Source organism: Daphnia pulex, chromosome 2, assembly GCF_021134715.1.
Source record: "Daphnia pulex isolate KAP4 chromosome 2, ASM2113471v1".
Classification (NCBI taxonomy): domain Eukaryota; kingdom Metazoa; phylum Arthropoda; class Branchiopoda; order Diplostraca; family Daphniidae; genus Daphnia; species Daphnia pulex.
In genome coordinates, this window is record NC_060018.1 from 5,822,978 (window position 1) to 5,889,321 (window position 66,344).

At 42.1% G+C, this 66,344-nt stretch overlaps 1 protein-coding gene and 5 long non-coding RNA genes across 11 annotated transcripts; 3 read left to right on the forward strand and 3 right to left on the reverse strand.

Moving 5' to 3' along the window:
* Positions 1 to 19,093: 19,093 nt before the first annotated feature.
* On the forward strand, positions 19,094 to 23,744 carry LOC124205534. The gene is made up of 9 exons (XR_006879369.1): positions 19,094 to 20,615; positions 20,681 to 21,767; positions 21,848 to 21,911; positions 22,222 to 22,488; positions 22,589 to 22,885; positions 22,982 to 23,072; positions 23,135 to 23,259; positions 23,337 to 23,505; positions 23,584 to 23,744. It is a non-coding gene; the product is annotated as an uncharacterized LOC124205534 (long non-coding RNA).
* Positions 23,745 to 24,296: 552 nt separating this feature from the next.
* LOC124205539 (cohesin subunit SA-2-like) lies at positions 24,297 to 27,040 on the forward strand. Its single transcript, XM_046602987.1, has 8 exons — positions 24,297 to 24,436; positions 24,526 to 24,708; positions 24,774 to 24,986; positions 25,053 to 25,210; positions 25,269 to 25,454; positions 25,516 to 25,986; positions 26,079 to 26,443; positions 26,815 to 27,040. The coding sequence occupies exons 4-7, from the start codon at positions 25,157 to 25,159 to the stop codon at positions 26,196 to 26,198; spliced, it is 831 nt and encodes a 276-aa protein (XP_046458943.1). The 5' UTR covers positions 24,297 to 24,436; positions 24,526 to 24,708; positions 24,774 to 24,986; positions 25,053 to 25,156; the 3' UTR covers positions 26,199 to 26,443; positions 26,815 to 27,040.
* A 141-nt stretch (positions 27,041 to 27,181) lies between these two features.
* LOC124205546 lies at positions 27,182 to 27,667 on the reverse strand. Of its 2 annotated transcripts, XR_006879377.1 has the most exons (3): positions 27,533 to 27,667; positions 27,448 to 27,474; positions 27,182 to 27,227 (listed from the first exon to the last, which is right to left on the reverse strand). It is a non-coding gene; the product is annotated as an uncharacterized LOC124205546 (long non-coding RNA). The 2 variants fall into 2 exon arrangements; XR_006879376.1 differs by having other exon boundaries at positions 27,182 to 27,474.
* A 1,517-nt stretch (positions 27,668 to 29,184) lies between these two features.
* Positions 29,185 to 29,738, forward strand: LOC124209315. The gene is made up of 3 exons (XR_006880869.1): positions 29,185 to 29,244; positions 29,456 to 29,617; positions 29,690 to 29,738. It is a non-coding gene; the product is annotated as an uncharacterized LOC124209315 (long non-coding RNA).
* Positions 29,739 to 30,540: 802 nt separating this feature from the next.
* On the reverse strand, positions 30,541 to 32,719 carry LOC124200759. Of its 5 annotated transcripts, none has more exons than XR_006877372.1 (5): positions 32,507 to 32,719; positions 32,307 to 32,437; positions 32,099 to 32,240; positions 31,513 to 31,765; positions 30,541 to 31,120 (listed from the first exon to the last, which is right to left on the reverse strand). It is a non-coding gene; the product is annotated as an uncharacterized LOC124200759 (long non-coding RNA). The 5 variants fall into 5 exon arrangements; XR_006877370.1 differs by having other exon boundaries at positions 32,500 to 32,718; XR_006877388.1 differs by having other exon boundaries at positions 31,060 to 31,120; positions 32,312 to 32,437; positions 32,500 to 32,718.
* A 412-nt stretch (positions 32,720 to 33,131) lies between these two features.
* LOC124189029 lies at positions 33,132 to 44,542 on the reverse strand. Its single transcript, XR_006872579.1, has 4 exons — positions 44,311 to 44,542; positions 44,046 to 44,140; positions 43,628 to 43,848; positions 33,132 to 34,679 (listed from the first exon to the last, which is right to left on the reverse strand). It is a non-coding gene; the product is annotated as an uncharacterized LOC124189029 (long non-coding RNA).
* Between the last annotated feature and the right edge of the window lie 21,802 nt (positions 44,543 to 66,344).

The window sequence follows — 66,344 nt, forward strand, 5'->3', positions numbered from 1 at the left end:
CGCACACGTCAAATGACGAATCGGCTCCGCGGATGGCTGGATGGCTTGCATGTGTCTGCGTCGTAGACATTCGGCCGAGCCATATCGCCCGCCGATCTATCGATTCTTTTATACAACGTTACATTATAAGAGCAGCAGCAGCACACGAGACGGAAATAGAGAGTGTTAAAATTTCCAAAGGCTGAACGAAGTTTCTTCTTTCAATTATGTTGTGACAATCTATCGATTATTTCCACCACCGCAATATAGCCTAACGGTACACATATATAAAACACCTGATTCAATACGGTTTGCGTCATCAGAATGTTGACACGAACGCATCCGTCCAAACGCCCACTCTCTCTAGCTCTTGCTCCCCGCTTCCCATATAAATATAACGACAGCACGCAAACAAGAATTACATAGACTCCGACCAATCCACATGCAAACAAGGCCCCAGCCGCATGGAAGCGAGGGCGAGGAATGCAGCGCAGCAGCACAGCACGCCAAACGCGCTAATACTATGTACATGCACATTGCACATTGCACACACACACACACACGAGTCGATCTGCTGCTGATGATCGTCTGTTATTCCGCGCCAAGCTTCCTGCTCCTGTTTGAACATCATCTTCTGGTTTTCCCTCTTCTTTTTTCTTGGTTCTTCTTCATCAAGCGCGGCCGCCGCACCGACCGACTCCCGGGGGGAGATATCCCAGCGTATCCTAGCAACTTGACGTGATGCTGGGCGGTGCAAGTCAAAAGAAAGGGGAAATAGAACCTATTATACGTACGTAACTAACCAATATGAAAATTGGTACGGTAGTCAAAGCCGTCGTCAACTGCGGGGGCATCAGGATCAATATAAGATGCAGCCCCCCCTGCTGACCGGAAATGAAATTTCCACGGCGAGCCCAATCTAATAGCACCTGATGCTCAATCCACGTGTTCTTCCGGCCTGACCTATCTATAGCTAATTCGAGTCGCTGCTGGGATACTTGCTGTTTATATTTACGTGCCTGTCTTCTTTGTGTAGCCATCAGCATTTGAAACAAACAAGAAATTTCCATTAGGCAGCGCGCCGCAACATGCGGGAGAGCGCGGGATGCATAAATGAGAGGGGTAGGAACTTGCGGATGTGAAGAAGAAAACAGTCAATCATTTAAGTTTGGATCTCTTTAATCATCCAACGGATAAGAGCATCAGCAGCAGCAGCAGCGAGTACTAGCATATACGAGTATATAATGCTGAGATTCTATAAACTTTGTTTAGATTCCCTGCTCGTTTTCCCCGCTATATATTTATACACTCGACTGTTTTATTGGCTAATAGAATATTCCATGCCGTTGATCAGCAGCGAGATGCCTTCAGGTGTAATAGAATTGATGAAATAGCCTATACACCACGCCGATGTGTATGTTGTATGGGATCATTGGCATATATAATAATGGGTTTAAGCTCTCCTTTTAAGTTAATGGCGGGTTTTCTAGAAAGTCGAACTTTGAAGAGCTTTGGCTTTGATCCGGGTTTTTTGTTTTGTTTTTCGTTTTCACTTAAACCTCGGGAAATGCATCATTAATTTTAATTGGGTCTCGTCCGACTCGACAATCCGACGAATTAACTAAACTGCTGCACGACTTATTATCGATTTGCTGGCGGATTTCATAACATTGAATTGACTGTTTGGCGCTCGTGTATTCCTCCAATCTTGAAACAGTTTTCGGAATACGAAATTAAATTCCGAAGAATCCCTTGCGCCAACCAAAAAAAAAAATCACAGAAATCCCACGCAGTGGCTTTTCTACTGCTGACATATAGTAGACTGTAACCGAGTTTACGACCGAGCAAAAATCAAACGGCAAAATATAAGACGCGTGCAATTAGTGGCTTATTGGAAGTCGTTATCCGGTGCACCCGGCAACGGACTTCCTATGGAGGTTGTAACCGGTCATCGCCATCATCATCTCAAACATGTTGAAATCTTGAATGGCATCATGAAATGACAAGTTCATAGGAGGAGGAGCTTCTATAGAGTCGAACGAATTTGACATGGAATGAATAATGTCGAAAGACATGCTTCTATACTCAGCACAAAGCGACCTCGTCTGGAGATTGCCTTGATATTCAGTTTTATTATTAACGTTTTTTAAACGTGAAAAAGTGACATGAAAGGAAATCTTTTTTTTTTCGGATTTATTCATGTTCGTTCTATATTACAGGCATGGAAACAGCAAAACAACAAGGCCGATATCTGACACTCTAAATATTTTAAACGTTTGATGCCCGGAGTAATAAGATCGATATCAGCATAAGCATATAGTTTTTTGCCATCATTTGAAATGCGTTTGCTAATAGATTATATATAGTCTACTATCCAGGTTGAGCTGTGAAACGCTTAACTATAATATAATTAATATAAGATACACATTATTAGACTATATATACTTCTTGTGGATGGCATCCCAATTAATGACGACCAACTTGTATTAGATGGTGACTACTATTATATACACTGCCGAACCGCAAATGGCACGTGAAGATCGTTATATATGGGACCGTATAGACTATGAATCAGACTTATCAACATCCCCTATATGTCCCTATTTCGGACATGATGCCCGGCGATCGATAATAATCTCTCCCCGTCTTTTTCTTGTATATCCCGCTATAGCTTTGTTTTTGTGCTGTCTATATACCTTCGTCTCACTTTGACCTATAATATAATATACACAGCAGCCGCTTTGTGGTTTAGTGATGTCATTCTCTACATCTTTACTTGCTGCACTCCCCCCCTCTCTTTTCTCATCTATAAAAGATACTTCCTAATTAGCTGCTGTTAATTTTAGATGCAAAGACTCCAGCAGGTTTCTCAACAGCCACCATGACCACGCACAGGCATACAGACGGTCCAACATACTCTCTTTCGGATCTCAACAAATAATAACTCGCAAAGTCTCGAACGATGTGGAGAGAGAAGAAATGCCGCAACTTTGGGTGGACGAGCGCAACAGAGAACAACGACTCTTTCTAGTTTAATCAAGACTTTGATGATAAACGACAATATATATACCCCGTCATTGTGAAAGCCTCTCATATCTATAACAAACGAATTTACACCGCGAGCCCTAACGCTAGATTAATAATCCCTCGCTGCAGTTTAATGATGGCGTCGATTGCTTTACCCAAAAGTTTGTTGGTGCTGCAGTTACGGATATATGCTGGCCCCGCCGCAGTGATGCAGTTCGCCCTTATTTATACGTACGAAGAAGAGATCGGGAGCCCATCATCAGAGCTGCTGCTGCTGCTACCGCTGCTATATGGCTGCGGTTAGATTATGTGATGTGTGTATATATACCGCGGAGACAAGTGTGTCTATACCAGGCAGAGAGCTGAGAAGCGGCAGCGTTTATCAGCCTGGTGGATGGTCCGTTCAACCGCAAGAGCTTTGAGTGGTCTCTTGACGCGCTTTGTGTATATATATAGACCAATAACGAGGATATAGGAGAGAAAAGAAAAGTAATAGCAGCACAGGCAGCATAATACATGTCATTATTTCTCAGTCGAAAAAAAAAGGGAAAACGTACTATAGCTACTACTATATCGCTAGATGATGAAGTCCTTGTATATATTCCGCAATGAAATATGGCGGCCCGACGACACATTGAAGAAAGAAGAGACACACATATCTGAATATAGTATAGAAGAAGTATGGCTTTGAATAATAGGATCTAAACCTATATAAAGGAGAAGGCGGTTATTTGATTGCTAGGCAGAAAATATACATGTCGCCTTAATTCAGAGCATTGGCAGCGATGTGATAAAACACGATCCACCTACGGTGTATAGGAATAGGACACCCGAATTTTTGCTTGGCCTACAAGACTTTTCTTTTTTCCTCATCCGCCATTTCTATGTTTTTTGACAATTCAACGACTCCAGCATTGCTGGAATGTAAGCCTGAAGACGTCTGCAGATTATCCGGGCGAGATAAGGCGTCACCAAAAAATGTCGACAAATAATGACGGAAAACCATACACACGTATATATATGAATAGACGCTATACACAGTAATACTCGTCCTCGCGAAAGAAACGTGACGAATCGCTGGGGGAAAAAAAAAAAGAAATAAAAAGAGGAGTCCCGCACGATTCTTTTTTTTTGGAGTTGCGTCTGCAATCTTCCAGCAGCACGACGACGACGAAGACGTTGAAATCAAGATTATTCGACATATTCTCTCTTCTCTAGATTTATTAATGCAATCGGCGGCCGCGGTCTTCTCCATATTTTTTTATCCTTATACTATAGGTTCGTCGAGGAGTTGGCTGACTGGCACATCACAACTCGATTGATGTCTGATGCTCCTCCTTGTTCATCATTTTCCCGTCTTCTATTTGACGCCGGTGTCGCGGTCTCCTCCACTCGTCTCCAGCCGACCGCTGCTACCGCGATACGAGAAAAGCTTAGCCGCCGCCGCCGCCGTTATCTCCCCGCGACCGCATTGAGAGACGGAGAAGCTGACACAAGAGCGCATTGGATGGCTGCTGTGAGAAAGAAGCGAAGGCTTCAAAAGAAAAATGTATCCACACACAGCAGCAGCACAGCCAAGAGCCAGGCCAAAATAAAAAGAGAATGAATCTAAGCTCATCTGTTGAGAGAGCCAAAGGAGCTGAGAGATAGATATAGGCGACACGTATTATTTGTATTATGTGATGTGTCGAGCGTGTGAGTGAGAACAAAAAGCCAAAAGGCAGCACTGAATGCTATGCTGGGCCGACAAACAACAACAAGAGCACGCGGATGACGAGAAGGATGGAATAAGAAAGGCAAATCTAAAGAAATGGGGATTTTGCTTTTTCAGCCATTTTCTTTATTTTCTTTTGATTCGCCCCCACTCCATCTTTATACTTGGCTTGCCGGGACTGAATTACAGCTTGATGCGCCCGTTCTCCATAGAGAGACAATCTCTTCGGCCCCGTATCGTGGCTCGTGCTGTCTTGTCAGTTTCTGTGCGGCCGTCGCTGAGACTATGGCGAGTTTGCGTCGGCGACGTCGCGGGCGCGTGTTAAACGACCGTCCGCTTCGTCGTTTGCGCGTGCAGCCAGAAAAGAATCAAGTCCAGTATATCTAACTGTATATACCAGATAAAAAACAAAACAAAAAAAGACAAAAGAGAAAGAGCGGCAGCAGCAACCAAAAAAATATGGGACAGGCAAGCGAAAACAATGGGAGAGACGAAAATCAGAAGCGAGAGCTGTGCGTTTGCTCGCTTCTTCTGGCTGTCTCATCACCATCAATCACGCGACTTGTGCTCTCCGGCGTATATATATTTACAACAGGCAATACATGTATAGACTATTACACGCGCGGAGCTCGCTTCTTTTCTGATTTGATTCTCTTTTTTGAGAGCTATTACATACAGCCGAAAATCTCTTCTTCTCTTATTTATAAACTGGTCATTTATTGAGTCTATCCTGTTTCTCTCTCTTCTTTTCCCTGCCGCGTTCGGGGAAATGATGAATCATTTGCATGAATTGGCAGCAACAGCAGAGGCAATCATGTAAATTGTAAATTGCTGTTAGTCTTATTAGCAGTACATGCACCAGCAGCGTTGTCATGAGTACTATACGAGACGATAATTCCGCTGCGTGACTACCCGCGTTACAATCGGCGCTCGTAAAACAATTTCGACTCAGCTGTATCCAAAAAAAGAAAAAGCAGTGCGTGTATATGTGCGTGGTCGTGAATCAAGGACGATATATAAATAGGAGGCAGAGAGAGATGAATAATGAGTTGCTTGAACGACAGCACAACCGCACGTGTATCAACTTTTCGGTGAACTCTACAGACAGCGCCGAAATCTGTTATATAACCCTTGCAACTTATGTTTTCCCAGCCAAAGTGTCTATGCTGTAGGATAAGGATGGCGGCGGGTTTTTCGCACTGAAACAGCCCTATACAGCGATATTCCAGAAACTGCTGATGGCTGCTGACGAACTTTGACGAAACGCGCTGCACTCCGCCGTCTTGGGTCGTCGTCTTCATTGTCGTTCACTTCGATTACCGACGGATTTCCACATGACGCAGGATCAACTGCGCGGAGCTGCGAAAAAGGAAAGGGAAAAAATATACTGTATAGAGAAGCGGGTCGATATTTTTCTTATTATTCTTCAGATTTTGAACTGGGAAGACTAGAATGTGGAAATAAATATGTCTACCGAGACAGACGCAGCTGAAAGGTAGACACACGGGCAACGCATCACAGCCATTTCTTGGAAGAAAAAATAAAAATTCGATAGCCAAAATCCATGGAACAGTTGAACAGCGCGCTTGCTGGTATAGACTAAGTTGAGACAACGATACTCGTGAATTTTTGGCAAAGTTATCGGATTTGATGCTGTGATCTTCAAAGCTGTGGAATTTCTTTCCATGCCAATATTCAGCATGGCTATCATGCTGCTTGTTCTTTGTGCTGCCGTGAGTGCAGCAGTACGACGGTGAGCTAATGCAGAGTACATGCGCCTAACATCGTCGAATATGTAATACAGTGTGCCATTGCGGGGAAATAGGCGCGTGCTGTTTTCTCTTTGCCTTTTAGTTCAACGGGAGAAATCACTTTTTCCTTGTAATTCAAGAGAGCTGCATGGAGCTTTTTATCTTTTTTTTTCTTTTTTTAAGAAAATAAATTTTTTAACAGTTGCAGTTCGTGTAATTTATTGACGCACACACTGGCAAAGGGAGGATAACGAGAAATGCAAAAAGGCGGGTATAGCGGTGGCGGTGTACACGACGCGGAATATTCACAAGTTCTGCATCAAGAAACAGTTTGAATTTTTTTGAGGCAAGTGCTGCGCCCGTCTTTCTTATTCCCAACCGAAAATGAAGGAATAGCTCAACTTATCGACCGGTCCATATATAGAGAAGTCTGCTCAAAAGTGTCCATCACCTAGTCCTACTTTATGGCGGCTGCTGAACAACATATCCTGACGAGCTATTTCTATTTTTTTTTTAAGGGCTATATATGGTGCAGACGGGAAATGTGTTGCTCACCGTTCGTGCAAATGTCAGTTTGAATATACGATGCCGGACCAGTCGAAGCAGCAGGCAGACCGGCCCGGGGTTCTCTTTTTTATTCTCTCCCATCTCTCCAAACATTGATCAACGTCCCTGGAGTTGGCCCAACAGTCTCTCGCGTGTATACGTGCGCACTCGGCAAACATTTGAAATATGAAAACAAGTTACCATCGAAGAAGCTCGAGTGCCATCAACAGATCTAGAATTCTAGATTGATTTGTCGCTTGCTTTGACCTTCGATATGTGCCACGTAAATACAGTTATGTAGTACCTCGTCGTACTATATTTTATAGTGGCGTGTGCTGTACAGAAGTTGAGATGAAACGCCAAGCTATTGGGTCATGGGTAACCATAATACACACAACTGATCCAATGGTCTTGTCTGGATTGGATGTAAAGCGCAGACTGCTGGACTGTCTATGTAATACAGCAACAGTTCTCGTCTGATTTTTGGTGTCCTCGCGTATACATGTACTAGGTACCTGATCATTCCGGTAGTAAAGCTCATGATGTAATATCGATCGCTCAAAAGATAACCCAACCTATATCAGGTGATCAGGGTTTCCTCTTACAAGAGAGAGAGAGAGAGACGGAACTCTGGGTGCCATGGTACATAATAATCATCTTCACGCGGATGACCGTCTACCTGGCACTAATGAAGGGGAAGCCAACCGGGCGACGATGATGACCGATCCACGTGTATATAAGGGAGGAAATGAGATATACTATACCTATGCATATATATGACTAAGAGCCAAATTGATGGAGATCTAATGCCTTATATACTGCCGAACGGTGTGTGTGTATAGCGCGTGAATCGCAAGCTTCCGTGTAAGTTGGCGAAATGATATACGAAAATAAATGTCGATATAGCCTATATATATATTACACGCCGTCCATGCATATACATCGTCAAGTGCACCAAACAGAAAGTGTTGTATGCTAATGGAGACTGCCGATCATTATGTATACAGGCCTAGAGCGTCGTCATTCCCATGAGAAACTGGCCGGCTGGCAGCAGGGTCAGGATCACTGTTTCCCATGAATACGTAATATCACGCGTTCTGCTGCTCTGGCTCTCTCTCTCCGGAGAGTATACAGAATCGCATTTGCAGAAACCCTGATGCCCTGATGTAGTTGTAGTGTATGTATATACAGTATACTATAGGCGCTGTACAACTTCTCTAGTCCGTTTCCAATCTCTCCTCCAGACGCGTGTTTCTATTATGTGCATGTATATACCTAACGTATAGTAGTCGGCATGTATACATGTAATACCGACTGGTTTTCCGACGAAACTTATTAGTATTATTTTTTTTTTGAAAAACAAAATTTGTGTTTTTAATAACTCGGCGTCGTCGTAGGAACTTGCGGATCGAGAATCAAAAAGCTATCACGGATAGAATGAGGACTAATTCAAATGCGCAAGAGTTGCCTTTTGCTTTTACAACAGGATTGCCCTTTCGGCTGAGACTTTGTTCCTTTTATTATACGCGACCATGTCCTCCTCCTCCTACACGCCGACTGTATATTAAAGAGTTCTGGCAACCAGCAGCAGCTCCGCGATCTTTGGCTGACGTGAAGATCAGGAGCTCGAGCTCCCACCCAAAAAACACAACATTCATAATTAACATTAGCGATGATGTTGCTGTGTGATGGTATGTATAATAACTCAGAAGATCTCGAAAGCGATTGTATTATTTTTTCAAATGTGATCTTGATCATTATTGATTCGAGAAAATTGTACGCGCATTACGGATTAGACTACGGGATTAGAGACTACCTCGGGGACCATTTGGAGCTTCCCACACATTTGCTCATTCGCATATATACAGGTGGGGGGAAGGGGGGACGAGAGATAATATGCGCAACACTATATCACATCTTGTGTCGCCTCTTACTTGTTGTTACATTCGAGGCTGGTGTCGAAGTTGTTGCTCCAATGTATAATAAGCCTAATAAGCTACCTCCCTTAATTACTTTAGCAACTGTCAACTGAAGAAGTTGGCGGCTCCATTGTCCATCCCCCCTGGTGTAGTACTATCATGTAGCCTAGCGACACGGGCGTCAAGTCGATAGTACAACACCCGTGTCATTATTTGTTCAGCACGCAAATCATCGGCTGCCCAAATATAGCTCTGCCGCCCGTCCGTCCTTGTGTAGCTCTCTGACGTCAATGGCGATATGTAATGCAATCTCCCATTTGCCGCACTTTGTCCGTCTATACTCTATAGGGGAATCGTCAGGTCCGCTCTCTCTCTCTGCATTTGAATTCCGCGCCAATTTCAAATTAACATTGCAGATTCGAATCAAGATTGCTGGATAGAATTCGCGAGAAAACTGAATCAAACCTAAAATAGTGTTACAACTCGGCCACCTAGCAGGCCAGCGGCTGTCGACTCGATTACCTAACTAAATAATAAAAAAAAAATCTAAAAAGAAAAGGGAGTGCCGGCTATTAATAATGAAAACATAACAGACTGCGCTAAATATAGTCGCCAGGATGCAATATGGGTTTCCTATTTGACGCAAGCTGGACTGCTGTTAAAATTTAACTCCGCTACATAACCTTGCTTTTCTAGGTATTACATGAATGAGTGGGCTTGTGTGTGTGCCGGCAAGGGTGTGGCGCGCGCGGGAGTGGGTGGAGTGATTGCGTCAAGATCGCGAGGCGAGATCAAGTTCACCTTACGGCACAGCAGAGACAAAACAGGAAAACACGTTCTGGCGTCAAGTGTGTGTCTGTGTGTATACATGCGAGAATAGAACATCTCTCCATCCTCTCTGCTGTTTATCTCTCCTATGGGAGGAGGAATAAACAGTTGGTGCTGGTGTTACTCATATCTTTCGCCCTCCCGCACCGTTCACAGCATCCCACGCAAATCTTACCTACGGCCAATAAAAAAATGAGCGAATGTTTTCATTACAAGAACATTGGGATCGATTGATAATGATGCGCAAATCATATCGACTCGACTCCTCGCTGTCCCGACCCACTCAATAAAATAAAAGACGAGAGTCTGATTTTGACTTCTAGGTTTTTTTTTTTTGCATTGAAGATGTAGATAGTCCAGTTCTTTCGAATCCTTGGAGGAAAAAAATTATTTCCAGCCTTTTTCAATATGTAACAATATCACGCGCTCGAGAGTTATATATCTAGCTTGTCAGCTGCACTAGTATTAGCCGTATAATCGAACTATGTATGATCTTCTATTTGCTGATCTTCTTCTGAATTTGAGCCGATTGGATTCACAGCAGAAAAAATATATTCCGATCCTTTTGTACTGAGTTACATTTAAAGACATGTGCAGGACGATGAGACGTCATCGTCGTTCTTATGTAAGAATTATTCCAAGAGGGTCCTGGAAAATCATATTGGCGCTCTAAAAGATATTATCTGCGGGTTTCGCGCAAATTTTTACTTTGATGAGTTTGATCTTGTCTTTTGTAAGGGGGCTCAAATATGTAACTTGACGAGACGAACTGTTGGATACTCAAATCATCCCGATCCGTCCAGCGCATGTCGAGCGCCGATGAGAAACCGCTTTTAATCGTTTTCAAGCGGTTTGGATTTGGCGGGGTCGATTTTTAATTTTTTCTATCGATATCTTAAAAAATGATTAATTAGAAGATTAGTGTCGTCTGCTTTGAGTGCTTTCGTTTTTCGTTTTGCTTACAAGTTTAGAAATACTAAATAAAGACGAAATTTAAGATTATAGAGAAAACTGAACTGAACGATCACTTTTTGGAAACGAACCCGACTGCACGAAAAAATATCACAACAAATTACGAAAATGTGGTCATCATGTCAATTGTGATGTCGCGCCTCTCCGTGCTGCTCTCCACTTCATGCTCTCCACTCCATGCTGTTTGGCAGGTAATAAATAAAATTAAGATTGCAAATGCAATGATTCTGGGAGCTTAAACAGAATAAGAAGTGAATAGAGTGAAATGTTAGTTCCTGAGAAGCATTTGTCATGTAAGCCCCCTGTCGATGCATGGCAGTTTGTTTACACTGGAACTTTGTCCTTTGTGCAGATTTGGGGCCTGAGCCAGCCATCATAACAACACGATATGCAAGTTTTGCTTGTGCTGTTCATCAGCAACAATTTCACTGTCATCGCTAGGATAATGACGTACAGTGTTGCTTTCATTCCTGCGACCTGCTAGATATTTTAATAGTGCATGACTTGCACAAATGCAGCGTGTTTTACATGGAAATCTTAAATTCTCCTGTTTATTAACAATTAGGGCTTAGTCTCATTTTCAACTTTTCCCTTACTTGTTGTTTCTGTAAATATTTTTGTTATAACCCATTTTTTATTTTTTATTTAGATAAACAGCATTCTGTTAAATTGGAGAACCTACCGATGTCGATCGAGTTCCGAATTTACTTCCCCTTTCTTGAAATGTCCTCGTGTACATCCATGTGAGTGTGGGTGTATTCACGAGGACCCCCTCTTTCCTATCCCGCCTGCTGGTGTAACATTCAACTCTTCTGCGGATGCAGCACTTATGGATGGATGCCTGGCCGAATTTCCCAGGCTTAAAGGTAGGACAAATGCATTTTGATTCTTCCTTTTTTACTATTTGGTGGCTTTGATCTGCTAGTTATTTCTGAGAGCCTAGGCGGTTGACTCGAACTATTTTCACTTGCCGTTTTTGTTTCTCAGTTAGGGATCATTAAATAACTCATTGGTAGTAGAACGACTGCAGATCAGGCCCGTTTTTTTTACCTCACAACTTTATCTGTGCGTACAGTATAAACAATCGAATTCAAATAATATTTCAACTTTTAACACAACACAAAAACTTTTAACAAGCACTTAAAGCAAGCTTTAAGTATGAGTGTATGACCACACCGGCACCTCCTCGTTCCCCTGCCTGTTTATTATTGCGACAGGAAGAAAATAACAAAATCAAAAAGTTGACACACATGTGATGGTAACGGATAAAAGGCGAAAGAGTTGAAGTGGCTTTTACCAACGCACGTTCACGCCCGGACTTGTGTGTGATGTGCGCTGTAGGCTACATTATATTCAAATTTTCAATGGCGTTCACTCTATCAAATCGGATTCTTCTTGGGGCCTTTGTAATAAAAATTCAGGCCTTTTTTTTTCCTTTCTTCCCAACTTTTTTTTCTAGAGGGTCGATGCATTGAGAGCCAATGATTGTATCGCAGTGTGTATTGTGTCACGTAGTACCCCCAACACTTTCCGGTTGTATGAATGTAATGCGGGTAATAAGGCCCATATACTTTCACAACTGCTACAGAATCACATCTTTAAAACAAATGTGTACAACTGTAATGCTATAGTGCATACACAACAACAGCCAACGTGTTGTCTGCTCATCTCACTATAGTTGTCACAATTCGTCGTTAAACAGTAACTCTGTATTCAAACAAAAACACCGCCCAAAGTAAAAAATAAAAAAAAACGGGTATTATTGATTTGTTTGTTGCATTCAGGCTTCCGTCAGCTGGATATATATTGGAGCTCCCGTGTATAGTGAGCGTATAGGGTGTTTCGTTTTACCGGATACCAGAGGAAAACAAAACAAAAAAACAACGGAAGGAGCACACCTCCATCTACTATATAGCTGCCGCGTGTTTATATCGGGACTTGACGCCTACCTTTAATAGGGCGACTATTGCTGTGCACCGTTTTATTTATGTGGGTTCTCACATGACTGTCATTGTCGTTCAATTACAGGATGTTGAATAACGAGGCGGATCATTCGTCATATAACGACGGTTGTGCCGACGTGTGTTTGACGATGGATGCGCTCGCCACCTGATCCACTTGGCTATCGATCCAACAAATGGGTCGGTGCCAGCGCCGCTTTCTAATGACGCATGAAGCAATCCCTTATAGTCTCCCGTAGTTTTCGGGAACCACACCTCACCTCCCTTCCGCTCCTTTCCCTTCAGCCGTGTGTGTCGCCGTCAAAAGTGCTGTGAGACTCGCAAACCATCCCAAGCCGGAACAATAATACAACAAAAGACAAATGTTTGAGTTATATTATTGTTTTGTTTTTTTCGCGTATAGCCCACTATATACAACACCGCCACTATCTGTTAGGTTTGTTATTATTGCGTGGGTAATAAATATCCTTTTCGTTCCGGAGACAAAAAACAATATCAACTGACATGCGCAGAAATAGCAAAAGTCTCTTTTTTTTTTAAAAAAAAAAGCGTCTCTTTTCCACTTTTTTTTTCTCGACAGTTCACAAACAAGGCTCTGTGTTTTATTTGCTGACCTCACACAATGCAATACGTGACGTCAAGTCTCCCGTGTAAGTGGAGATAGGCGTCCTATATTCGATTTCTTCGTTTCCCATTTCGGAAAAAAAGGAGCGAGGTGGGGTCGGTATTAACTTTCCCTATATGCAGAATTGCATTCGCCCCCAACTTTTGGCTGCGCCCAATATTCTTATTAAAGCTTAGTATTCCACTGGGCATTGACGGAAGAGAAAAAATAAAAAAAAGTGATTGTGTTTTGTATCTAAGGAATATTGACTCTCGTATTTTCTGTCCCGGGCTTTTTGTTTACACCTTTCTGATCACGCAGCAATCGAAGCGCGTGCACCTCAATAGGTAGGTCGTCCTGTTTTACATGGAGACAGTTCCTGTAGCGACTGTGGCGTACCTTTCGCTTGTCGATTCCTTTTGAATCTCAAGAGACCGAAACATTTAAAGTGTCCTAAATGCAGCGAACATGACGAAATTTTTTTTTTTGCCTTCTAATATAATCATGTTTTTTTCTTTTCTCCATTCGTACCGAATAACCCTACCGTCCATTATGTCTTGCTTGTGATGTTGTTGGCATTCTGTTCAGGACAAGCGCCATATACTATACAATATAGACGATGCTCTCAGGAAAACAAATCGAATGACCGTTGGAATGGACCTGACTGAATGGCGGAGTTCATTGCGTACGTCATAGCGTCCATGAGAACTATATTATTAATCTTATACGGAAGGGACGGGTCGATCTCTACAATATAAGATTGCCAATCTAACTCTCAAGTCTGAAGCATTTCAATCAAGTGGGCAGAAAGTTGGAACATCGTATAGTTTGCCGTCCAGATTGTTGTGAACGGGACGAAGCAATTGCGGGAGAGATCGGGCCATTTGTGTAGTTGGTTATGGACTCGCGGCTACCGTCGTGGAAGCGACTGCTGTCGCATTCCAGACAATTCCAGTGAGGTCAATCGATGATGGCGCAAGGCACGCGGCGGATGGCCATCGCATCAGCAATAATCGACGTTGGACATCACATAACTAATAATGGGGGGACTTGGGAAACTGCGATATTGGAAGGCAGCAGCATATTCGGTATATAGACTGTGCCACGAAAAGTCTTGGGTGGAGTACGAGGAGTAACTAGGAAGGGAAAAGAATAAGAAGAGCTTCGTTGTGTTACAATTCTTGACGGCCCTTAGCGCCGCAGTAAAAAAAAATATATAAAAGAAAGAGTGTGCACCGTATGTACCGCAGCACTGGTTCTCTAACCTTAAAAAAAAAGGACTAGAAGAAATAGAAGAGGAAGAAAAGAATAGGAAATAGCAAGGAAAAGGAAAGGGCATCGAACGACCTAATTGCAACCCGCATGTGGATCAAATGAGCTATCATTATGGCTCTCACGTTTCTCTCCAAGTATTACGCTCGCTGCCTTCCTCATTCTCTTTGTTATTTGATTCTTGTTATTTGATGTTCTTGCTCTCATAAAGTTTACAATAGGAAGGAGAAAGAGAATATAAAACGAGAAATAAGGAACGTAGACGAAGTGAAACGCCAGTCGAGAGAGTGCCTTTACATCAGTTGTTGAATAACTCAAGATATCGACAAAATGAACAAAAGGGCCTCTCTCCACACCCATCCAGCAGTGGGTCAGCTGAGTTAGAGTTCCTTCGAGCAAAGGCGATGGATGAATCCTCAAGAATCACTATTAGTCATCGCTGAGATGGACATGGCAAGTATACCGAAATGATGAACGCTAACTCGTCTTGTATATACGCCAGTCGGGAATGGGTGCGGAGCCTTGCCGATGGCTTATACGCTTTGATTGTCGTTGGACGCTGCTCGTTATTTACTTATGGAATAGAGAGAGAGAGAGAGAGACTTGAAACCGCTAGAAATTTCATTGTTCGTCCACCCCAACCCGTCCATCCACTCCCCCGTTTCCGGCTTTGTTACGTGAATGAGATGAATTAAAGCCATTGCTGCTGATTCGTGCCGTCCTTTTGTGTCGGTGGTCCAAGGTGGCGCATTTGCCGTGGATACGCGGAATTAAAAAGACCCTGTTGCCAGAATGCCAAAGTAGCGAAAGCATCATTGGTGTAATTCTCCGTCGTTCTCCGTCAACAGACGCCGGGCGACAAGTGGAAATTAAAAAAAAAAAAATAACGGGTCCCTCGTTCGTACTCAAAGTCGGAAGGTACGAACACGACCGCACAGCAGCAACACAACACTTGTGATGGCAGTTGCATCATCAAGTGCGAATTCGACGAACTCCTTGCCGTCTTTTCTTGTTGGCACAAGGTTCGCGAGCTCTTGGGACTTGTCCGCATCGCATCCCACTCGTTGGCCGCCATCCGCGGGACCATGCAGAAGAGATAGAAGCGAATCGGTTATTATAGTCGATTGAACTTTGAAAGTTTTTGTATTGAACAGCGGTTTTATTTGGGATGTAGCATATGTCGGAATCTTTTCAGACTACTGGAGAAAATTCGATAACCGAATCGAATAATGGTCTGGGCGTTTTGGTTTTGGCATTCCACATATCGAATAATACGTTTGCCCCCCATCGATAATCACAAATCAATTTGTTTGTTATTTTTCCTGGAAAATTGCGCAGCCGAGAAAGCTTATATATCCTTAGAGGTACATCATCAAACAACATATCGGCCGGACGGAAACTAATAAAGGTCTCTATAATAATAGGCCTGATGCTTTGTTATTTGCTGTTGCCATCCGGGGCAGTCACGGAGAGGTAGAGAGCATCACGATCGATGCCAAAAGTTGGGTAATCAGCAATTCCATTGTATAACGGCGGGGTTGAAGAAGGTTTCGCAGAAAAACGTTTGACGTTAGTTCCTTTTCTTCTCGTTTCGCGTTTGTTTCATCAAATGTACTAACTCAAACAAGAGGAAAGAAAAAAGAAGGGAGAAAAAATTTGTCGGCTAGTATTGATGTTACACTTATCACACTCACTCGACCTGTCAAGTTTTTGTCCTTGAGATCACCCCGGCCATCACGTAGACAGTGTACAGCGTTTCCTTGTTCGTTCGCCGTTATACACAGCCAGGTCTGTATATACTATGGGGCTTGATTACGACAAGTCTCTCCGCCATCGTGGGTATAGGTATACACGGAATCAAATGCTTTGGCGGAATATTGCGCTATCCAGCACCCGGATCATTGGCGCTAGTCGTGGATGACTTTTTTCGGCACCCAGAGAAGTCTGCGCAAGTGTTCTGGGTATAAAAAAGCGACGGCAGAGACGAGAGAGAGAGAGAGAAGTCTGAGCCAGATGCATTCTATCGATTGATCCAATTGCAACGTTTTCTGCCTTCTCTAGTAAAATTGAGGCTCATAGCTGCGAACGCGGGCAGATTGAACGCGTTCTTCATTTCCTTTTCAATATTGTGTCGTCCCATGTGGCTATATAGATGGGCCTCCGCGCCGTGAGCCTATATGGCGAGAGGGAAACACATAATTGAATAAAGGCGGAATGTTACTTGCTCGCGCATTCCTTTTTTGCTCTGTCCCAATCTCGACAAGCGAATAGAGACATGGGGAATGATTTTAATGGATAATTGGATGGGTTGTTGTGCCTTTGCCTTGGCCAGATACGTAAAAAGGGTTTTTTTTTTTTCACAGCTATTTTTTTCCCTGCGTCCCATTCCGTTATTAAATAGTTCTTTAATGAGACTCTACGGCAATGTGTTAATGAATCCCCCCCTCCCCCAGCTAAGTCTCTATAGACGAAACAAATAAAATCTACGATTCACTTTTCCCTAAGCCCCTAGCGCCTTCCATCGCCAGAGAGTTCCAGGAACGTGAAAGATCCTCTTCCTATATATTTTCCTCAATCTTTAAGAGGAATTGTATACTACGCACTAGTAGTACGGACTTCTCTGCGACTAACCTACTGTGTTACAGCTTCGCGCGTATAGTGCAGCGCTGTGTACAGTAAAAACGAGTACAGCAACCGTTGCCGGCTTGTCGCTGTGCATCACCGCGCCCAATAGAACCGTGAAAAAGATCACCGTTCATAGTCAAAAGGTCCAGAAGAGATTTGAACTGGGGATTACCGCGTGTATATTTAGACCTGTCCTTTTTCCAAAGGTTTTAACCAGGGGATAGCAGAATAAACGAATAATAGAAAAATCGAGAGGGGCTCAATATAGCTATACCAATTTCATCTTTTCGATCTTCTTGCTACAGTTATAATATCAACTCAGAAAGCGAAGCAATAGGAAAAACATCGAAGAATGACTTTTGCAACTCACCGGCAGCTATATTATATTTTTAAAAAACCTCTATGGAAAAAAAATAAATCTTAAAATAACATTGTCCCTTAGAATTCAAATAATCGAAAAATGGAGAGACACATTTTCGAGCTGCATGGGATGAAGTCGTTGGTAAAATGAGAGTGCTCCTGCGTTTGATTTCACATTTGTACGCTGCCTTCGAGGCTATAATAACTAGCAGCCATTCTTGTTGAGCAGCTGATGATGGCTTATTATTAACTGTATGTTTTCTTATTATACAAAATGGACCATTTTCATATTTAGACTATATACATCACTATACTACAAATACAACTAATAATAACAAGGCTCTTAAATAGGGAATCGTTGAGCCCCCCGTATGTTTCCATCTGTTCTTCCTCCCTTTACACACGCTCGAGTTTTAGTCCATATAGGAACGTTTTGAAAACTTTTCAAGTGGATCGAGAGTCGAACAACTTCAATACAAACTAGTTAGGCTTGGCCGAGCTCTGTAGTTTTCTAACCAACTTTTAAGTTCGTTTTTTTTTCCCTCCCCTCTCCTCTTTCGGCGACCTTGCAAGCGTATGTGTTCAGGCTATTCCTAATTAGGGTATACAACGGTATACAGCTGTGAGAGTGCACACGCGCTAGAAAAATTTAATTCTACAAAAAGCCTGACGCGGAGTAATAATTTATAACTTTGTAACAACAGAAGAATTAAAGGACAACCTGGAAAGAAAACTCGTATAGTGCTTAGTGCCACCAAATTTATCATGTGCCGTTAAATTGGTCAGACACAACAATTCCGAAATGTCACAACCAACACCAGCAAAGTTTGTGACGCGCACGCGCAAGTCCGAGTACCGTCTATCTACTTTAAGTTTTCTTTTGTATGCAAATATACAAAAGAGGAAGAAAAGCCAAATTTAAGAATATAGACACTTATATGGAAAGGAGATCCGGCTGACCTCTAGTCTTCACTTTGCCGATTATGCTGATCAGGGGTGGAATAATCAATCTTGGGTATAGAACACGCCGACTCCTCCTAGACCATTATTTCCGAGATTATTTTGTCGGCGATATAGTATAATAGCTCAGTAGCGGGCTCTTATTTCCTTTTCGTGTTGCTGGGGCTAAAAGGTTTTCATGCACATTGAAATCGAAATTGTTACGGATCCGAATTCTTTATCGCCTTGCCGAATGCGGGATTATTTATCGATGAATTGAGAGACAGCTGTATCGACCCAATTACGTAAAAAGCTTTTGTTTAAGAAATAGATCAGAGCATTCAGAGCTGTATAGCACTAACAGCAGCCGTACACAATCTTAAGAAATGTAGCATTCAATAACACTCTTCCGGGAAAAAAGATATACTATGAATTAAATCGTTTCTTCAACTTTTTTTTCCTCTAGAAACTTTTTGCGTTTTCTCTTTGAATAAATTGTACAGCAAGAAAATGAACCTTGCATAACTTGATATGAATATAAGAGGCTTGTTTACGCATCGTTAATTTTATTTTCGAATTCGAAATTACAGTTTGAGCAATGTTGAATAGAGTGAATCTCTTTTGATCGAAAAATTTATCTGAAATAAATATACTTGGATAGTTTGAAATGATCAACTGAGTTCCCGAGAAATTTTACGAGAAAGCTCCTTGACAGAAATGGCCATTAATGATTTAATGAATGCGTTAAAATCTGAGAGACATAGTAGACTGCATATAGTATGGGCACGTCTAAGTAATATGACAGATTTCGACGGTCGCCTGTCGTATTCGAACTCTGAAATCCACGGCATGTCCAGCAGCACATTATTCGCGTCCCTCAACGTCTATAGTCACGACGAGTCCAGCACTACTCCACTCGGCCTGTCTGTTATCTGCGGTATAACCGCTGAGCTAATAAAATGTCGAGGACCTCGGCGAAAGTCACGACCCGCCGTGGTCCACACTAATGTTGCAACGGCAGACTTTGACTGACGGCATACTTGACTCATGCTTCCTGTCAAGACCCAGAGTGTTGGGGAACACACATCTTATAAGACGTCAATGAGTTTAGCACCCTTAAAAAAGCTTTTGGACGTCATCAGGCAACTGATTGTCTTTACTGACAAGACGTTCAACCGTTTTCTTAGAGGTCGTTCGGTCTCCGCCAGCAGGCGCTTAAAGGTCCCGATGAGCGTGTATAACCAAACACCGAAGCTTCGAATATGAGTAGCCAAATCAATATATTTCGCGAAAAAATCCGCATATATGCTGTCATAGCGCATTGCACCCAGCAGTGCTGCTGTGCGTGGGCCCTTGACACGTGTGAAAATGTCAAAGATATTGATTCAATTATCCGTTTCATGGTCGTGTTTGCGAGCCATAATCACTGAAGGCATTCCCTCGAAATGAATCCGGAGGCAAAGAAAACACGATAGAAAATGAATGTAATACTCGCTGTGAATTCAAGATTGTGCTGCGGGATTGTTTCTACTCGGAGCTACATAGCTATAGCTGGAAGCTGCTTGGCCCGTTTGGTAAAACCCACCACACACACACACTTGGCTGTATGATAAAAACATCAGGTTAACGAACCGTAAATCAAAACAAGGTCTTAAAAGAACAAGTCTATATAGTCGACTTCTTTTGCGGCGGAAAATGTTGCACTTAAAAGTCGGAGGGCGCTACTCGGTCTTCGGCGGGTTCGTGGTCTGGTGCTGGTGAGGCTGTCGCGCGGGGCCAGCGCCGTGCCGACTTAAATCCCAAGGCAACTTGGTGAAACGCTATATAGTATGAATCGATTATGAAAAAGGCACCGCTGCATAGCCGTCATCAATCTAGGGTGTCCGTGTTTCTGATGTTTTGCTCGTTTTTTCTTCTTCTTCTTCTTTTTCTTTACTGATTTACGTCGACAGGGGATCGAGGTCGTATAAATAATCGCCGACAGTATAACAACGCGACGTGAAAAGCGGCGCGTCTCCATCGATTACTACCGAATTGTTTGAGGGGCACCAGGACGACGATGTTGATTCACGCGATGCAATGAAGGGCTGGGAGAGACTCTATACATGTCATCGGGAAGTAATGAAAAATATTTTTTATTTTTTTATTTTCTAAAAATATTATTTGGTGCTTTTTTTTATCAGGAAAGAGATTAGAATCAAATGAAAAACAAGCCGCGATTCGAGTAGATGTCGTGTAATTATAAACGAGGCAATGAATAGGAACTTAAACAAAAAATGATAAGTGCTGCACAATGTAACAGTATACGACTCTTCGTCACAGCACTTGGAATTGAGGTGCTCCTGACAATCTTAAGACGACTCTCGTGATTTTGCGTAATTTGAAGATTTGATGAAAAATTTTGTATATGACCGTAATGAACCAAGTAGCTTTATTAGTGGGATTTCCTTTTTCTTAACAAGCGGGTGCCATCTTTAGAATTCTCCAGAGAGATGGGACAACTCAGCAGAAACGAATAAGGTTCACAGAGTCCAAGAGCATATAGCCATATAGCATAGCTGAATTCGTTCCAAAACGAATTATCTTGTCTGATTCCCTTTAGTTTTGATTCGCCCAATTTACTTTGGAAAATGAATACCGACCATCGCCGCTCGCTTTCATTCTCACTCCATTCACCGCTTTGCTGCAGAGGCGACATGCGAGCGCGTAATTAAGCCTCACACAGAAAAATAGCTTTTGATATCGTCCTAGGCAGCAGCAGCTAGGCTCCTATGTATGTTGGGTTTCCAGGTTTCCCAGCTCACGCTAGTTCCCTTTCGTATTAATTGAAAAAAATAAATTCAGAACTGCGCATTCTTTGACCTTGGCGACGTTAAGAGACGGTCGTGAACAGCCCTGTAGGAGGATATATATACAGCAGAGTGCAACTTCAAGTATAGAAGGACACGACTGGCAACCAGCAACTGTGCCCTGCTGCACCTCGTATGAATATAAGAATGCAGTGCTGAACAATAACTTTCGCCGTCCCTTTTCAATTCAACGCTACCATTCAGAACTATATTAGTCACAAACCTGCGTGAGTATTTCTATTGTCGAGAGGTCGAGGAACGGAGGCGCTTTCAAAACATGTCAACGGAACGATGGTCGTACGAACTTGGAAAAAGTATTAAAAAAGAATCAAATGAATCGTGGAAGGAAAGAACTGGAAAAATTCATTACAATTCAGGGCGTCCTTGACTGTACTATTCTAAAAAGAAAGAAAAGAGATTTGTAAGTATTCTCTTTCTTCTACGAGTGTTACTTGCAACGTTATGTTTGACATTATTGAAACTAATGAAAAACTGGTATAGGACTTGCATAGAGGACCTGAAAAGAAAACCCGTCAACATCAGCACCCCAATCAGATGTGATCAAGTAAGAGAGAATAATTAGTCTCAGTCGATGAAATTCCTATCCTACTATAGGAAGAATTCCAAAATTTGTAAAAATTTTGGAAAATTTGTTACTAGACCTACAATTAAGCTACTGACGGAATATCTACAGTCCCACGCCCCTTATTTCCTATTTCCAAGATAAATTTAATCATTTTTTGGCTTTTTTTAGCCCATGAATTATTTGTTTATTTTTGCCAATATAGAAGCCCACATTTTGCTTATAAAGTATGGACGCTACAAATAGTAGTTACTGCTGCTAATTCCCCGATTTCTGCCTTTTTTCTATGAAGGATTCAAGAAATCACCGAATTATTGAGTCTTCGTTGCTGAGGGAGATGATACCTTTTTCAAGTAACTTCTGATTGCAGAAATGGAATTTTACGAAGCTGGAACAAGTGAACAGATTCTAAGATTCTAAGCGATTTTATGAATTGACAAACTGAATTCTGGGAATCGTTAACTATGAACTGGAACTCTAGGACATGCATAATCGCAGCTATAATATATATCACCCAGCGTCTCTGTACTTCGCTACTCCTCCGCATCAGTATCCCCAGGTAAGAACTTTGAAAGCTCCGATGATGAAAGCATCAAGATAGTTTTATGTAATTAATTCGTAATAAATTATACTTGTGACTTATTCTTTCCTTTGGCAAGCTTTTAGTGCAATATAAGCAACACCTCGTCAATCTTCAACAACTATGGCACGCCGAAAGAGTCACAAACAAAATGTTTAAATAAAAAAAAAAAAGTTTCGCCACAACGCTACCTAGCGGTCAAATATAGAACTGCATGCAATATTCCCTTTTCTTGCCCCAAAACGCGAAATTTTCTTCGCTTAGTCGCTTATTCGTCAGAACGTGAGAATTTGTAACACACGTAATTTATCATTTCATCTGATGAGTCAACAATCAACGTTAAGTTAGCTTCGAAAATTTTACCAATGATTCATAGGTAAACTCGAGTGATTTCGTCTGTAATAACTTGTCGGTGATGTGTTCTATTCCGTGTATATGTTGGATAACCTTAATGTTTTTCATCAACTCACAGTCAGAGTAAACGTGAAAGTCGTGCAACCTACCGTCAACTATTTTGTTCCAACTCATTGTATTCTACTGAATGTGTCATCAAAATGATACAGGTAAAAACCAACACTTAGCTTCATTTCATGCTAAAACATATATTCTTCTCATGTTTTATTAGGATTAATCTTAATTATCGGCTGTTTCTATTGAACTTGCTAGATCACCGACCCCAGCATGGAACATCTTATCGAGAATCTCACTCCATCTTATAGAGAATCTTGAATAACTGATTTGTGGTTTCATGTGTGTAAAAGTTCACTTGTCATGTGACTGAACTTTATTAATTGCAGTCTAATATAAAATTTTTGTTTTATTCACAGGTTTCTAAATTTGCATGACTGACTATATGAAAACACAGTTATGTCCAAGAAAAGGACTTACAGTCAACAAGATTTCTTGTTTGCTAACCCGTTGGCTGCTACCCATGAATCTTCCTATTTTTCAACAACAAAAAAAGAGGTTAAATATTGTGATCATGCTATCATCATTGTAAGTTGTGTTTACATTGAATTTAGAGAAGTTGTCATACTAATAGCAATTTTAACGATTGTTTGGTTTCTTATTTAGATGTTGCCTATAAGACCAAATGTGGGGCATATGGTTATCCCTCCAAAATAAGGCAATGACCACACGTTCAACGCGGATCATCGCTTTGTCATCGAACTTGACTCATTCCATCTTCTGGATTGCTTAGGAAAGCTGATTGGTGTTATTCTGTGTAACTTCATTGTCATGTCACTGAATTTAAATTTTGTTTACATTTTGTTTAGCTTGATTTAGCCATTTAGGTAATGACCGAGAAGATGCGGCCTACATGAACATCATTTAGGCGACCAGCATCATTCGACTACCCAACCGGCTTCTACTACCCTGCTCTCAACACAGCACGGAGTTTTACTCTTAGATTTTTGGCTGTTCGCGATGTGTGATGGCGTTTCCTTGGACGAGATGATGATTTTGGCGAGAAAAATATTGCGTGAGTATATACTTAAAACTGTTTAATTATTCTTTTACTTCTTTTTTAAATGTTTTTTTTTTCACTTAAAACGAGGAACCTGAAGGTTCCTAAATTTGCATGACAGACTTTATGAAAAGTAATGTTCTTTCAAGAAAGTCAACAAGGTCCCTTTTTGCTAACCCAATGGCTGCTACCCTTGAATCTCCCTATTTAGCTCCTTACACAGTCCCTCTTGATTTGAGGTATTGCTTTTTGTCGCTACAATCTTCTTTGAATATTATTGTCATCCAAATAAATGTTCATTCTGCTTACAGGGTAATCCTTCGCTACTGATCATGGAACTCCATTGGTGAAACTGAAAACCGACGAGAGAATGCTGTAATCCAAGACTGATAAATTGTGTGCTGATTTAAACAAGTTGCGACTGGAGAACCACCTGCAGGTCGAGGGTCTATGAGAAAGGTAACCGATTAATTATTTTTAATGTGCATATCATGTAAACATACAACATGTAGTAGTGGAGATTTTCATATGAATTATTATTATTACAGATTCCTACCGTCAAAGAAACCAAACAAACCCAAGGTCGCCGTGTACGACTTACTGAACATTTCATACCAACTCTTCCTCTGTTACTCGGGAAATATATGACTGATCCCGAACAAGTTGCAAACCTCTTGTCAATCCCTCAATACCTTAATATGGAAATCTATACTACCTCACGTCAAGAGAAGGTGAGTTCGTTTGATTTATGATATTGTTTTCAAAAGGCTGAGATACTTAACTTCTCAAATTTCAGAGTCTAGATTCGTTATTGCGCTTGATCCAGAATATAGTGGAAAGGCACACCACAACAGAAGTGTTGGAAGGCTGCGCTCAAGCGCTGGAATATCTTTGTAATGAAGATTACGCCATATCTTCTCGATGTGATTTAACAAGGAACACTTTAATTGATCGTATCGTTAAGAAATGCGAACAAGATTATGAAAATTATGTAACACTGATGGCTGGCGTAAGAATTTATTTAGTTTGCAATTTTTTTTCCTCGTGTTATATACTTATTCATGTGTTTTTATAGGACGACGAGCCCAACAAGGATTCGGTGTTTACGCTGGTATTGGGTTTGAAAAAAAATTGCCTTATTCTCGTCACATCACAATCTTGGGACATGGAATTTGTGGGATGTTTAACGGAATTCAAGAAACTTTAAACCTAAATCGGTCAATGCCACTTGAAGTATCTAGTGATTTTCTTGTTTTTATTTCCGCAAAATATTATGCAGTTATTTTTTTAGGCTATAAAATATTGCATTTCTGCTTGCCATTCTGCTGTTTTATGGGAGCTTCTGCAATTCAAAAACTGTTCTGGACAAGGAACGTCTGCCGCTCAACAACAGAAACAATTAAGAGATCATTTGGACGCGTACATGTCTTTGATGACTGAGCTTATCACTTCGAACGTTGCTGATTTTAGAGAAGAGGTTGGTATTGTTAGTGAAAAATTCTTGTCATTCCACGCGTATTTATAATTTTGTTTTTTAGGCATACGTGTCTGTAGGGGATTTGCTTATATGTTTTAGCAAGCGACTAAAAGACAATCCTCAGTTAAAACCGCTTGTTTACGAGCCTGATCGTGACCTACAACAAATTCTGGAAAACTTCATTCAGACTTATGTATTTGTTGAAGAAGAAGAAGATGTAGACGAGGAAGGCGACGAACATAAAAAAATTGAAAAATTGCACAATCGCCGGAACTATTTATCGGTTTTCTGCAAACTCGTGCCTTGCAACGTCTTGCCTGTAAAAGCTGCGGCAGGTGTTATTAGACACTATGTCAAGTATTACGATGATTACGGTGACATCATTAAGACATTATTGGGAACAATTCGAAACATCAACAAAATTACCAGTGCTAAAACTATGGTTCTTAGTCTCTCATTGCTGTTTCACGATCTAACAAGGGATGGTGGAAGTCGTATTGATCGGCAGTCAGAAGAATTTCTTAGTGTCAAGGTATGAAACAAATTTAAACCTTACTGACAGCATTACTTTTCACGCAAATATTTATAATGAAATAATAATAATTGTAATAAATTTGTCCGTAGGAATTGGCCAAAGAATTGGCCATGTCATTTGGACTCGATACGGTGAAAAATCGCGAAGCTATCACCGCCATTCATAGAGACGGAATTATTTTTGCCAAATCCACTCGAGAATCCAAATAATCAAATTGGCCCTCTTCCTAATTTAGCGTTTCTTGAAATTTGTGGCGAGTTTTCAAACAAACTGTTAAAACAAGACAAAAAGGAGGTTTTACAGTTTTTGGACCGAATGCTGATCATGGGTAGGCTTTCACCTCGTCGAGAATGGGAACCTATCTTGTTCTACCGGAATTCCTTGGTTCATGGCGAAACTGATCCACCTCCGCATTCTGTCAGGAGCGCTAACAGACGACGTCGTCGCGATACAGGTATTTTATGGAATTTCTTAGAAGCTTTCTCTTGTGCATAATTTCCAATTAACCTTCGTTCTATCATGTACCATTTTCAGTTTGTATTTTCTAAATTGTCGATAGAGTTGGCGTAATTACTTACGTTGTCGTCATATTCTTTGTTCTTTTGTTCCGTTCCTAAGGTTCATTACCTTAATGTTAATGTGGGACACATTTTTTTTCACTTAATTGCCATCCTTATAAATCCTACAACAGAACATAGTTTTTGGAATATAGCGGGAATTCAGGGTCAAATATGATGAATATTTTCATAGTTGACCGTTGTGTCTCATCTGTTCGTGGTGACCGCATGTAATTGATTTACTGACGAGATTTCAATTTGTTCGCAGGTGGAGACGACGGTGAAATCGCTGATAACGATGATGGATCAGATCACGAATTTGCCGAGGGTGGGTAATGTTACCCGGTTTGACTTCAGCATTTGAGTCTTGTGAATGAATGAAGTGAATTCGTAGTAACATAACATGTACGTGTAAAAGTTTCATTTCATTTTTTGATAAATTTCCAGTGTTAACGCATCTTATCTGCGATGATTCTAGGAAATGTTAGTTTTTATTAACGTTTGGTGAGGTGCTTTGTTTATTTATCCTTTTGGCTACTGAACTGCGACATGTAAATTTCCATTTTAACAATGGATCCTGCTGTTAGATTACGTACGATCGCACTTGTAGGATTCTCTAGGAAAAATAAACACAGTTGACAGTTGTGACGGTTGTGAATTGATTGCTGTCTCGTTTGTCTGCTAAATTAAAAAACAAACAAAATGTGTTCATTCAAAAAGAAAGATTTATCACGGGTTAGGTAAAGTGCAGAATGACAGGAATAAAGCTAAAAGGGTGATACAGGTGATTATTAAAACAATCAGATGCCCAGTCCCTATTGTGTGAGGATCACATGAGCCTGGAACATGCTGTTGTTGTGAGACAGGGTAGTGTTTCACCATCCGTTGTGCTTGATCTTACATTTGCTGTTGCCTTGTAGTATGTAACCTAGTAGAATGCCACAGAGAAGAGAAACACATTCTGAATAACGGCAGGTTTACCCTACCAACTAGGTGTTTATCCTTTCAGCAATCCACTGTCCCAAGCACTGTTGCCTAGGTGCTGAAACGTCGGGATCACTTGCAGACAAGGTGTACCTGAACGGATAACGGATATCACCGCCTTGAGTGCCTTTTCCTCAGTGTAGAAGTTGAACTGGCGTCTATTATCACCTTGAGGATTTCGTCTGTTGTGATGTGTCATGCTGCGTGGTGGCTTTTTGGTGAAATTTGACAGGGTGAATATTACGTGAGTATGAAAATTATTTGTTACCTTTGTTTGTTAGTTCTTTCAATTTAGTGTCTGAGCTAGAGCGGACATTGTTTTCATGTTACTTTTTTTAAACGTTTCTTCTTTCTGACGTTAGACGGCATGGTCTTTGATAATTTTTTACCTGTCAGAATCTTACTTTGCACCTATCTGAAGAAATTTCTCGCTACTACTACAAAGAACTTTTTTGTGATAACTGTCAGTTTCTATTTCAGGAACAAAGCTCACTTGTTAGATTTCTAATAATATGTATTTTTTTTTCTACTTCCGGTTTTCTCATTTTAGTCAGTAGTTCAGTAAATATTCATTCGACGCACAAAATAACCACATATTCGTGATCCTCGTCAAATTTGTGGTAAAGTTCATGTTTTGTTTTGTACGTTTTCGTACTTCCGGTTTTGAGAATTTTCCTGAACTATACAGTCATGCCTGAAAGTTTCTTGAACAGGCAAATGGCTCTCTATGTTTTCAGTTTAATTTGACGGAAGGGATACTACGGTGCCTACCGTACCCCCGATATTTTACGCCCTTTTCTCTTTTTCTTTATATTCTTCTCTTCCTTTACCTACGAAAGAAAAAGAGAAAAAGGCGCAAAATACTGGGGGTACGGTAGGCACCGTAGTATCCCTTCCGTCAAATTAAACTGAGAACATAGAGAGCCATTTGCCTGTTCAAGAAACTTTCAGGCATGACTGTAGTTCAGGAAAATTCTCGATTTTGGCCAAAATCTGGATTTAGTTTAAATTACATCTAATCGACCCCAAATTTCACGTAGATCACGAATATTTGGTTTATTTGGTCGGCAGCTCAATGGTTGAGGCGCTATCGCTTACTTCCGGTATACTTCCGGAAAATTTGCATAAAACTAGCAAGTGAGCTTTGTTCTCTGCACAATTCTAAAGACTCCTTGCCAGCTAAAGCAAACAGAAAAGGTCTTTTTGATTTACTTTTGTGACTTTTGTGACTATCTAAAGCCGGTCCTTTAGATAGTGAGTTTTGGACGTGTCTAATAGATGGCGTGAAGGAATATTGTGTTGTCAAATGGCTTATGGCGTCTCGTCTAAATCTATCTTCAGCTACAGCTATTTTCTTCGAAAGTTACAAATGGACACATAGGTTAATTCGAGTAATTTCGTTTGTAACTTGTCGGTGATGTGTTCTATTCCGTGTTCATGTTGGATAACCTTAGTGTTTCTCACCAACTTACAGGAGGAAACGTAGCCTACCGTTGACTATTTTGTTCAAAATGTGCCATCGAAATGACACAGGTAACTACCAACACTAGCTTTATTACAGTATTGTTGAAAAACATACAATCTTCTCATCTTTTATTAGGATTCATTATAATTATCTGCTGTAAGAATTGGACTTGCTAGATCACCCCATCACGGACAAATCTCTCATTCCATCTTCTAGAGAACCTTGGCTAACTGTTTGGTGGTTTCAAGTGTAAGTTCACTTGTCATGTCAAGGAACTTTCTTTGTTGCAGTTCAAAGTTTTGATCTGCACTCACGTCTATGGTTATAAGACGATTTCAACTGCAGTATACTGATTACTGTTTAATTATTCTTTTAGATAGTTTATTTTCATAGTTTTCAAGTACATTGATGACACAAATTATTAACAGGGTGACTTAATTTTCTTATTTTTTATTTACAGGTTTGAAACTATAGGTTTCTAAATTTGCATGACAGACTTTAAGTAAAGTCATGTTGAAGAAAAAGGACTGACTGACAGTCAACAATGTACACTACCTTGTTTGGTAACCTGTTGGCTGCTTCCCTTGAATCTCCCTTTTTACTTTCTTAAGCTTGATTTGAGGTATTGCTTTCTGTCGCTCAAATATTGTTGAAAAATTATTCTCAAACTAATAAATGTTCATTCTGTCTACAGGGTAACTCCTTCACTACTTATCATGGACTTCATCCATTGGTGATGCTATAATTCAAGAGAATGCTGTCATTCAAGACTGAAAAATTGTGTAGTTGTTAGATAAAACAAGTGCATGTCTGGGCTCCCTTCTTCTTTGGCCCCATTTCCCTAACTAACCACTAACCAACGCCCGCCGGTGGTCACTCACCCGCTGTGAAACCAGGAGGAGGGGAGGGCTCTGGTCGAACGGGGACTTGGAAGGCGCATGATCCGACGAAAACTTTTAGAGGGTCATGAGTCTAACCCGGAAGCCTAGTATGACAAATCGCTCCCCAGTAAAACTTGCCTCGCACTCTTCTCTCCTCTTCCATTTCCAGGTAATCTCCCTGGATCTACGCCGACACTGCATGTGCGAGTTTTAGCAAGCAATCCGCCACCCAATTTGACAAAAAGTGATAGTTTGTTTTTACGGAAATTTCCTCAGACGGTTACAAAATTTCTATTTCAACAATCTGATGTAGAAATTTGCATCTAGTCTACTGGTGCAAATTGCGATTCTTTAAGCTTGATTATTTAGGAGATGTGTTAAAAAACCCACAATTGCTTTTAACGCATCACCCAAATTAATCAGGCTTACAGAATCGCAATTTGCACCAGTAGACTAGATGCAAATTTCTACATCAGATTGTTGAATTAGAAATTTTGTAACCGTCTGACGAAATTTCCGTGAAAACAAACCATCACTTTTTGTCAAATTGGGTGGCGGATTGCTTGCTAAAAAGCCTCGCACAAAAAAAATTGTCTCGAACCGGACGCTCTGTTTAATGAATTATTTATTTTGTAAGTGTTCCAGAATAAAAATGAGGATTATGTATTACATAGTTGGTTTATTTATTCAGCAATAGTATTTACATATTATAGATATTTGACATTTGTGGGGAAATGGGGGTTTAAGAAATGGGTGTTGGTGGAAGTTATGGGGTTTAAGGAATGGATGTTGGTGGAAGTTATGGGGCTTAAGGAATGGATGTTGGTGGAAGATATGGGGTTTGAGGAATAGATGTGGTTATATAGGTAGGTATATGGATGTGATAGACAAAGGATTTTATGTCAACCTTATTAAAACAAACCACGACTTCTTCTAGCTAATGAAAATCAATTGCCCCCCTCCTCCAATCTCCTCCTCGCTGGTTTCCCAATCGCGAAGACATGTTTATTATTTGTTCAACGTAAAAATTCCCCGTATTACTATTTTTTCATTCTCAACATATAAACGGTTAACTTCATAGACGCAAATATCAATTAAAACTGGATGTAACTTTTGTGCACAACACCAGCAGTCCGGCACCAAGGAACAGCAACAGCATAACTCGATGCAAAAAAACTTTCACCAGTATAGGCTGCAACAACATGCATATTGGACAGCAACATCACTGCTACGTAAACATAAACCTATGACCAAAATGAAATTAATGTTTGATCAATGGAAATTTTGTATAAAATAAAAAAAAAATCACTTCAAATGGAGTTCACCCCAATATTCTATGGCAAAACTATCTGATAACTATAGTTTAAACAAAAATTTACATGAAACTAGATTACTCATTTAATTCATTTGAAATTTGTAGTGCTCTGCAGCGAAACAAAAACATTCTTCTACAGTATCTGCCTATCTTGTTAACCAATTCCCCTTAAACAACCCATAACTCAATTTACATATGATCAAAGGAAAGAGCTGTTGACATGATGAAATCCCCAAATGTTAAAATTAAACAATGTAAGCAATTATAGTAGTCCAAGCATGATACTTCCCAAGTTAGAACTTATAATTTTTATCAAATTACCATTTCAAGGAGTCTTCTTGCAGTTCTACTAGATGTCAAACATTTCGGCAACCACAATGCAGCATGATCCAGCGTCAACTCAGATATAGCTGATCCCAGAAGACTTGAAGCATGGGACTCTCCCACACTCCAGGACAACATCAGCACCAAAGACTGCATGCAACAGCTCAATTTATTCACACCTTTCACTGGATGACTGCAACGAATCCATGCGCACATTAGACTGCAACAAAGAAGCGCAGACTTCACCTGGCTATTGAAAAACAAAAGCAAGTTACTAACAAGGAACAATGACGAACGATGTGACATAACAAAACGACAGAAGTATGTTAAACTATACAATCAGAATTACTTGATAAATCTTACAAAGGAATTGGTGGTTGTCAAGTTTTCCAACTTGAAAATAACAAATGTAATCAAGATTTCCATAATGGTCTTAACTCATAATTGCAACAGAGAAGCAAAGGGGTCTACTCTCTAGTCATTAACTAAATCTGTAGCGTATCAGTTGAATACAAAATAAAAAACAAAACAAAAAAAAACACAAGATTTCCCAAGTTACAACCAATAATATCAATCAAATTACCAATTCAAGAAGTTTTCCTGCAGTTACACTTGGGATAGCACCAGCTCGATAAACCAATACTACAGGCTACAGCCATGAAGCTCGGACTTTGTCATGTTCTAAATTTCTGCAACAGTTGAGCAAAGGGATCTCCATCTCCGACCTGAAAATCAACTAATAAAAGTAAAACCTATTGCATTATTGCAGGGAGATTGATCAACAAAATTACTATACTAGCTCCGAAGTGTTTCTGCACGAGATGAGACGTACAGCTAACAATGGCCGACATTTCGACAAAATGGACAGCAGTTTCGACCCACGTCATCACATTTGTCCAAGTGAAATTATATGCCAGATTACCTGTAAATTCAGACAGAGACGTCAAAGATTAATTAAATTTAAGAAATCCAAACTAGCATTACCAATTACATTTAATGGCTAAAAATGTAGATCGACACCAATCAACTTGGAAGACACTTTCAAGTCAGCGTCTCGGAAACAAATGGGCAATTATTTCTTCCTCACGAAGACACTCGCGCCACCTGGCGGATGGGGGGACAATCCGCCGTTATGGCGACCGTAAAACTCCACCGACAATAGAACCTCAATATTTTAAATAATTTAAAAAAATTTCTTTGGATGCGACAGTAAAACTCCAAAGACATAAGATGATAAGAACTCCTTTTTTAAATATTATTAAAATACCCGACAGGCGACAATAGAACTCCAGTGCCCGACAGTAGAACGTACTCCACTACGCGTCTACGCGACAGTAGAACTCCAATAAATTCTTTAATTATTTTCATGATCGAGTGACGAGTGTTCGACAGTAGAACTCTATTGAATTAAAATATTTTAAATGTCCGACTTTGGGCCTATGGCAGAGAAAATTTCCGTGTTTTGGGGCAGGAAAAGGGAATTTTTTTTATGTAGTTCTATATTTGACCGCTAGATAGCGTGTGGAGAATGTTTTCTTTTTTTTTTAAATTATTTTTTGTGACCCTTTCTGTGTGCCATACAGCTAAATAAAATAACGAAAAAATAACTCAATTCAAGTTTGAATTCAGTTTTGGTATCAATCAGTGTATCTTACGCTCACATAAGTAGGTGCCCCCCATCGCCCCCCATCGACTATCGTTGGCATATAAGTGAGGGAAGGAGAGTGAGTGCATCTCCAATTCTCCATGTAACCTTTATATTCTTCATCTTCTTTCATTTAATGGAAAATAAAACACTTTTCCTTTAATAGGAAAACAAAAATAGAAAACTGATGGAATGCACAAAATAATAACAACAAAATGCAGGCTCAATTTATACTGAAAGTCTTTATTTTCCACATTTAAATCTTATTGAGCGTAGCAATCATTAAAAAAAACCAATGAGATATATAATATAGGGTTGTCGTCGAAATCATTTCTTTCCGATCGAACGGGCGACAATGCTGAGACGACAGTAAAATTTCAATGAGACTGATAAACGAGAAACAGTGACAGTTAAACGTTTCACTCGAAGGTGAATATCGATTAGACGTTTCGGATAGCAGATGCCCGGAAGGCATCGTAACAGGGTCTCGGACATGATCCTGGACAACCCAGTTGTATTGCTTTACAGCTTGGCTTCGGGTGTCAATTGATTGTCTGGTCACGGCTGCAAGGCTTGTGTCATTGTCGAATCACACCTGCATCCGCACGACAGACGATCCCAAGGAAATCCAACTGAAATAATCATGCGGACGAATATAAGGGAAAAAGACGCGAGAGAAAAATGGTTTGAATGAAAAACAAAGTTTAAAAGAAAGAAAGAGGAGATCAAAAAGCCGAGTGAGACTGTAGCATATACACTGGTTATGTAATGTCACAGTATAGACAAAGACGAGCATTTGCTTGTTGGTGTCGGATAGACAAGAGATAGGCGAGGGCGAGAAAAAGGTGTTGGAGTGCAGATTAAAATGCTGAAAAAAAAAGAGAAAAGCACTCGGGTCTTCTCTGGTTGGACGAGGAGAAAAGTAGGGAGGAAGCGGTGGTTAAAAGAAAAGGTTTCCTTCCAAACCCTCCGACAAAGCGACAAAGAGAGGAGGAGCTCATCTACACGATGTATCTTGGTCGACCATCTCCGCCTTTGATCGACCGACCATTTGCAATTCTACAGAGAGAGAGAGAGACTCTATGAAGCCTCTGTTGTATACAGCCCCAGTTTTGGGGGGATTTTTTTTTCAAACTCAAAGAAGAAGAAGAAGATAAAAGAAAATTCTGGATTTTCTGATGCAGCAGCGCTGGAGGCCTAATGCACACCTTATTTCTTCCCCCCGGGCTTTGTGAGCTCCATCACTCCTCAGGTGTGAGAAAGAAAACCTGCGACTCAAAGTGTCCAATCCAACGGTTGTAAAAATCATCGGCGTTTTGGTGTTCACCCAGCTGAGATTATTCTGTTTTTTTATTCCAGCGCGACCCGTCGATGGCCTAGCAAAACGTGAAAGGTGATTTTCTACTATACCCCAAAAACCGCTGGGCATCTCTTCCGACAAAGACGATGACTCGATTCGGTTGCATGTTCAATCTTCCTACGCTTTTCAGTCGGAATGGAAGTGGGGGGGAAATCACATCTGAAGAAGAAGACACAAAATAAAATGTTTAAATCAAAAGGGGGAATCGAAAAGTAGCATGTTTCACCAGGAAATTATATATCTATCCGGCGGAATCGATGTCGAAGCACGAAGTCAGGGGAGCTTCTTTATAAACATCAAAAGAGAAAATATCACGTGCGTTCCCCCCAAAAAAGTCAATTTCCTTCATAACCAAATCAATAGTCTATTTTTGAAATCACAAGAGTCGACGCAGTAGCAGCAGTAGCTCAAGTTAAAATGGTAATCGGGAATATAAGTAATTTGTTCACAATCACGCTCTCAATATATCAAAAACCCCCAAAAATCGTGCTGCTGCTGAATCCCCCGGTTTTTTGTTCTTCTGGAGTTTAAAGAGAATGAAGACATAGGGCAAGTTCATCAGCGGCTGTTAACTGCGTAGTTTTTCAACTTTGCCGTTGATGGATGAGCTGGTTTCAAACTCATTTCAAATGCTAAAAAAAAAAAAAAAAAAAATGAAACAGTGTCGGGAAATCATCACAGATGGGCATGGCCGCTGTCTGCTGCATCGCGCGGGAGAGAGTCGCATTTATTTTTGTTGGAAATTGGCCAGCAGCGTTCTATTGCACAACGAGTTGTGTGAGTGATTTTATCGCACCCAGAATGAAATGGAGGCTGTTGCCTGCCTGCCTTGGGTTGGTATTACCTATTGCATCTATAGTCTATAGCCCATGCTCCTCCGCTCCCGCAGCCCGGTCAATTTCCCCCCACCCAGCTGCAAGGTGTGTTGGCCATCAGTTGCGTGCACGTGCGCTCGTGATGCTCTAAGCGAACGGCAAAAGTGCCAGCAACCTGGAGGGAACTCGACAGGCTCCATCGCTCGTATAACCCCATGAATAGAGAGTATAACCGCTCGTTTATTTGGCCCGGCTCACGCACGGCCAATGTATAGCTACACACAGTGTGCCACAACAACAACGCCAAAGCCAAAAAGAAAAAAGGAGAATCTATACCATCACACGACGAAAGAGAAAGAGCCACGCAGTCTGGCCGATGAAAAACTTTTGCCTAATGGGAGTGTCTCTGGCACTCTTCCGGGGTTCCGGCCCAGCAGCCATAGACTTGGCACAGAGACAAGAAGTTTCCTTTTTTTATTATTTCCCCGATGTACACAGGACACAGGCCGGGGGGAAGAGGCTTTCGTTGTTTTTCTGGGTCGCTGTCAAGTCTTTTCACACGACTTTAATGTCAAGAGTCTGTTGGGCTGAATCACTTTCTAGACTATACGAGCGCATATATATATAATCCGGAATGTATTGCGCGTTACTGGCCTGTCGCGATCGAATGACGGATGGACGAATGCTGCTGCTGCAGCTCTGCATATATCCTACATCTCTGTTTCGACATCGTCGTCTCGTCCCTATATATATTCCGTGAGAGTGTCTCTTTCTCTTATGTAATAAGCCAAGCGATGAGGATCTCTCATTTCCACGACTCGGGTCGTCTGGAGTGGAAGTGCGAGCGGCTGGGCTTCGGTCGTGATGCATCATATACTCTTAATGAAATTTGGTGGAAGGCCAGCAACCAACAAGCCCATCTGGGTCTGCCCGGGACCCCCCTAGTTTATATATGCTGCCCCCGCGGGCGTGGTGCACACATAAACACATCATTCGATTATCTTCTCGTCTAGATGAGCTGGATATGCGGCGATATCGTGATATGGCGAGTGCGCTGTCATGTGCTATTTTTCTCTGGGGCCTTCTATTCATTTTGGATGGGAGACTGGGAGTTGAGTAGTATTATTCCATTCAAACACTATGTTCCTCTCCATCTGTACGGCCACTCCCCTATCTCGTATTGTTGTGTCTAACCCGCCGAGTGGCCCATGTACATATGGAAAAACGACGACGACGACGACGAATAAACGATGCGTAGAGAATGGGCCGGAACGTCGGGAAGCGCGCGTGCTGGGCGGGAGAGAACAGACACGTATATAGTAAGTACTACGCCGTCCACAAAAAGGAGAGAGACGGACAGGCGTGGCTGGAAGAGAAGAAAAAAAGGAGGGGGGGTCTCAAATTGTCACGGCATCGCACTGCGGCGGCGGCGGCCCACGCAATCCTCTGCTGGAAACAAACAGCTGGGCTGGATTTCCCAGCAAAAAAAAAAGCAGCGTGCTCGGTCGGCGCTTATTAATAATCCCCCCACCGACCAACAATTTGTGCGCCCCACACACGTCTTGATCTCCGTATCGGGTGGAAAAAAACTAAAAAACAAAAACAACTTTTGCCCAGTCATTCACGCCGAAAATGTTGGTCACACACGTCTTCCACAGTTGACTGTCTTGATCAGAGAAAGAGGCGGGCGGCAGGAAATTCCCGTCGCTTTCATTTCGTTCGTGTGTTGTGTAGCTGTCAGGAAAACAAGAAAATAATAATCTCTGCCGAGTCGTTCGTTTCGATCAGAGACCAGCTGAGAATCTCAATTCTCAAAGAGATGCTGTTTTCCAGTTGACTGCGTCCCGAATCGACGATAAACCACATAGTGCCTTGTTGTCTATCCCATCCGATTTTCATCAGAATAAACGACACGTCCCGGACTCTCTCTCGGTCCCAATGATTAAGTTGTTTTTTTGTTTGCCTTTTGCTCAAGAACATTTGTCACGAACTGGTTCTATAGATAAAAAAGGATTACCTGTTCATCGGATTATATGGCTTATTGTTTGACATGTGACTGGCAAACTTTTTTTCTTATCACGAATATTAATTTTATCTTGTCAAGCGCATTAGCTTATTATTACGCGACTTGCGCATGCGCTGGACACTTGATTCCTTCCACATTTGGGGCTTTCAAATTTATTAACCGGCAGTTGATTTCCGATTTTAGATTTCTGGATGATGATTGTTCGTGACGGGAATCGAGCTTAGTATAAAATGGCGAGGAGGATCTCGCGTGACCGACGTGGTGCAGAGCAGTCGTAGACAACTCCAGTCGAGTCGAAAACACGTCGTTCTTACTACCATTGTTAAAATCTTAGCTACAATTAGTCCGGCCCTTCGGAACGCGCAAACGTGACTGGATAGACCCCGTCATTGTCACCCCGTTTAATCCTTGTTAACACTCGTAGACAAAACAAAACAAAAAAAGCTGTTGGCTGCGCACGAAAAGGAAAAGTTAGGCCAGCAATATTACGTCTACATAGAAGTTAATCCTGTTGAACACATAAAATAACGATTTCCGTGGCATTCAACGAATTCCTATTACATATATATTTTTCCCCGTGACAACAACGCCGACTTTTGTTCTTTCTTTTCATTTTTCTCGGCTAAGCTTTTTCGGCTTTGGTTGGGGGAGGAAAATTAAATCAAAGTTTTTCAGATTGCAGTCAACTGCGAATGCAATATCCAAGATATTCGAGCTAGCGGATTATTATTTGATAATATTTCAGAAACTGCGACGGAAATGAAGTTTCGCTACATAACATTTCTCTTCACCCAATAAAAAACAGTTCGGTGGGATTATTATATTTGATTTGATTTTTTGTTCGAGCGCTTGCCGCGCTGCCGAGCCGAGACCCTTAGATGTCGGTGCTTGTACGCAAGTATAAATATCCTTTTGGAGTATAGGCCATAAGTTAGACGCTGATGGAGAATCGTGAGACGTTTCTTTATTAAAAACTCAAAAGGAGAAAAAGGGAGGATGAAGGAGAAATGCGTCATCAAAAACAACATTAAGCCTTTTTTTATTTATGAAACTGTTAGGAAACAAGTGACAGGCACAACGATTGTAAAAATCCCCCCATTTCTCATGCCACCGCGCGGTCTACTTAGTTTTTCTTTTTTTTTTCTTAAACGAAACACAAGAGAGAAAAATAACAGCCCCTCGTCTTCCTATAATACATAAGTTATATGTTTTACACAAGTCGAGTGTGTGGTGGGTGCTGTGTGTAGTACCTTTTGCGGTGCCCATTCCGTGTTTCTGCCTCGATGGCATATAACAGTCGTCTAAGTTGGGTAAGGCCCGTTGGCTAAAACATATGTAACACCGATTTCACTGACGCTGGGCTGGCCATTAGAAATACACCTCTCCTATATATATCTTTCATCTTATTATTATGAATACATGGGCGATAGATGGTAAATCTCCCGGCTAATTGCTCTTTTGTGTCTTGTGCCTAAAGAGGTGGTACATGCCAGTGAATTGTTGTCGTTATCTCAGATAATATGCCTTTTGAATATAGCGTTGAGATTCTCCGCGTTCATTTCGGTTGGAAACAGTTGGGCCAACCTTGACTGTCAAATGTTGACCCTCTCATTTCTAGCGTTATAAACGGCCTGCGACTGCTGTGGCTTGAAAATTGTTGCTTTTCATTCCAAAGTCAAGAGGAAAGAAGAGAAAAAGAAGAGAGAAACATCAAGAAGAATAAGAAACCTAACCTTTTCTTTCTTTCTTTCCTGCTATTCATGGCGAAAGAAAAAAAAAACTCCGATTCCGGATTGGGGGATGAAGTCTTTTTTCGTTTTCTTCTTTTTCTTGTTCTGCAGCTGCAGTCCAGCAGCATCGAGAGGCCGGCTCCCCGCTATTCAAGAGCCCCTTTTTCTGATTTCTATAGGTGTCGGAGCCAAATAAGAAAGAGAGAGATGAGGCACTTGGTCCGCAGAGACCCAAGAAAGGATTTCCATTCAATTCAGTCAATAGCCGAATCGAAATGAAACTGCCCTTTTTTCTTCTTCTTATTTCTTTCTCTCTCTTTCTTTCTTTCTATTTCAAGATGTGTACACGAACTTGCTGCTTTTTTTGTGTGTGTTGTGGGACTTTCCGTTCTCTTTTCTGAACGTAACCGTTCGACTCTTGCTATATCTTGTCCTGTACACCTGGCGCATAGTCTATCCGACAGCGTCCTCGATGACAAGTCCCGTCCACTCGCTCCCGCCTCCGCAGTTATCACGTCTACACATAGCAAAAACGACATTCAAAGACTTTGATCAACAGTGAACTGCAAATTTAGTGCGAACCGATCCAGCCAACAGCCAATAATCGACAAAGAAAGGCACAGCCAACTATTCCGACATGGATTACTACAACCAGTTCTCACGGGCCAGCAGATCTGTCATCAACAGGTAAGGTCCACCACTTCTCACCCGTTCCCACAAACTCACCAAACAAAAGAGTATTAGATTTGTATTCTTTCCCTTCCAATGATTGTCGGCTCCTATTCAACCGCGTCCCGAGAAACGGATCGACAATCCTGTGGGAATCGGAAGGATTTCCCATTTTTTTTCAAAATAAAATAAGGTGCTGTTGATAGGGAGGGGATATGCCATTTTCGCTATGAAAGTGTGACAATTTGCGACAAGGGAACACAGCCGGTACGAAATTCTCTTTTCAAAAGAGATAAAAAGAAAAAAGAAAACCCCAAAAAATTCAAATGTATCCATTATAAAAGGTTCCTCTGCGTATATCAAGGGCGATAAAAAGGGGGAGATCAACCCATTGGCTGTGTGTCGGTCGGTTTCGAACTTGGAAGCGAAAAAACTTAAGCGCACTGTGCGGTAAACCGGCAAAGTACGACGTTACTTTTTTTTAACGATTCCCATGAATTCCACCCGACGAATCAAAATTGTATATTTCTCTCTCTCTCTGTCTGAGAAATAAGAAAATATAAAAATCCTAAACAATCTTTGTCTTTGGAACACGTGCAGAGAATGGCACTACCGGGCTATAGACTGTACTACACACACATGTATAATAGTCGTGAAGTTCTTTTCTTTTTTAATAGTTCTCTTGCCTTTTTTTCTCTCTACTCTCGAGGCAACAGTAGTTTTATCGTCCATTTTCTTTTCTTTTTTCGTTCTGCGGCGGACGCGTTTGAAATGTTCATCGGGAGAGATATATGAGGCATATAAGCCGACCCATTATATCAAAAAATAAAAGAAACTCTCCCGAGAGACTTGATTAAGGTTGAAGCGCCAGTTATATACGTACGTACATTTCCTGCTATTACCACACGCACGTATATCTAAAGAAAACACGGCCAGACAGTGTGAACACTTGCAGACGTCGAATCCATCTATCATATTCCGCATTTTTGGGTTCTCCATCCAATCCGGGCGGCTATGCACGACGACAGAGGAATTTTTCTCTAGCGATTCCAGTTCGATTTTCCATAGACTCTCTGCTGCATTATACATTTACGTTGATGTATGCATGTATGCGCGCGCACACATAGTCGCGGAGGGGGTGAATAAATGTAGTTTACAAGATTCCTCCAACACCTTTTATTTTTTGGAGGGGAAAAAGGAATATAAGCTTTTCCGATTCACATGGATGTTGTCGCTTCTCTTTTTTTTTATTTCTTGGGCACCGGCCGGCCGTCCGTCCGTCCCCCCCTACGTGTTATTGTTTCCTCTTTTCCAGACACTTTGTTCCAGCACAGCCTATAGGAAAACGCGATAGAAAAAAGCTGCTGGGGGCGATGAGGCTTCACCCAAATGCACCGAGGGAAAAACAAGCACACACACATATAGAGAAAGAGAGAGAGAGATATGTTATTCTTCTTTTTTCTTATATTCTTTGACACAAAAAGCGTGTTGCAGGTGTTGGTTTCCTCCGCCTCCGACAAGCCGCTAATGGAACAGCCCTTCAGGGATCTTCTGGTCACTGGAACATTACTTCCCTCTATCTCCTTGTATTATTCTTCTTCTTCTTTTTACTCCCCCCCAGTATGTACCTTTTTATTTTTCTTTAAATCGAATTCTTAGACTTGGATGATGTTTCCCTCTGCCCCCCCCCTCCTAAAAATGGCCCCCTCCCTTCAGCTTTTTCTTATTGTTCTCTGTACCACTTGTGGGATCCCACGGCAACATGTTCACCTTCCATAATGGAAATTGAAGAAGCGTTGAATTTGGCCACCCCCCATTTTTGCGCTCGAAAGTTATAAGAAAAGACTCGGAGGAACTAAAGCGAAAAATGCGACTGACTTTGCAGCCGCAGCAGCAGCAGCAGCCGGTTCAAACAATTCCAGATAATAATGGGCCTTTCCGAGAGAGTGTTCCAGGAGATAAGGCCGCCGTAGGCAACACTCAAACAGTGTAAGGTGGGTGCGGTGGAAAATGATCAAAAAACAGCGGCGATTTGCTCCAAAGTGTCAGAATGTGACACCTCATAAAACCTCGATCGAGCTCTTCTCGCCTTGGATTATAACCATCATTTCGACATTCCTCTTGTAATATAATCCCCCCTTTGATTCCGTCGCTGGATTGCGTGTGGATTGGAGGGAAAAGGGCCGCTACCAAACAAAATGAATTGATTCAACACTTTCGAAAAAACACCATTTCCAAGATAAAGGAGTTGGCCCCCGACTCTTTTTTTCATTTTTAAAAAGAGTTTTAAGTCGACATGATGTCTGTCTGTCACCTTCGTGGAGTGGACAACGCCCTTGTAGTGCCCCACACCGCTACTACACTAAAGGTCCCAATATTTGGAATGGCACCCAGGTGCCAACTAACATTTTGCTCGTCGATGAAAAACTAAAAAGGGACGGCCACATTTTTTTCTGCTGACGTTTTATGTATTTAAAGAAGAAAGGAAGAACGAAAAAAAAAATATTTCCACCTAGTATAAAATATTTCTTTTGGCTCGGAGAGAGTTTGGTTATATTTTCCGAGAAAAAATCGCTCCATCTATTTATCTTTCTTGTAATAAAAAAGAATTTCGTTTTTCTTTTTTATTTGTTTGGACGTTTGTTTCCAAGCCGGTCTGTCAACACTCACTCGGTGTACGTGTTTGTGTACAGAACGACACGGAATTCAAGCCATGCAAATGTTGATCCAAGTGAGCGATCGTTATTTCTCATCCGGGCTCTTTATTTTTCAATTTTTTGTTTTCCCCCTTTACAGCGCCCATATACTACTGCTGCTGCCCTCCCATTTCTTTTTCTGGTGTAGTAGATAGATACACAAGTTGAGTTATTTTCATTGAAATGGCCATGTCTTTAAGAGTTGGTGCCCAATAAAAACACACCCATCTGTTTAGACAGATGGGCCCAAGAGCGCAGCTATACAGGATAGATATAGATATGGTGATGGCCCGCTCGAGGTGCTACGCGGCTGTCCTGTAGTCACTTTTGTTGTGTTGAGGTTTCGTGCGCTGCCATGGCTCATGTGCTGCTGGACTATTAGGAGAGAGCCTTACCTCACACGGTGGTGGTCATTAAAGTCATAAAAATTTCCCTTTTTTTCTCATACACGGAGAGAGAAAAAGAGACTCGAAGGAAAAAAGGCTCTAGTACTATAAGCTTTTATGAAAGGCACATCAGAGAGATATACACGTCTGTCAAAAGAAGCGGGGGCTAATATTCACGATTTCAAGAAGATTCAGAAAAACTTGACGTCCGCCAAATATAAAGAAGAAAGTGGAAGATCAAAAACCCAATCCGAATTTATATTCCCTTTTGGAATTATGACAAGTGCTGCTGCGAGAGAGAGAGAGAGAGGAAAGAAAGAAAAACCGTTTCAATCTTGATAGCAAACATCTTTTGGATATGATATATTCCTTTAAAAAAGGAAGGTACATATTATATTCCCCCGTCTTTCCTTTAGCGAATAAATCTTTGCCCTTCTATTATCCCGCTCCCCGATTCTCCTTTTTGATGTTTGCCTGTTTCTTTTGCCAACTCACCATTCCACTTCATCTCTTATTACGCGCAGGAGAGATGCGTTACGGGGGCGGGGACAGATTATGAATAAACGAGGAGGTCCCGGTGTGGTCCCTCTCGGTCATAACATTTTCTAGACTTTGCACTTTGATTGAAGTGTTTAAAGTTCAAATGTTTTTGAATTCGACAAGAGACAACAGTTTCAGTCAAACGCCTATAGCTCGGGAATAATCGCATTTCCCTACAATCTAACGATTTGTAACCAAAGCCATCAAATAGTCAAAAAAGGAAAAATAGCTTTAATTTGTCCTACCTTTAAGCCTGGGAAATTCGGCCAGGCATCCATCCATAAGTGCTGCATCCGCAGAAGAGATGAATGTTACACCAGCAGGCGGGATAGGAAAGAGGGGGTCCTCGTGAATACACCCACACTCACATGGGTGTACACAAGGACATTTCAAGAAAGGAGAAGAAGAAATTCGGAACTCGATCGACATCGGTATAGGTTCTCCAATCTAACGGGATGCTGTTTACCTAAAAAACAAATAAAAATGGGTTACGAAAATAATATTTACAGAAACAAAAAGGTTGAAAATGAGATTGTGGGTTAATCCTAATTGTTAATGAGAATTTAAGGTTTACGTGTAAAACACTGCATTTAAGCAATTCATGCAATGCATCATTAAAATCTCTAGCAGGTCACAGGTTAATAAAGCAACGAAAATCATTACCCAAGCGATTATACTGAGATTGTTACAGTGGCCAATGCCACCAGAAGCAAATCTTGCATATCGTGTTGTTATGATGGCTGGTTCAGGCCTCAAATCTACACAAAGGAGAAGGTTACATCATACAAACAAACTATGCCATGCATCAACAGGGAGCTTAGATAATAAATGCTAGTCAGGAACTAACATTTCACAAATTTGGATCAGGTTTAACTCTACTATTTCAGCTTCCATAATCATTATATTTGTATTCTTAAGTGTTATTTACCTGCTATAAACAGCAGAGTGTACATTCAGCTATTCTATAACGAGACGCGACCAGAGTTGACAAGACGATCACATTAATTTGTAATTTTATTTTTAGAACTATTTTTCGTGCAGACACGTTACGATTCCAAAGTAGTGGTCGTTCAGAATTTCTTTGTAATCTTAGCAGACGACACTCATCTTCTAATTAATCATACTTGCAAATAAGATATCGATCGAAATTTTTTAAATAATCGACCTCCCCAAATTCAACGATTAAAAGCGGTTTAACGGTTTTGTCACCGGGGCTCGACATCGCTGATTGGATCAGAAATGATTTGAGTCTCTAATAGTTTATCTCATCAAGTTACACTGAACCCATTTCTAGGAATAGGCAGATATAATTACTTTGAGACCGGAACCGCCAGCATAATCAGACCCTCCTGGAACCCTCCCTAGCTGTTGGCTTTCCAAGAGGGAATAACAAACAGACTAAATATACATACACGCCAGCAGTGAAAGAAAGACTCTCTTGCATATATTAGATCACGTGAGAGCCGACGTGCCTACATGTATAATATACGCGGTTTGCATACGAATAGTTGATACAGAACTTTTACTCCCGCGTTTATTCGTCGCTTCGGTTGCCAAGGGTGATGTGCACAAATCCACACACCCACGTCGTAATACACATTATAAATAAATTCATTCCCGTCAAATGAATTCGTAAAATTCTCTCCCGTGTGTTAACCAAAACAAAAGTTAACCAAAATCCACCCCACCCCCCAAAAAAAAGAAATGTGTCAAACGGGAAAATCCTGTCGGGTAAATTCTCACGAAGAGTCACGCTCGCCAAACAGAGAGAGCCTGTCATGTGTGTGTGTGTGTCCTTTAAGGTCCCACATTATCAATGATTCAAATATAGTTGGTCCAGCATGTCTGTCTCTCTCTCTCTCTATAAATAAAAGCCCGCAGACTTTTGGCCGCGTGCTCTATCTCTCTCTCTCTCTCCTCTGGCCGGGCGGCGTATGAGCTGCTCGTTGGCGTCCCTCAGCAGACGGTGTGACGCCGTTTCGTTTGCCCAGCATACCAACTGATGGGACTTGTGTCTCTTTGCTCGGCAGATCGGCGAGGTAAATAAAGGCAGCACGTTCGTACAAACTTGCACGTATATACATATCAGGCCGACACGTTATTCGGGGATGAGGGGGGGGGGACCCAGAGAGAGTCCGAGATTAACTTCTGGTGGTCTCTAGTTTGAAAGGTAATAAATGAGACAGTGTAGCAGCAGCAGCAGCGTCCCCCTCACGCCAACTTGTGTATTGCTGTATTGGGGGCAAGAGCAGCAACGGGAGAAAACGACCGAGGTGTAAGGGGAGTTTGACTCCCAGCAGCTGCTCAAAAGCATCCATCAGTAGCCGACATCCAGTTTTCACTGGCGAAACCAAAACAACAACAACAACAACCCGAATATATTTCAAAAAAAAAAAAAAAAAAAAGAAGGAAAAACTTTCAAATCTCTTCCATCAGCTCAAGCCAAAAAAGTTGAACGTATAAATATAATAATAATATCTATACATATATAAGAGTTGCACGCACTGGACGGGTGGTCTGTTTTTTGTTTGTTTTCGGGTTGATCGAACAGAGAAACTCTCCCATCCAGCGACTGGGAATATTATAAATCGGGATGAATGTGTACATATGCACACACAGATAGAGAAGAAAGGATCGGCGATGATCGATCGGGAGAGTCGTGTGACAAGGAGAATATAACGCACCTATACAGCTCTAGCTGCCCTAGATGGCGGACAACCTAATCCAATGAAGCACTCTCTTGTTACCGCAGCTAGAGGTCCATCCGTTTCGTTTATGCTGTCCCAGCGGGGAAAAAAATAAGGAGGGAAATCATATCACGAAAGGGGGTGGGTGGAATCGAATTCCTTATTATGTATCCCGCGTTTGGCAGCTGCTGCTGTTCTTGCTGGTTTCCCATCTAAGAAAGGAGAAGGAGGTGTATATGTATCTAATAAATGAGATCTCACTCGACGCTGCGATGGCATAAGCAATAGGGCGGATGTGAATTCAGCGCACGCTTTCTATATATGCTGTGCGGATCGGAGCTCTCGTCAATTTTTGGGTTTTATTTTCGGCGGACTTTGGAACACATCCCGCGTCCGCCCTTATCGCACGGGATGTGTGTGTGCTGCTGCGATGGCCACAGCAGTGCCCACACAAGTCACGATAGGGATAGCTCGTCCATTGAACAGTTGCCAAGCCATGACCGTTGTTTATTCGATCTGAGGATGAATGGGTACACACTGGTCATAACAGGCGATGGCTATCAGCACCAAGAAAAAAATAAAACAGATATCCTTGGTAATAATAATAATAATAATGACTAGTTTAATATAATATAATACCCCCATCCACCGAAAGATGATCCCATTTTTCTCTCTCCAGAGAAGGGATGACCTCGTTCTCCATGTCAGTTTTATTAGGTCCACTTCCGGTTGGTCGGGGGAGGAGGGCGACCGGCGACGTGACGAAAAAGGAAGTAAAAGAAAAAAATATGATCTAACGCGTCACAGCTCGGCGTGACGGTGCCATTTTCATGCGTAAACGGCTCGTCTATTATGTTCTCGAAGTAGAGAAGAAAGTCGTGCCCGGTTTTTCCTCGTCGTCCGCTTCTCGCCATGCGCACGAACAACAGGGCCGGTGTGGTAAAAGTTAAAAAAAGGCTAGCACACACACAGTCATCATCACGCAACCTGTTTCAATATTGAATTACCCGCGCAGCTCTTCTCTCTGTTCAAAGCAAACGATCCGACACCTGTGCGCGTGTGTGTGTCCGCCGTGTGTGTTTCATTTGCGCCATCACGAGAGAGCGCGGACGGGATTGAGTTGTCGTCTACACTCACATTTCTCACGTTACCCACCGAAATAATCATTTTAAAAAATAAAAGAAATGTCTTCATTTCCAACCGAATTGTTTTGGGACGGGGCTGTGCCAAAGGGAAACATTTCGAAGAAAGACGAGAGCCAAAAGAAATTCGACGCTAGATTTTTTTTTAAGAGCAAAAGAATGGAATCAAACGTGATTTTTTTCTCATGTCTTTAAAAAAAATCTCTGGCCGGGATTATATAATAGACGCATATAGAAATCCAAATATCTATAGTATATCTAGCCAAATAGAGAGCTGCCAGTCAAAATGTGAACGAAGAAAACTATGCTGCTGGCATGTCCATCACCGAGTCTTTTTTTCTTTTCTTTTTTCTCTGGCTCCGAAAACATATACATGTCCGCGGTCGTGTTCCGCATTCAGTTCACGGCTGAGGATATATACGTTATACACACAGCGCAACAAACCCCAAAAAAATGAAAAATAAAAAATGACATTCCAACGTCTTCCAAAATGTTTTTTGGTTGTTTTTTCGTCCATCAATAACCATGTTTGATATTATATATATGGTACCCGTCCTGCTATGCTATAAGCTATATGCATGTATGTGTGTAAGATAGAGACACGACATAATAAGACATGGAATACATGTACAAGTGAATCAGAACAATCGTGAAATCGAAAGGAAAAAATAAAAATCCTCCGGCATATTTATTTTTATTTATTCCCGGGCCTGCTGGATGATAACGTTCAATTCCGTCGTTCTGGACGGCTGCATTTTTTTGTTGTTGTTACTTTTACAATTTAATCTTTTTCTTTTTTTCTCGGTATTATATAAATAATGTTTTACATTTGACATTTTTTGTTGTTACGTTTGTTGGGGAATGGAATCAACTTGAATCGGTTCCACTTGGCGTAGCGCGTTGCTTTTCTTTTTATGCTCGACGGAGTTTGATTCAGCGCTATTCTATTTGTTTGTTTCTTTTTGTGATGATAGCCTATGGAACATTATTATAGCTACAATATATATGTATATATATATCCTCCCATTTCCGTGAAACACAAAGAATGGATGACGATTGCTGCGCAACATTTTCTAGCGTCGACATCGTGCCGATGGTTTTTTTCTTTCATTTCATTTCGTTCCGTGAAAAAAAAAGAAAAAAGAGAAACGGACTCGACTCGCTCGAATCGCCGTCACGTCGACTGTGACTGCCTTTGATTTCCGAAACGGAAAAATAAAACAAAACAAAACAAAACAGATCGTACTATCTTTTCATTTGGACTCGTTGATGACAAGCTTCCTTGCATTGTCAAATAGTTGATCAAAAAATCACCATGACAACTGCTATCCTATCACCAGGCAATTTTTGATGAAACGAAAATGACGTTCCAACTAGAATCGGCCTCGAAGGTGTGTTTTTTTTTAAAAACATCCTCCAGCCACATTTTCTGTTGATGGCGCGCGTTTTCTAATATAAAATATTTCCTTTCATTTGCACCATCCGGTCCTGCCCATTTTTTTCTTCTTGTATTCTTTGTCAGCCGTTTTGGCACAGCTGGACGCACGTATAGCCTTTCGGAGTTGAGGGAGTATATAGTAGAGAGAGAGATTGTCTATAGTTGCTATAGAAGGGCACGCATGTGTGTATGTGTAGAAAGACGCCAGCCCCACCTGTGGCAACACCTTTTAGACTGGCGGGCGGGATTATCTTGGGAAAACAAACCGCACCACAATTGTAGAAATTTTTTCTTTTCTTTTTCTCCCAAATTCGAATTAAAAAAAATGTTCATCCGAACAAAAGAAACAACTGGCGACTGGCTGGTTCTCTTTCCTCTATTCTTCATTATCACACGTAGAGAGAGAGAGAATAAGGTGTGTGTAGTACATATACATATGTACTACGCACAGGTACTTTTCTTTTTGAAAAAAATTTCAGCAGGACGGACTCAACGGCCACTGAGAAAAAAAGAAAAGACTCCTGACAGGATATTCCCCCTGCTGGGCTCTCCTCTCTAACGAGTTCTCTCTCTCTCTTGATTTCTCGTAATGTTTTTTTTTTAATTTTTTTATTTCTTTTTATTTCATTTCGGGTCTCCTGTTGTGTGTAATGCCGGGCGCATACGTGACCAAAGAGAAAAAGGGCGGACCAATAGAACAAAAGTTAAGATTCTTCAGGTGTGAAACGAATAACCCAACGACAGCACCTGGTGTAGAAACTCAAATCTTCGCCCCAACCAACCAACACAAAACAATTTGAATTCATGTAAAGTTGATTTTAATGATTGAAGAAACATCTTTGTTAAATCTTGTAGCTGTCGCAGCGACATCTGGTGAGCGCACCTTTGGGTTGGCTGCGTCATCGAACTCTGTACGATAACTCTTGGATTTGAATAGTTTTCAAATTGTGTAATAACTCTCTCCCAGCTGCGCTGCTCATGTGTTTTGTTTTATTTATTTTTGTATTTGTTTTCTTCCCAAAGAAAATGAGCGATTGTGAACGATGTTTTCGGGCAAACAAACGAGGCCCTCCATCGCTTGACACTCCTTGATTTATTCACGACAGTTAATCAACGACACGGCTGTTTATTTGTTTGTTGCTTTCTTCTTTTCCTATTTGTCGTTTTTATTGGCTATCTTGCCCAGGTCTAAACAGTTGTCGTTGTCCGCCGTTTGATTCTTCTTCTTCTTTTTCTTCTTCCCCCACCGATCGTTATATATAGGTGCGTGTCGGTCACTTTGGAGGTTATTCCGCGTGTTCGTCGTTGCCCTTTTTCTATTCATTTCCAAATCAATCGATAACAGAAACTCTCAAAGACGTTCGTCCCGTCGCCAAGGCCAAAGTCGTAATCGTTTCAGAAACGATACGATGGCTAAAGGAGCAGTTCAGCAGCGTCGTCATGACACGTCGATTGATACACCGGGAGAGAGTCCCGGTCCAGCGCGAGACACATTCAAAAAATCAGCGGGAGGGAACAAAGTGGCTGACCGTTCACGGCTGACCGCAGTTAAAAACACACACCGCTCCTTTAAATAACCACATATGCGCACAACATGTCGAACTTGATAGATATACTAGTTGTGTGAAACAATTGAAAACAAATCAAAAGGAACATTGACAAAGTTTAAATGTTTTCTGTCCTTTTTGTTTTTTCTCCCGTTCATATACAACAGCGTCGTATCAATTTCCAACTTTTCTTGTCCATCTATGTCCGTATGAATGTTTTCTTGGCCAAACTGGTTATGGGTCAGACGGAGCGCCGTTATGTATTAGCCTACGCTCTCCTCTGTTTATACGTACGAACAAACAAACTCTGAGACGGCTGTCGCGTATACACAGGTAACGATTTAATAAGAAAATGGACAAGTTTAAAAGCTCCTTGGCAAACAACGACTCAACTGGAGGCGACAGTTGCACAAAACGCCACTGATAACTCGGCGGTGCGCCTTTTGGGATGATTTCTCCATTCATGTTATACGGACAGGCCGGCGGTGGTGGTGTCAGAGGGAGTAAATAGACGCCAAACTGCGACGTCGTAGCATACACAACAAATAACGAGCCGACAAACGGACGATGGTCCGCGCTCGACTTTAAGTTGACGTGATTGCGGTCCAGCTGATGTAACAAGTGCAATCACGCAGCCTTAAGTGAACGAGTACAAATGTATACTTTCAAGTTTCCCTTTTGACCAATTGGATGTGTGAGTATATAACCGGCCGACGTCGTGTAAAACGATCTCCAACTCTAATAGGAAAACACATTCGTGATTATTACAAGGTCCAGCAATTTTTCTTTTTCTTCGAATGCGGTTGATTTTCGGACTCACTCAACCACTTGGTGTAAAACATCGTCTGCTCCTTATACTATATAATAGGCGAGATAGTAGTATGTACATATATCTACTATTTTAAAACCGCAGATTGGTTTTCCCAACCGTATATAGACAATAATCAACTAACCGGACTGAGACGATCTGGTGTGCAGCCGCAAAAAGATAATCTTTGGAGATATACGTATAGGTTATAGATTTTTTGTTTGGGGATATTTTGGATAAGAGAACCACATCATTTATTATATGATTTTTTATTTTGGCAGAAGAAAATAAATGGCCATTTCGGTGTGTCCGAACTGAATAGAACTAGGAAACATTCATTTTGGGGGTAGTAATAGATGGTCAGTTATTTTGTTTCTGCGCTATACACGACCGGATACGAAAGCAATAAAGAATCACACACACAGAAATAAATATCCTTCATCTTCTCTCCTCCACACACATATGCTGTGTGGTGGGGTGGAAATCTCTTGAAGAAAGAAGCAGGTCAAAGATTCATTAAGGCAACCCACAAAAACTGACCCAACCCTAGCAACTGATAGCGTCGATGGACTCGCTGCTGTGTGCTGTGCGCGCACTGTCGAACTGAAGAAAACATTTATCTCTGTAAGGGACACATCCTCACTGTCGTCTGCTTAGCTAGCGTTGTTGTGCTTTTGTGCTCCCACTTAATTTGGATATTTTTATATTTTTTGGTTTGTTTTCCTCGGATGTCCTTGATGAATCTCTTTTGCGAGTATATCAGGGCTCTGTAGAATACATTTTTGTCTATATATTATATATTTTTCATATTGCATTCCTCTTTGCCATTTTCACCCTATACCTGGACCCTGTTTCCCTTCCCCCATCATCTGTCAAACTGAGCTGTCAATGGCCTGACTTCTCTCTATTTTTCACTTCTTTATCTCTCGCTCCTTTCTGCTGCCCTTCTTGCGTCATACTATAGTGTCTTATTCTGTTCTTTCTTTTATTTATTTATTTATTCATTTATTTATTTATTTTTTTTCCCATTCCAAATACAGGCTCTCTCACTCACTTCTATTGTTGGATTAGTCATAAAACAGTGATCATACCCTGTTAATCTGTAAGTTGCGGAGTACTATTTCAAGTTTTTTTTAAGCAGGAAGAGCGTGGTATAGATTCCACCCCGTCCGGTCTGGTTATAAGCACAACCGAAAAAGGCTTGGTCCCCTTGGGTTATCAGCTCTTTGAGCTTATCCCTGGTGATCTCTCTCGTCCTCCCTGAGCGAGTAGCACGACCAGTGCTCAGTCCGTCCTTGTGTCGTGGGCTTCTGTGGGAGTGCCGGAAACCTTTTGGTAGAGACCTTGGGGGGATTTGGGCGCTGGTCACTCTGCTCATGCTCTGTGCGAGGGGGGGGAAGGAACCGGGGGTAGTCGTAGCTTTCTTCTGACGCCTTGTTCGTCTTTGCATTCCTCCCAGTTTCGAAGAGGATATCCTGCATTTCTTTCTTTCTTCACTCCCTACTTAAGTCTTGTGTCTGCTAAACTCTCTCCTACTGGGTGGGGCATGGGAAGCGACGGCGAGGCCTCTGATGGCCAGCCGGATGTTAACTTTCGGCAATGTCTAAGTTGCGACAATCGTTTTGTTCCTATACGTAATAGCCACCGCTGCTGCTCCGCTGCGTGCAATGCCACTAAACCCAAACTAAGCCAATCCACCGGTCCGCCTCGTAGTACTAAACGTTCTCTTCCCACATCACCCAGCAGTGATACCCCCGCGTTCAGTAAAAAAGGGAAAACCGACCTTCAACTGTTTATTGAGGAAAACTCGGCTAGTGCCATCGACGATCTAACCAAAGAGGAACTTGCCACTCGCCTCTTTACAGCGGTCAGTTTTCTAACCGACTTCCCTACTTCTTCAGTTGAATCTCTTGTAGACAAGGTGCAGACCCTCTCCGCCTCTTTGGACTCTAAAGAATCCCGTATTTTGGAGCTTGAGGAGGAGATAGTTAAAATCAAGGTGTCCTTTGCTGACTCTATTTTAAAACTCAATCTCTCCACTTCTCCCCCCCCTCCGTGCAGTTCAGGGCCTTCCTATGCGTCTGTAGCTCGTGGCCAGCTTACTAACTCAGTTTTGGTTGCTAATTGCGTCCCTGGTGCTACACCCAACGTCCTCGATATTCATGCTGTCGAGAAGCTCTTAGACACTCCAAATAGCGGTCTTATTCCTTCCCACGTCAGATATAAAAATAATAAGGTCTACGTTACGCTTGACAGCGACATTGATGTTGCCAAAGCTGCCACTATCCTAAATGGCAAACCCGAATTCCAAACTCAATTTGCTCCCGCTTCGAAACTAAATGTGATGTTCCCAGTGGTTGCTCTCTTTGTCAATGTGTCTGATCCCGAGTTCCTAAAGAAAGAACTTGAACACCGTAACCAATGTTTGAGGGGTTCCATTCACTCGGTCAAGGTAGTCTACACTAAACCTAACACTACGGAGGGACACGTCAAACTCTTCCTCCGCTCTAAACAGGCTAGGGATGACATTCTTTTCCTTGGGAAAGCTTCCTTCTTGGGTAGGGCCTTTCGTGTTGTACCTGTGGATCTAGATCGCGAAGTGAGACGTTGTTACAAGTGCCAGCAATACGGTCATACTCAGCAACCTTGTACCAAACCTGTCGTTTGTGGGAAATGTTCAGGTAACCATCGCACCCTGGAGTGCGTTGTCGAACCTAACGCCTGGAAATGTGTGAATTGTTCTGGCTGTCACCAGGCCGGTAACAAAGATTGTGCTGAACAGGTCAAAGCGGTGGCCCGGTACAGAGCCTTCCTAGACAAGCATGGTTAGAGACCTCTCTTCCACGCGTCCGGCCGTCCCAAGCATCTTGAGATGTCTCCAAATTAACCTAAGACACTCCAAAACTGCCTCCTCTGCCCTAGCCCAAGTTGTTCTTGACTTAAATATTGATGTTGCTCTTGTCCAGGAACCTTACGCATATTCTGTGTCCCCTCCCGTTCTCGCTAATATTCCACCCGGCTTCTCGCCGTTCCACCAACTCTCTGCCGACCACGCGTACGGCTCAGCCATCCTGTTACGAGACTCTCTATCCAAAAACGCCTCTCTCTCCTCCTCCCTGCCACCCAACATTTCCACCTGCATCTCCTTTCCCACTTGCTCGGGTTCACTCAGCTTCTGCTCTGCGTACCTACGGCCATCCCTCCCTAATTTTTGCCAAAGTGCCTCCCAAATTCTCGACAAATCCGCCTCTCCTCTTTCCATAATTTGTGTAGACTCTAACGCGAAAAACTTATTGTGGAACAGCAATGGTACCGATTCCCGGGGCTCTGATCTGGAAGCGCTTATTCTCCACCATAAACTAAATATTGTTAACAAACCTCGCGCTGACCTTGATTTTGTTCCTGGGGGGACCTCTTTTATCGACGTCACTCTTGCTGGTGATCGTGTCAATATCAATCGCTGGTCCTATCTAGCCATGCCCTCCCTTTCTGATCACCCATATATCTATTTTGAGGTTGTGATTAGTGGAATTACTCCTTTGCTCAGAAGTCCAGTCACTAATAAGGCCCCTTCCCTCTTTCACATTAACCAACGATCATATCTGAACTGCCTTGCCCTAACTCTCAACAAATGGGAGCCTCATTCTCTCTCTCTGTCGTCACCTGACTCCATTGACCGCCAAATTGAACGTCTCTCTTCGACCATAGTCAACTGTGCTAGACGTGCCAAAGTAAAAAATCCTCCAGTCCCTCCCTCTAAGACCATGCCCTGGTGGTCTCATGAGCTTTGTGCTCTCCGTTCCAAAGCACGGTCCTCTTACAAAGCTTGGTCGCGATCGAAGCTATCTAGCGATGAGAGTCTGTACCGCCGTTCCAAGGCTAACTATCAACGTGCCCTGCGGCTAGCCAAAAGCAAAGCATGGGCTGACTTTCGCGCACGGACGTCGTCCAGCGATACGTTCAAGGTTCTTGCCTCTTTCTCTGGGAAATCAAAATCCATCCCAGTACCCTCTGAGCTTACTGTCAACGGAGCCACAACAACTGATCCCTCTATCATCACCAAAGCGTGCGCCGACCACTTCTTTCCTGTCGAGCCACCATCGGACATTGACCACTCTGCTATTCTTGATTCTGCTAATTCTGCTCTAAATCTCTCTGACTCGGCGGTTCCTCCTGTATCTGACTGGGAATTTGAATCAGCTTCTAAAACACTTAACAAAAAGTCTGCTCCTGGCTATGACGGTATCTCAGCTGACCTCCTTCTTTTTAGCCTTCCTGTGATTAAGCCACTTCTCTTCAAGATCATCAATGCTTGCCTTTTGCTCTCCTTCTTTCCCAACAACTGGAAACTCTCTAAGGTCGTAGTCATTGGGAAACCAAACAAGCCTGATTACTCGACTCTTAACAGCTTCAGGCCTATCAGCCTAGTCTCGAATCTTGCCAAACTCCTTGAAAAAGTTATTCTGGGTCGCCTTATTTGGTACAGCCGCTCTCTGAATTGGTTTAGTGACTACCAGCACGGTTTCCGTGAAGGCAGGTCGACTGAGTCCGCCGCCCACTCACTCACGTCCGTTATCGAGTCTGCTTTTGTAGAGCGTAAGGTGTGTGCTGCTGCGTTTCTTGACATCAAGAGTGCTTTTGACTCTGCTTGGCACCCTGCAATCATTGCCTCCCTAGTGAAACGCTCCTGCCCCGGCTATCTCCTAAAAATTGTTCAGAACTTCCTCTCCAACAGAGTTGCTGCTATCTCGGTCCATGACTCTACTTTCACCAAACCAGTCCTTCTCGGATGCCCACAAGGAGGGGTGCTATCCCCCTTCTTGTGGAATATACTCGTCGACGACCTGCTCAGACTAGAGTTTGATTTTCTAGTAATATTCATTGCCTATGCAGACGACATTACCATTGTAACACCCCACAAAGACCCAGAAATTGCTACTCGTAATCTGCAGATTGCGTGTGACACGGTGGTCAGTTGGCTTCGTTCTCGGAAACTATATCTGAATGCCCTCAAATCTGTCTTTGTCGTATTCTCTCGCAAACGTATCGCACTGAACAACCTAAATATCTGCATCAACAACATCGTGATTTTCCCTTCTCTGTCTGTCCACTTTCTTGGCCTCATTGTTGACGCAAATCTAAAATGGAAAGAGCATCTAAATGCCAAATGCGTTTCGGCCAAAAGGGCCCTTCTCATGGTGAATTCCTGTCTGCGACAGTCCTTTGGCTTTGATTGTATGCGCCTCAGGTCTCTTTACCTCTCTAATGTCGAGCCGATCCTCTCTTATGGGTGCTCAGTGTGGCTCTCCATTCTCAAAACTCAGGCTGGAAAGAAAACACTACGGTCCTTCCAGCGCTATGCCGCTCGTCTTATCACTCGGTCCTTCAAAACAGCTCCCACTGATGCCCTTTTAGTTTTGGCCAATCTGCTCCCGCTTGATCTGCATCTCCTCAAACTTGCCAGCCTAAGATACCTATCCATGAACCTGACTGGTGGTTTCTCTCCCTCCTCGTTGAAGATTCTGTCTGAGCGCGTTCCGATACTTATCTCCGCCCAGAGAATTCCACCTGTTAACTCCTTATACTCGCCGAAGCTGCCTCCGTGGGCTATCAAAGTCTTTACATCTTCCATTCCAGGAGTTGTCGTCCCGCTTCTTCCTACTGATCGTAGGGTACTGAGACTAACTATCCATATATCTTGCAAGGGGACTGTCGCTAGTTTCTGTGTGGTTGCCTCAAACTCTCTTAATGTCTTAGACGTGTGCAACTCCTGGTTGCCTACCTTAACCTCTTATAGACTCGCAATATGCTCTGCACTCTCCAAAGCCGTGGAAATCATCTCCCATCGGCGGCATGCTTTTAATTATTTTGAAATCTGCTTAGAGGGCAAGGACACTCCAACGTTATTTCAGCCAACGTCTTCTCTGTCTGAGGCTGAGGCACTTGTATTCACTGCTATACAGGCCCTCGGTCAGTCTTGTCTGCTCCTTCTTGCATGCCACTCGTCCTCTCCTGGCTGCGTCTTAGCTAGGCTTTGGGCAGACCGACCCACTAGGGGTGATCCCAACGCTGAGGCGTTACCATCTAAATCCCTCGCTGCTAAGGCTTTCTCTGCCTTCCAGACTGAAGTATGGAACAAGGAGTGGACCTCCTCTCCCAATGGCGCTACTACTCGACTGTTTTTCCCAGAAGTCACCTCCGCTGCCTTGCTCCTGCGCCATCGCTCCAATGCAGTGACGTTTCAGCTACTGTCCGGTCACTGCGCTCTCAACTCCCATCAGCATCGCTTTGGCTTCTCTGCCTCCCCTGCCTGTGCGTGCGGCCATTCTTTGGAATCCATCTCTCATTTTCTATTTGACTGTCCAAATTTCTCCCAGTTGCGTCAACCCCTATTTCTCACAACCTCTGCAAACGATCTCCGCTGGCCCCCAACACTATCTACGTTTCCCACATGTATTCCTCTCTGGCATGCCCTGGTCGTTTTCATCACAAAATCCAAACGGCTCGTTTTAAAACAGGCCTAGAGTCATTTAGCCAACATTCCGGGTCCTGTTTTATTTAAGGTGCTGCTGCCTGGCCACGATATCCACGATATCGTTCTGGCCCCAGGCTATCGGCTGCACTGTCATGACTAGGCGCCTGGCCTACCCTCTCCCCAAACGAGTCTGTCGTTTCTGGATGAGGCCGCTCGCTATCGCGTCTGTCGTCTTTTTTGTTTTTGGTTTGGCAAAACTGCTGTGTTTAGGCTTTTTTCTCTTTCCGTTTCGTTTTACTTTCTTCCTCTTCGCCCATGCCCCCCCCCCTCCCACCAACTTGTCACATAGGCCGCACTCTAGGAACTGCCAAGAGGGCTCCTGTGTCTGTCAGTAGCTACACCGGCGGTCGCCGGCTGGCGGCCAGCAGGTTCAACCAAGCCGGGCAGGTCTCATCAAATGGCGACACAGGGTCCCCCCTCGAGGCCCGCACTAGAGCTGGCGGTAGGCCCAGTTTCCCCTCGGTTATTTTTTGTCTGTTTTTATTCGCTTTTATTCACTTGTAAATACTGTATATCTCCATCGGCGTGCAATACACTGGGCTATACTCGGAATCCGAGGTGCGCCCAATTTATAAAAAAAAAAAAAAAAAAATAAGGGTGGCGAGCAGAATTGGATTTTCTTTGATGATTACTGGCGTATTCCTATTTTTCGAGGGGGGTTTTTAACCCAAAAAAAGGGGCCCCATGAAAAGTGGCTGCAAAAAGTAATCGCTCGTTTGTCAATGTCCAATGAATCATTAACACAGAAGCAACAACTACACACACACAAAGTTCTTCTTCTTCTGTGTGCTGCTGCTGCTGCGCACGTCTACTAAACTCCCTTGTTTCTTTCGTGATGTTTTTCAGCTCAGAAGAGCCAAAAGGAGAGAGAGAAACGCTTTTCTGACATGGGCAATCTCCTTTTTGTTTTCGGAGCCTCACAACTGGTGGGCCCTTCTTTTTCGTCCACCATTAAACATGGGATGTAGAAGAAGATGAAGCTAGGAAATAACGTTCGGAAAGAAATTTGGGTTTTCTTGGTTGCTCTTCCCGTACAAGGAACGAGCAAGAAAACAACGAGAAGAAGAATAAGAAGAAGAGTGATGAATGGAACGTTATAACCCATCCAGCTAAGGTTTTTTTTTTCTTTTTTCCTGACCGTACGACAGCAATCAACAGCATACACGACGATAACGTACGCACTGGCCCATCATCTATTCATCTGGAGAGAATGAAAAAAAGGAGAACTTTTTGGCTAACCAACACGAGAAACATGTTCCCCTTTTTTTTACTGTCCATCTTCTTCGAGGGGGGTCAACCAGAAGATGGCGAGTCGAGGTCCAACTTTGGTCAAATGGTCATCATTAAGCCGACGAGAGAAACAAGGTCCTCCGCTTTTCTTTTTTGATTTCCAATCAGCGTCGCACACATCACGTGCCGCTGGCTGCTGCAGTTGTAACATTTGGAAAGAATTGACGTTGGCTGGTTTTCTCCCTCCCGTCGCACAGGACTGGGCGCGGTCTAAAGTGTCGGCGGAACAAGCCAGACATCATTGTGAATCATAGGCGACAACAGGGAGAGACGTACGGCGGTGCCCGACAACAACCAAAACAAACAAACAAACAACACTAATGATTACGTAAAAAGTAAATTATTCTTTTTAAGAAAACCCCCCCAAAGAAAAATATGAAGTCTGCTGGATTGAATTCCTTCGTCGTCGTTCCTCCTTGTCGGCTTCCATTTCCAAATTTTATAGAATCGTAACGGAATGTTTCTGATAGGAAGCGACATATTTAAACTCGCCTGTTTTTTTCCTTTTGTTTCCTGCGCTGTATTTTTTATTTCGTGAGTGCCGATGGAGAACTGTTTCTCCCCTTTCCCTCGTTGGACGGAAATTTTTTGTTTTTGTTTTTTTTTCATTTGCCCAGGTCTGACATGTGAGGAATGATGGGCCCGGCTTGTTGACCATATTTGAGAGTTTTCGTTAGGAACGAGTTTCTTATTTGATTTCATTTGATCCTCTCGCTTTGTCCCTGCGACCGTTTCCAGTTTTATTTTTAAATATTTTTCTCTCGTCTTTGATGATTTTTTCGGGTTGAAAAAGACAAAAGAAAATCCCCTTATATGCGTGTCTCATTCTTCTCTTCTTTTTGTAAAAATAAAATAAAAAAAGGGAGAGACGAGGTACGGCTGCGAGCAGCAGCTCCTATCTCTCGACCTGCCAGTGATACTGACACATGCTTCAATCCGGGCTGACTGGCACAAACAAATGAGCTAACAAGATACCAGACGGACTCGTGAAGGTGAAACACACACTCTCCTTTTAAACAAAAAAAAAGAATCAGAGTCTCTATTATTTAATAATAGAATCAAAATCGTACGGGCCATCCGCATATCCTGTCTGTCCAGTGTGTGTGTGTGTGTGTGTACGGCTACTATATTTAAATATCTCTGCTGCCCAACTCATTTTTGGAATAATAGACAACCAAAAAGAAAAAGAAACTCTCGGACAGATACATTTAATTCCTGACCGATGGTAAAAACAAAACACCAACACCAATCTAAGACTCTCGGTTCGAATGACGAACGAAATGACAAGGTCCGTTTGACGTCCAGCCGGGAGGAGGAGGACACGAACACAAGAGAAAAGAAAACAAAACCCCAAAGACATTCTTTTGACAAGAAACGAGACGAGAAAAAACAAACTTGTATAGCATATAATCATGACTATATAACGAGCTTTTTCCTATAGACAGCACACGGCAGCAGCAGCAGCAGCAGCAGCTGCTGGCATTTTGTGACGGACGTTTTGTATGTGACATTCGTCAACGACAGGATTTTTCACGGGGCTCATTTATTCGCCATCACGTCGACTCTCCTAATAACTCTGCTGTCTGCATAGTTTAACTATTTGAAATTTGGGTTTTTCTTTCAAACCGGACGCGGTATAATTTACCAACATCAAAGATGATGTCCATATATACCAAAAGAAAACAACCAAAACATGTTGGATCGAGACGAGAATAAACGGACGATGAGATGGCGCAAATCGATTTTGTTGCCATGTCCGGATTTTTATTTTTTCGGCTTGAAATAAATATCTGCAGATGAGTTTACGAGGTGCTGCCGTGGTCGTAAAACCAGATGAACTCTCTTCTACTTCTCGCTTTTCACTTGTTTTTTTGGCTGCTGCTGTCGCTGTCCGTCTCGAGTAAATGTGCGGGTCCCTCTACTATAGGAAAAGTCATTCTGCACACATTTGCTTCTTCACTCCCATATGGTAAAGGCATTTAGGTCGAAAGATATCGTCTCTCTTTTGTGGATGTGTATGTGCACACCAGCAGGTTCTTCCATATCCCTGCACACCATTTGGTTGGCCGTCTCCGATTTCCCTTTTTCTTTCTTTTTTCTCCCTTCGACTTCCAACAAGAGAAAAGAGAAAGAAAAAAAAGGGACAAATAGAAAAATGCACAGTTCGACTTTTGGGTTATAGCCTCCATAGCTGTTCATGTATATACATATACACGCATGTGCGTGTGTATATGGAACTGTGAGTAAGCGACACCCTCTCCACTTCTTATAGATTTTTCTCTCGCCTTTTTTTCTTTTCTTTCTAGCGTCATGAGAGAACCAATCCGGTCGATTCCGGATACCCCCCCCCCCCCTCCCTGTAGATCATGTTTCACACGCTGTTCAGCTCATCAACTTCTTCTTCTCTTCATTCTTCTCTCTCTCTCTCACTTCCTTAGTTTCGCGCCGGTCAAGATGAATAACTGCATGTACTATAGGGGACAAAACCCTGGAAAAATCCAATCACTTTCTTTGTTCCCACGTTGTGTACAGTCGATATTCCATTCGAATTTGACCAGCCAGTAGGACACATGACTTGATGGACATTTGACAGTCAAAATAGACATCGCCATTCGCCAATGATACAGTCGATCGCCGAGTATAATACAAATGATGAATCGATGTCAAGGAAGAAGCTAAGAAGAAGTAGCATATAAATAAATACATTTAAATAATCAGGGAGGTAGTGTATAGGATATTTAAAAAAAAGGCTAAATAAAAAAAAAGGGGAATGTAAACGAGCCAACAAATGGGGAAACACGACAACTGTCCCGGATGGACAAAGACGGATGACACGGGGGCCCCAGTAGTATATCTGAATATCCAATCGAGTCTCCAGCACACACATATATATATATACAGTTTCTTCTCCTCTTGCAGCACGAATTGAATGAGAATGCTGAACTGCGCTCCTATGAATTACAAACGTTCGTTCTTCTCTCTCTCTCTCTTTCGGCGCTGTGCTGCAGCTGAGCTCTTCTTGATTCTTTTTGGGGTTCGTTTTTCGGGAATTGATCCGGTTGGGCAGCTCAACCAGCCCATGGACAACTCCAAAAGAAGAAAGAAAGAGAGAAAGAATTATAAATCCCTTAACAACACACCGCCCATCACCCAAAAATAAAAGAAAAGAGTTTGAAAATGAATGGGCTACATCATTGGATCTCGGTCTCTAGTTTCTATATTCTTCTATAAAGGCTCGATCTTTCTTGTGTTACCTCAACCAACCACACCGTCAGCGTGTACACATCTCCACTACGTCTAAACTATACACCGCAGATCATCCTGTGTGTGTGTGTATCATAAGTATCCATCCGCTGTTATATCATATATTTTGTTCGAGCTCTTTTTTTATAGATGGCGATGGATAAGATACGATGATGGACGCCGGTACATGGGCGATAGATTATAATATGTACGCATTAGACACAAAGAAGAGTCATCGTCTGCTTGGGTGTGTACCGTCTATATAACATTAGCACACGCTGTGTGTGCCAGGCTCACGTGAAACCCAAAGCGGGAGACCAGCAGACAAGTTTTCTCGGTGATGAACGTTCTGCGATCATTATCCGGGATATACCATTCGTATGGATGTTACGAAAGGACAACTCTCGCCGGTCGTATTTAAAAAAAAATATATTATTATTCCTCCTTTTATAGACAAACGGAATAATAAACTGTCGGCCATTGCTCAAAAAGAAAAAGAGTTGGGTTGTAATATATTTCTCAGTTGTTTTATCCGTTGATTTCATCGCCTGGTGTTTCATCATGTAGAAATTACACATTTTACAAATATCAAACGCGCAGGTCTACATATAAGAATGAGAGATATATCTCCGGGGAAATATGTGTAGTACATTTGTTGTTTCCCTTGTTGTTGTTGTTTTTCTCCGGGCAAGGGGAAAGGAAGGAAGAATAATCATCAGCAGCAGCAATTCCAAGCATCTGTTTCATCTCGCTGAGCTTCTTTTTTCCTCCACAAAAAAATATATAGAGAGAAAATGGGAAGAAAAAATAACTGTTATGTGTGTGTGAGGCCCCCTTTGGCTTTGACGCAAAGGGGGATTTTTCGTTTCTACTTTTTATTTTTTCTTCTTCTTTGAACTGTCAAGTCTGTGGAAGATGGAATAGTGGGCACAGGAAACGCGGCGGAATTGCGTTGCCTTATACATTCAACTGAAAAAGTCGGAATAGCTCCGCTCTCCGGGTCGGCATCTTGTTTGATGGCCTCTCTTGTGTGAAGAATATTGTAAGGACTACTAGTACTATAGTACTACTACCACTAGCAAACAGGTTACTATCGTTCCATCTCCCAATCGACCCCTCGCTTATTGAGAGCGAATATTATATTATACAGCCAAGCCAGCCAGCCAGCCGTCTTGTATTCTCCTTTTTCTCTAGACCCTCAATAGACGTACACTATATGTACATACCTCCCCGAATGGGGGTCTACACACACGGCCAATCTATACTACTCCGAAACATTGCTTTTCACACCTTGACGGACCTCCGATTGCCTATGGAGATGTGGGGAGGGAGAATAGAGGAGAAGAAGAATCTTTTAGATGTACATATATATATTCTCCGTGTGTGTCTTCTTCCCTTTTTGGTGGAAAATGTATAGAGTGTATACCTCTCATAAATTCTCATCAGAGAGGGGGTTTTGGACGAAGAAGAAAAAAACGACTCTCAGGTCATTTCTTTTGTGCGTATAGGCCCTTCGAATCCTCGCGGTTCTGGTGCACTTACCCCCCTCAATTTTATTTTATTTTATTTTTCGGCCGTCTATGAAATTTTTCTTGGGGGAGAGAGAAAAAAAAAAGATAAAAACTGAAAGCTCATGAAAAAAAAAGAAAAAAAAAACTCATTAAAGCAAATTAGAAATATCCAGAACTGGGTAGTAGTTTATAAGAGACACTCTATAGTGGTGGTGGATATAGTAGAGATATGGGGGGCTCTACTCTCTTCCAATTTGTTCGTTTCGAGCACAAGATAGTGCTGTATATAGCTTATTTGGCTGTGCTGCTGCTGTTAACATCGCAGAGAGTCCAATCAACCACTTTGTTACCAAAAGCGCCCACCACCATGCAGCGCACCGAAAGAAACCCCACAGCAGGGCGACACTCTTTCTTTCTTTTTTTCGTTTCCTGTGCAATTAACGTAACTTCATCATGTGATAAACCACCGCAAAGAAAGAAATTTCCAGGGTTTTCTTCTTCTTCTTCTTCTGGTTCCCTCCACCAATTTATACACCTTTTTTTTGGGGTTTTTTATTATTATTATTTCCACATTTTATTTCCTTTTATTTTTCTTTTCATTGTGTGTCGTTTCTTTCATTCTTCGGGCGCAACGTGCGGTCTGGCCGCCACATACATTACACGATTATTTAACTCTTTCATCTATACGTATATACTCTTATGTCTTTTTGAAATGATTACGCGAGTCTCTCTACCGAATTTTAATGGCAATTAACGGCCGATTGAAACATGAAAATTCCCTTTTTGTTTTTAAAATGTGTACAAGAAAAAAAAAGACCCCGGAGGATTTTTCTTGTATATTTCCGAAGGTTCCGAAGGGGACGCGATGATATTCACATGTGTTTTTCCAAGGTGGCGAGCCTTGTCGGAATGTTTAAGAAAACCGTTTGAGTCTCTCTCGTCCAGCAGCAGGCTGTGTTAGAATTTTGTTCAAGTTTCCCTCGACTTCCTACATACACACACACACACCCTGGCTCATTGGGAATAAGGGGAGGAGGGACGTGTCAAACATCGAGGACCCGAGATTTTCTCCGATGGAAAAACATCATGCTGGACCCTAAGAAGAGAGCTAGGAGGGGAGAACAAGTGCCGATGAAGAGGCTTTTTCTTTCTTCTTCCTTTTTAAAATGCTTTTCTTCTTCTAGTAGAGGGGGGCCCCTTTTCTTCTTCTTTTGGGGGGAGAATTTTCAGCCCCCCACTCCGCCCCCTACAAGAAGAGGATCCCGACCAACATCTGGTGTTGGAACTTTTTTTCTTCCCTCGAACTCGGTTCAGGAATCAAACACGATCGATCTCAAAAAAGAAAAAGACGAGAAATAGAAAAAGGGGGGCCTATATAGTTGACTGACAGTTGATTTGAGCATCCAACAAGTTTCAAAAAAATAAAATAAAGAACAAGCCCCCAAAAAATCAAGAGGGGCGACCGAAAGTGGTCGGAGAGCTATTATTTGATTTTGTACTACACTCGAGTTGATAGTAGCATATCTATCTGTAGAGTAGAGATAGGAGTCTTGTACGGCCCCTCCTAATAATATTGACACGAGACAACGGCTAGCCGAGATTGTTAAAAGAACTGATGGAGCGTATGCAGCACTTGTTGAAAAACACCTACGCACACACGTAGCAGGGCCAAGAGAAGAGGTTTTGCTTTTCTTTTTAAGTGCGCTCTAGTCCAATATAATGACTTTTAAAAAAAGAAAATCAAAATTTCACTTTTTTGTTGGATGAGTTTCAATTTTCCCGCTCCTTTTAAAATTATTTTCTCGGAAAAAATCAAAAGGAAACGAACGAACGCGCGCGCGCGTGCAGTGGGCGGTTTGATTGCTGCTGGCAAAGACGCAATAATTCAATTCCCGGAAAAAAACCCACCCAATTCCAATTTTTCTGATTGATTTCATCAGCGGGAAAAGAAGAAAATTTCAAACGAGAATATTATTACGCAATATATTGGATTTCCCCCCCCCCCATGCCAAAGTCAAGTGACGGTTGCCGGACTTTTTTAGTTTGTTTTCTGTGCTGTGTGTTTAAATTATCAATGTTCGTGATGATGGCGACAGAGATAGCCAGAGCCGGCTGCTAGCACGTACTTGTGTGTGCACTCTCGTTTAAGTCTAATATCTTTTTTTTTTCTTTTTCCATTTTTTAAATTAAATTATCCCGTTGAATGAAAAAGACGATTAGAGTTGGCTGTGCTGGCCGGCTGTACACAATTTCGTTCCGGGTTTCCGAGTTTCTAAATGAAAAACATTTCCTTCTATTTTCGAGTTCATTTAAAATATATCTGGTACCCTTTTCCTTCTTTTCCTTCTTCTACTTCTTTTTACACTTTGAAATGAGGGAAATAAATCGAAAGAAAAAAGGGGAAAAAAGAAAGAAGAAAAACGATCATTCGTTATCTGCAACGGTGGTGGTGTCAAGGTGCGTTGCTCTCTGTGGCGAATCGGGAAACCGTATTCTCTTCTTTCATTTCTAATTTACCTTTTGGTAGAGGAAAAATAAATTTTTTGGGAGAGAAGAATAAAATAAAATCCCATTTCACCCCCTCCTCCGTTTACTGATGAGAATTAAATCTAAAAAAGGGGGGAAAAAGAAAAAGAAAAAAGGGAAATAAAACACGAGCCGACAAGGTAGACTACAACGAAAATGGTTATTCGTTTTCTCACCTGGGTCCCTTCTATACTCTCGCCGATGGTCTTCCTTATAATTCCACCCCACCACCACC

Excerpts from the sequence above, each read along its gene's own strand:
- LOC124205539 (XM_046602987.1), top strand. The coding sequence starts at position 25,157 with ATGTTTAACGGAATTCAAGAAACTTTAAACCTAAATCGGTCAATGCCA. Across the intron at positions 25,455-25,515 it reads TTGCTGATTTTAGAGAAGAG|GCATACGTGTCTGTAGGGGA; the intron begins GTTGGTATTGTT and ends TTTGTTTTTTAG. Across the intron at positions 25,987-26,078 it reads AAGAATTTCTTAGTGTCAAG|GAATTGGCCAAAGAATTGGC; the intron begins GTATGAAACAAA and ends ATTTGTCCGTAG.